Below are 72,089 nucleotides of genomic sequence, written 5' to 3'. Positions count from 1 at the left end.
ATCTTGGCAGAGATGTCCCTTTAGCTTCAGACCTGAACGCCGATTGGTTCCAGGGCTTATTCAACACCCTTTAGTCAGCCACAATCTTTTTCTTTTCAACCTTTGCCTTCTCCACAGTAGGGACAACTACAACCGGTTCTTTGGCTTTCACAAACTTCACTTCTTTGGAGAATTCGGTTCTATCGAAGAACGATTTTTGTTGGGAAAGGACTTCATCAAGCTTCTTAGTGGAGACCCTCTCTATCTTGGCATTTGCTTGAACCACTTCAAGCTCAAGAAATTTGACCTTTGTGTAAGTTTCAGTTAGTTCACCATTCAGCATCTCTATCACACACTTGGTCTCCTTATAACGCACTAGAAGACTTTTATAGTCCTCCTCTGCCTTCTTCATCTTTTTCACGGCTGCTATGGCCACCCTTGCATACTCTTTCGACTTTTCAAGGAGTGAGTTGTAGTTCTCTTGAAGACCTGCTGTGCTTTAATCTTTTTCAACATCTGATTCTTCAACAACTCCCATTGATTCTTCATCACTATGCACCCCAAGCTCTTGCATAAGCAAATTCAAGTCCTCCGAAGACACTATGAACGTTTAGACCCCCAATTTACAAATTACCAATTCAAGCTTAATGTCAAACAATTAATGTGCGGAATATGAACATAAACTTAAAACAGAATTGATAAACAATCTAAATCAAATAAAATCACATCCACAGCAGAAATTAAATGGAAAAGATTAAGGGAAGAGAGATGCAAACACAAGGACAACACACGATGTGTTATTGAAAAGGAAATCGAAGCCCTCGGCATAAAACCTCTCCGTCGCCCTTCAAGCAGTAAATAATCCACTAAAGAATGTAGTTGGAATACATGAACAGCAGAAGACCCTCCAAGCCTAATCTACTCAGTGTACCTAAGCCCTCCAAGCTCCTACTCCAACGATGTTACGCCAAACCTATTTCTTCTTTAACTTACTGGATTCTGCTATAAACCATAGCATCAACCAATATGAAATTGGTCCCTTCCTAACTGCTTCCCAAACACCAAATGGCCTTCTCACAGATGTGGGTATGGTGAAAAAAGGTTTTGGTAATGAACCTTTCAAGGATTTGACAATGGAGAGGAAGAGAGTAGAGGAATTTGAAGAGTCTCTATGTGAAGATTGTGGATGAATCAATCTTGTTTTTCTCTAGGGTTTCTCTTTCAAAATTCTCTCTGGAAGCTCTCTCCATTTTGTGGGTATAAGGGTCTATATATAGTAGGGTGAGAAGGAATGCGAAAAGTCAGTTTTTTCCAAATAAGGTGGTCTGGCGACTTGGCCTCGCGACTGGGCTGAGTTGCGAGTTCAAGCCGTGAGCTAACGGCCTGGCCAGCTTGGGACTTTTGTTCTGTAGTGCAACAGCTGGTGTGACTCTTCAGCTCCCTTGCATGCTTCACACGTGTGCCAGCTTTGGCGGCTTGCCAATTGCAAGTCACCCGCGAGTTCCAGCTGCGAGTCTCTGCATCCTTGTACAATCTTGAGCATTTCTTCACTCTCTCACTCACTACCCTTACATGATTCCCACCTAAATACAGGGTTAATAATTACTAAAATACAAGCAAATTTAGCATGAAATAAAGCCAACAAGATGGTTGATAAAATTCAACCTTACAATTTTAATCATTATCCACATTCCATAATATGCTCCAAGATTGACATTAGCTTCTATATGTTGTCAACAGATTCCTTTAGCAACGTCAGCTTCTACATTGGCCTGATATGCTGATTAATTTTGAAGAAAGATATTAACAATATAGTGGTTTGGCCATAACTATCAACTAGACAAATCCCTGAAAAAATCAAAGAAGATTTCATTAACTATCAACTTGTTCGAAGCTTCCAACAGTGTTTGTTGACTTTTTAATTGCAAGGATATATTCTAGAATGAAGATCGCATTAATGCTTAGCTAATCATACAACGTGATTGATAAAAGGTAGTAGCTTCTAAACGTCTATAAAATTCACAACTCATGCTTTCATAGACATTAAATCAAAATCACTACACTAGAGAATTGTGCAAAATTAACTGAAAGTATAACTTGAATACCATCCAATAACAGCAGGCTCAATTGAACGTCATCCTGTAGAAATCATTATAACTGATACAAACTAAAACCCCTTTAAAAAAAGAAAAGAAAAGACCATATTCTACAGTCATTATAAAACAAGATACAAGGATATGTCACTTGAATACATTTCCAAATCATTATAACCAAAACCATTTACAAATTCAATACAACATACAAGGATTTTCAACTAAAAAAAAATAGTCATATTGACTGAAATGCTTATGCACATCCAGTAGCAGTAGCCTCAACTGAAATTCAAGCTAAGAAAATCTTCACTATTTAGTAGCCAGTTAAAGTATAAGTAAGACATGAGCGTCATCTTCTAGAGACCTAAATTGTTATCACCTACATATATGTGAAAACATGCGTTAGTATGGTACTATAATTAAAAATAATAATAATAATAATAATAATATTTAGGGCAAATTACAACTTACCTAGCTACCTGTGGTTTGGCCAAAATTTAAGTTGCCTACTTATTGTTTGAAATCTGACATTTTACCCACCTGAGGTTAGTTTACTTAAAGTTTTGTAAACCACTTATATTAAAAATATAGTTAAATATGTAATTTCACTTCACTTTTATGTCTCTATCCTCAAAAAACACAAAAAATATAGAAATACAAGATCAAAAAGAATCCAGCGAAACACTTGCATCATGGAATTTCAAGCCACAGATATGCAACTTAAATTTTGGTAAACCTCAGGTAGGTAAAGTGTTAAATTTCAAACTATATGTAGGTAACTTAAATTTCGGTTAAACCACAAGTAGATAAATTGTAATTTACCCTAATATTTAACTCATGAATAATCAGGATAATTGGAGTTCCTCCTTGCCATTTCTAGAAGGCATAGCACCAATGATTATATGAAGTATAGACATGGTAGAAAAGGAAGTACTATAGTAACTATACAGTCTCTAGTTTTCACGTTTCAAAAATTTATGATGAAAATTTCTCTTGCTTTTGCCAGCACTACACAAGGTGAATATGAAAATTAGCATAATACTTGAACACTTACAAATGGGATGCCATAATAGGATTGAACCATCTACCTTATAAAATTTCATAAAATTTATAACGTTCATCCTCATCATCATCATCATCATCATCATCATCATCCCCATCATCATCCTCATCATCATCCCCAACTGCATATATGTGTAAACCTGAGTTAGTATGATAATATAATAATAATAATAATAATTCACTCATTACTAATGAGTGTAATTGGAGTTTGCTTCCTGCAGGTTTTGTTAGGCATGACACCAATGATTACAAAGAATATACATGGTAAGGAAGGAAATACTTTACAGTCTCTAGCTTTTACATTTCAAAAATTTATTAGGAAAAGATGTATTGCATTTGCCAATACAAAATGAATATGTAAAATAGCATAATATTTGATAGTTACAAATAGGATGCCAAATTAGGATTGAAAGATCTACATTAGCAAAATCCATAGAGAAATGTGATGGGTGAAGCTTGAGAATGTATTTCCTATCTAGATCATATTCTTGTAAGTGATGATGATATAGAGGCTTAGACAATTGGCAATTAACTCATGTGGCAAAATTTAAGTTTAATTTTCAGGAACTCAGAAAGTACAGGGTGATTGGGATTGCTTGCGCATGGTGAGCCAAAAGAAGAAAAAGAAAAAAAATGAGACTTACTTGCCAATGACAAAACCAAATGTATAGTTAGAAAGAAAATAAGTTAGAAAAGGATTGGACATTAATGGGAAGGATGGTTGAGATGTTCATTACCAATTAATTTATAGATGGATACATCCCCAAACCTTGCAATCAAACATTGTACATTTGTTTGGTTGAACTCGTCCACATCTTTCTCGTATACCAAACTGGCCTCAAATTCAGCATCCAGCTTATGGCAATTAAATATAACCCTAATCTGACTGCATTCACCATTCCCAACAGTAGCAAACCACTCATCGCGAGACAAATACAATAGGTAATTATTGAATAGAGTTCCAGTGTCGACCTTAACATTTATTTGGGTAGTAACAAGTTCAAAGGCACAGTGATTTTGAGGCATTTTACCAACGGCTACCTCACGAAAACTAATAGCATATGTCGATATAAGTGATACTGATCCCAAGAGAGCTAATCCTATACATTTACTATTATACCAATTTGAAGGCAGCTCTATGCTTATTGAATTCTCCACTATTTTAGTTAAACATGACGGCATAATGATCTGAAACTCAATTATAGATCCATCCTCTTTCCCTTTGGAAGAAGTTCCGTAAACGGTTTTACGACAAAGGAGTCCCTGTACCCAAAACACAACTATTGTTAACTGTTATTATTTAACAATGAGAGAGAGAGAGAGAGAGAGAGAGAGAGAGAGAGAGAGAGAGAGATTACCTGTAGGAAATGGAACAATATTGTAAATTCCTTTGGACTGCGCCTTTCATCATACGGAAGCCATTGGGAGAGAGGTTGTGACCAGAAACTCAGTTGACTCGTGTTGGTAACCATTTTAAGGAATCACACCCTTCCACACTTATACATCTTACAGTTGATGGAAGCCTTAACGATTTTAGTTTTTCGCAATTGGTAAGATTGAGTGTGTGAAGAGACCTCAAATTATTCATGTTGCTTGGAAGACATTCGAGATATGTTTCACTTATATTTAAGAAAGTAAGGGCAATCAAACACTTGATTGATGATCAGGGTGGTACTTTCTTAATAATAGTCCAACGTAAATTGAGTTCCGATAGGCTTTTCCTAATTCCCGTAAATTTCGGAAACGAACTGAGTTTAAAGCAACAAGAAAGATTAATAACCGTAAGGGACTGCATTACAGCAGACATGCAGGGAAGATCGGTAAGAGATTTGCAGCCTTCCAAACATAAACGCCTGAGCTTGCTAAGTTGTCCAATAGACGGGTGGATCTCTACCAAGCTATTGCACCCATAAAGGTCTAGTTCCTCAAGCATCGGAACACTTGAAAAGTCAGGTGTCTTGATAAGGTTTTTGGAACACCAAAGATTAATGAACTTTAAGTTGACTAAACGCTGTTACCAAAAAAGTAAAAAGAGTTTCGTTAAACGTAGAAATTAGTATTTGTAGCTACACTTAAAAAAAGAGAGATAATAAAAAGCAATAGAAAGGCAGTTAAAAAGAACAAAATTACCATTACTCCTTCCCAAAGATATTCAATTCTGCTGTACTTCAAGTCAAGTTGAACAAGCTTCTTTGTGGATGACAAACATTTTAAAGGACAGTAGTCCCATGAAAGATGCCTTAGTTGATTAGGAACAAAAAGTTGTCTTTGGTTATTAGGAACAGCAAGATCTCCTCGGTCATAGTAGTAGTCTGTCTCCTCAATTATCATCAATCTAAGATTAGACATCTTTGATGATAACACTTTAGGAAATTCTTCAAAGTTAAAATCATTTTCCTTGTATCCAACGACTATGGCTTGAATTGCTTCTGTTGCCTAAGATTTCAAAAGCAAAGGCTTGGTGATTTGCAGTTTTGCACAATCAAAGGACAAGAATACTAAAATTATTCAACTGTTATACCGTTTTTAAAGCTGTAAAGGAGATTATATAAAATAAAAAATAAAAAATAAAAAAAAATCTACTCCCTAAGTTTTCCATATATAAAACTCTCTAAAATATATATTTCTTTTAACGGCCCTCAAAAATGCTGGGCCCAACCGCAAATTTAATATTTAAAAATAGGAAAATGTACATCAAATTATATACCATTGGGCATTGCGATTTTGTAGAGAAAAAGAGAAATTTAAATGAAAGTGCAATAAGATTGGTGTTTGGTTTTGCATTTTTAGGAAAATTATACTTTTATAATAGAAGAAAAGTTGCATTTTCAAATAGCAGCTCATGGAAATCACTAGAAAATTGTTCACGCTACAATTTTTCATATCAATAATAGTTTGTAGATATTTTACCAAACACTTAATTTCATTTTGAAAAACACATTTTCTAAACACAACTTCTAAAGTTTTCAAAACATAAATTTTCATAAAACTAACCCAAACGGATTCTAAAGAGTCCCATTAGTAACTAATAGATCGTAGTAGAACATCATATGTTGATAGTAAAATGTACTACATCTAAAGGCCTATTAATAGATTGTATTACATCTTTTGTTTAAGTCTTTTTTTTATTATTAATCTGTTTAAAATTCATACATTAAAACTTGAAAGGTGCACTTCTACCTTTTAGAAATTCAAGACCAAAAGGGGGGGGGGGGGGAGGAAGGAAATCACAACATTACTTTTAAACTGACGGAAAAAGAAAATAAAGCCTATAGAATGATTTTTTTCATATTAAAAAAAATGTTAAGATATCCTTTTTGTTCTAGGTAGTAACCAAGAGATGAATAATTAGTTCATTACATCATGAAAAATAAATTTAATTTCATAAACAATTACAAAGAGATAATACATGTTTTCAAAATATAAGAGATCATCATTGACAATATATTAGCATGGTAATTGGTAAATGAATGTTTTATTCTTGATTTCATTACATAAATACTTATTGAACAAAATTATTTTACTATACCAACTCAATATTATTCATTGAAATAAAACTATAGCTTTGTCATTTTTCTTACCATATCATTTTCCAATACATGAAGCAAGTCCTCAACAAGCCACAACCGACTTTGCTTTCCAAGCTTTCCACCTGATTCAAAATGAATAATTTTTTGACCCATTTCTGATAGTAGATTATGCATCCCAAAACATTCTTCATCATCCACCGTTAGGAGAGATCTTTCCACAAGAACACTTACACCAATTCTTGCATCAAAACCACAATTCTCTAATATTTGTATTACTTCATCTTTCTTCTACCCTCTAAAGAAACATGCAATATCTAAGAATATCTTCTTCCACATTTCCTCTAGTCCATCGTAACTTATTTTAAGTATATCATGTATGTTTCCTTTAATATTTTTAAAACTATCCAATGCACTTTGCCACTCTTTTACTGTTCTTCCAACCAAAAAGGAACCCAAAGTAACAAGAGCTAATGGAAGGCCACTAGCATATTCTACAACTTTCTGGGAGAGCTGCATATAGCCTTCTTCAGGTTGCTCTTTTTTGAAGGCTTTCGAACAAAAAAGTGTTGAGGCATCATCATCATCTAATCCATTAGGCTTATATATTTTAAGCACTCCATGTTGGACCAACACGTGTTCATCTCTAGTTGTTATGATGATCCAACTCCCCGATCCAAACCAGTCACGCTTTCCAGCCGAATTTTCTAATTGGTCCTTGTGATTAACATCATCTAGGACAAGTAGAACTCTTTTATGACGTAGCCTACTACTATTGATTTCTTCAACTCCTTCTTGAACATTGTTGATCTTTTTCTACTTCCCCCTAAAATTTTATCAAGCAATTGTTGTTGTAATTTATGCAGTTTACCTTTTTCTGATTTTTCCCTAACATTGGCAATAAAACTAGAACCTTCAAAATAATTTGAATACTCGTAATATATAGCACTAGCAAGAGTTGTTTTTCCCAGACCCCCCATACGAAGGGATCAATTCTGCCACCATAGAATTTATTCCTATCAAATTTTCGTAAATGCTTGAGGATTTAGAACTCAATTTCTCCATAATTCCTTACACAATGTCTTGGATAATTTCAGACTCATGCTTGCAAAGAAGATAGAAAATAATAAAATGATGGTCCAAACCAATTATAAAACTTTAGGGGAGAAAGAAAAATATTAGGCAAAGATACTTGGGAGATATGGTTTCATGAATTAGTCCACTAACTTTTTTAGGTTAGCAATGATATTGGATCCACTAAATCCAAAATCTATTTCATCAACAGATATATTGATCGAGCAAAAAATTAAGCATCTCATTTCATGCTTGATTGCTGAGAGAAACCTCATTGATTAAACATGCTAAATATAAATGTTTAAGACCTTTGAGGTTGCTTGAGTACAAAATATTAATAATAATGGCAATACTCAAAATTTTCAAAGCAGACAATTGAAAAAGCTTTGTATACTAGGTAAATGAGTGAAGAGAAGGTATTGGCTTCTATTAATTAAAAATAGAATTTAATGATTTATACCTTTGTGCCAACACAAACCCAAGCTTTTACTTTTTTTAGTTGAGGCCCAAAGGTGTGTTATGTTTCTCTTTGATTAAAATCATTCAAAAGCACCCTAATATCAATGAAAAACTCCTCAAACCTATACTTCTTCAAATTAAATTATGTAAACAACTGGTTTGGAAATGGGAATAAAATGGATAAGTTGGTTTGATAATTTTTTTTATAACCAAAATAATGAAGAGCCAAAATTAAATCTTTATGAAATTGGCATGCCAAACTTGAATCCAAAACATAACTTGGCAAAAGTTAATTTTGGATGGTTGCATCATGTTGAGTTATAAAAGTGTTATAATTCTCCAAAATTTCACTTTGAATGACATCAATTCTTAAGGGGCCAAAGAAGAATTTATAAAAGTTTTCCTATGAAATAAATGCTCCATTTGTTTTGACTAAAAATATTTGTCAGAAAATTGACTCATTGTCATGTATTTGGTTGCAATATTGAAAATGAGCTATTTTTGTATTTTTACGGTCATTTGGGAGCCTCAAATGTTAACATTGACCCTAAAGTCTGAATTTATTCGAAAAATTTATAATTAAAAAAAAAAAAGGAATTTGGGAAAAATCCACAAATAGTCAATACTGGTCAACTGCCAATTAATGGCGGTCAATAGTTGAACCGTGATGAGAAAGGAATTGTCTTTGGAGTTTGAAGAGTTTTTAACGTTGCAAAGTTTATTTGTAATGATTTGTTAAGTAAAATATTTTGGAAACCCTTTTATGTTCTATTGGACAACTTTTCAAACAATAAGAAAACTTTATCCACTTATAAGAGGAAGCGAAAGATCTAGCCATAGGCCACCTCCATAACAATGATTATATTATATTCAAAAAAGAATACAATATAAAAAATTAGTGTCAACAAATTTGATTAAAAACAAAAAAAAAGGCGAAACTACACTATTGATTCCTAAAATTTACCCTATGAGCGCAATTGGTCCTTCATGTTTCAAGTGAGCACTATTGGTCTCTCAAGTTTCAAAATTGAACATTATTAGTCATTTTTTTTTTAACTAACATTAGTTTTAATGTCTTCATGGCTAACAGCACAATAAGGGTGCGTTTGTTTTGGGGGAAAATGATTTCAGGAAATCATTTTCCCCCAAACCCGCGTGTTTGGCAGCAACGGAAAATGAAATTTTCCAGAAAATCACTTCCTGTTGACCGAAATTTACTCCTTTGACCCAGAAATGATTTTACAATCTCATTTTCACTTCAAATCATTTCCAGGTCACGCAAAAGAGAAAGAGAGCGAGAGAAAGAACGCAAAACACAGAGAGAGCGAGAGAAAGAACGAGAGCTCCAATCGAGCCAACGAGCGAGAGAAAGAACGAGAGCTCCGAATCCAGCCACCGACACCGATCTACCTCACGCCGGTCATGCCGAGCTCAGCCAGATGATCACCGCGCCAAACGCCGTAGACCCACGGTGAGTGAGAGCTCAAACTCACACCAATCCAGACCAACGCACCCGATCCAACTCAACCAGTCAATCACCGATCTAGCCACTCCGATCACCGAGCCAAACACAGACTCACGGTGAGTTTTCCGAAACCGGTTGACCGTCCACACACTCACCTCACCTTCGACCCACACATGTCCGATCCACACACTCACCTCACCGGTCCAACCCATCCTCCCGACCCACCTCCCAATCCGATCTCTGCATTATATATATTTATATATATATATATATATATATATTTATATAAATATATATATATATATTTATTTATATATATTTATTTATTTATTTATATAAATATTTATATATTTATTTACTTTTTTTATTTATTAATTTTTTTAATTATCCATGTTTTATTAAACTGTGTATTTATGGGTTATGCATATGAAATTTTGGAGCTTTTCTGGTTGCAGGTTATTTAGGATTGGTTTTTGGTTTGATTTTTTTTTAGAATTTTGGAGCTTGATTGGTTATGCATGATTGGTTTTTGCTGTGAATTTTTTTAGAATTTGGCTAGTTGGATTATGTGTAAAACTTTTGCTGTGATTTTTTTTTTTTTTTTTAAATTTGGCTAGTTGGGTTATGTGTAGAAATTTTGGAGCTTGACCCATGCTTGGTGTTATTATGTTCTTACAATAGAATATGTGTGTGTTTAAGCCTTAATTGAAGGTGCTTTGGGTATATAGAGGTGATTGTAAATAGAATGCAATGTGATGGTATTGTGATATATCAATGTGCAGTTATCAATGTGATGGTATTGTGATAGTGTAAATAGAATGCAATGTGATTTGGTACTCGTTATCAATGTGATTTGGATGTTTTTTGTTTGTGGCTGTTTTTATTTACTGTGTAATCAATAGCATGCTTGTTTACATACCTCTTAGATCACAGTGTTTGTGATTTTGTTAGATGAAGAAAAAAACCAAAGCCGCAATTCTTGCCTCAGTTGCATCTATCCTCCTTGTGGGGGTTGCATTGTTAAGGAAATTGCGACGTAGACGTAGACAACTGCCTAGGGCGCCTTATGTTAACCATGCCGCTGAGAGAGAGGAATACATAAATAGTGTTCTGCATGGAACTGAGAGACATTGTGTGAATCAACTTAGGATGAAGCCTATAGCTTTCCACCACTTATGTCACATCCTCACTGAGGGGGAGCACGTACGCCCGACTATTCACATGTCTGTTACGGAGCAAGTGTTCATTTTCTTACACATTATTGGTCATAATGTGAGGTTTCGTGTAATGGGTAGTCGGATCTATAGATCAACTGAGACTGTTCATAGATACTTCAAGGTTGTCCTTAGGAGGGTCTTGAAATTATATAGAGCTCTAATAAGACTGCGTAGCGAAAATACACCCCCAAAGATAAGGAATAGCAGAAGGTTTTACCCATATTTTAAGGTAAATATTGCGACTTATCTATTTTTGTAAATTGTGAAGATTTATGTAATTTTAAACCATTATGTCTGCCGAAAATTAGGATTGTTGGAGCAATAAATGGTACACATGTTCGTGCATCTGTGCCACCTGAAATACAAGGAAGATTTTGTGGTCGCAAAGATGGAACCACGCAAAATGTGTTAGCTACCATTAGTTTTGACTTAAAGTTCACTTATGTATTGACTGGATGGGAAGGCAGTGCACATGATTCACGTGTGTTAAATGATGCATTTGCTAGGCCAGGGGGATTTTCAATTCTCGATGGTATTATACAATTACTTCACCTTTTTAGTTTATTAGTTTAATAAATATTGTGCGTTTTCCTAAGCATAGTAGTGATTTGGTTTTATTTTTTAATATATGTAGGTAAATATTATCTTGGTGATGTTGGGTATGGTAATAAAAATGGAATATTGTCACCTTATCGGAGTGTGCGATATCACTTGAAAGAGTTCAGTGATTGTCCTCCTGAGAATGCGCAAGAATTGTTCAACCTCCGACACTCTTCATTGAGAACTACCATTGAGTGAGGGTTTGGAGTGTTGAAGAAATGTTTTCGAGTGTTGGATGCAAAACCATTTTGGTCTTTCCCAACCCAAGTGAAAGTAGTGTTAGCGTGTTGTGTGGTTCATAATCACATTATGGGGGTTGAACCAAACAACCATATTATGGAAGATGCAATGAACCAAGTAGAGTCTAGTGGCCACCAACAAGAAACACAATCACGTCGGGAGTCCATCGAAGATAGTAGATCATGGAATGCTAAGAAAGATGAGATATGCCAAGCCATGTGGTCTGATTATACCAGGAGTGGAGAGTAGTACTTTATTTAGATTTCTATGATTGTAATGTGTTTTTTCTTTTTCTTTTTTGTAAAGACAATGTATTTACTATAGACTTTTGGTGGTGTAATGAAAAAGTATTTTCAGCATTACATTGTTATTTGATGGTATTACATTGTCATTTCCAGTGTTAGCATGTTTCATTCTGTTGTGCACATTTATAAGCATGGTTGTATGTGTGTTTGATTTGTTGTTCATGTTCTGAGCATAATTACTAAATGCTACTCTCATTTTTAAATGCTACTCTCACTATACTATTTTCATATGTAGTAATGTCAAAGGGCAAAGAGAAAGTTAGCAGCAGCAAGCAATTTAGGTGGCTGTCACCCATGCATGAAATGATGCTTAGGATACTTACAGAGGAGGCTGCAACGGGCAATAAGCCTTCTAGTACTTTCAGGGCCGGCTCCTTTGCTCTTGTAGCGAAGGAGATAACGGCCCAATTCGGGGTTGAGTGTCACCCGTCCTATGTTGACAACCGGATGTGAACTCTAAGGACCATGTGGTCCACTATTCAAACTCTTAGAAAGAAGAGTGGATTTGGTTGGGACGATAATCTGAAAATGATAACTTGCGATGCTAAAACATACCAAGAAGAAGTTATGGTATGGCTTCCAACTATATTTTCTTAATATAGATGATAATATATGTTTTTGCCTTTTATATGAAATTTATAGTGTCATTCTTTTTAAGATTCCATTTCTTTTATAAGGTTTTTCAAATATAACTTTCATGTCACCTTAGCTATGTATTATATCTATACATACCTATGTGTTTTCATCTATCTATATGTGTATATGTGTCTGAGCTACAATTTTCTTTGGTTCTCTGTTTGGTTGCTAATAAAATGTTGGAAAAGTAAAGAAAAGATTGATACTTTCTTTTTAAGGTTATTTTTTTAATGGGTTTTTTTTAGCAATGACTTAGGAATAATAGGAAATTAAGGACCCACTATTTTCTTTGATCTTTCTATTTGGTTGCCAGGAAAAAGTGAAGGAAAGAAAACAAAGTTTTTGACCAAAAGATTTGTGCTTGCTGTTGTAATTTTTTTTTTTTTTTTTAATTGGGCTCTCTCAGTGAAGTGTGCATAATAGTAACACAATGTATTAACTTGTTCAATCCTTATTTGAGAGTTTTCTTGCATTACTTGTTTGATTACTGAGAAAATGTAGGAAAAAGTATGGAGCCTTTGCTTTAATTGTTATTTCATAGCCTTTTATATTGAATTTATGAGTGAAGATATTATTGCATTATTATATACGTTCCTTTCTCCCTTACAGGCGCATCGAAAGCATACAGAATATCTGAACAAAAAAATTGACTTTTATGATGAATTAGCGATTGTTGTGGGGAAGGACACAGCCACGGGTGGCTTTTCTAAGTCCTATGTGGATATTTAAAATGAGCCAGACAATGGGGATAGTGCGGAGTTTGTTGCAGATAATGTGGAGGAAGGTGTGGTTAAGAAAGGGAAGAATGCAGTTGAGTCATCCACCACTAGGTCGGGAATTTCCAAGTCCCGCAAAAGAGGGCGTGCACCTTCTAATGCTGATGATAGTGTGCTAACTGATCTGTTTGATCAGCTGAAGGAAATAGCTGTCGGTCTGAAAGAAATCAATCGGGGCCCAGTGGATTACACAGGTTTGTACAATGAGGTAATGGCTATGATGGCGGATGGATATAGCGAAGATATGCTCGCAACTGCCTTCGACCATCTTTGTGAAAATGAGAAAACGGCACGTGGAATTTTAGCCAAGAATGCTAGGTTGAGGAAGCTGTGGTTAGATGGTTATTTGTTCTCACAAATTTGATTTGTTTATTTCATGTTGACTGTGATGGTAGATTTAGGAATTAACTTTTGTTGTAGTATTAGTATTGACCTACCAATGTATTATATATATACTCTTTTGTATTATTGGGATGATACAATTGCCCAAATTATGTATTTGTACTGTTCAGATACCACGAATAGATATCATTTTTTTACACCATGGAGGTGTAATGCCAATGGTGAACGATTGATGTGGCTGTTTTTATATAAATATTATGGGTATATTCAAATGATTATTTTTGATGTTGAAGTGGATGATAATTTTTGTACTGTTACAGATATGTCTAGGCAATGCAAGTTCTTGAATTTGAATGATTATTTTTTATGTTGAAGTGGATGATTAGTTTTTTACTGTTACAGGTTTGTCTAGATAATGCAGGTGCTTGAATTTGTAACACATTTCATATTTTCCGTAAAATGATCCACAAACCAAACACCGGAATTGATTTTCCGTAAAAAAACGAATTTCATTTTTCGTAAAATGTTTGACCGAACCAAACATGGGAATTGATTTTCCGTAAAGTATTTTCCATAAAATGTTTGGACGAACCAAACACCAGAATTGATTTTCCGTAATACGATTTCCGTAAAATGTTTGGATGAACCAAACACCGGAATTGATTTTCCGTAAAACAATTTCCGAGACAGCCAAACAGCTTGAATACATTTTCCTTTTCCGAAAATTAGCATTTCCGGAAAATATGTATTTTCCGGAAAACATTTTACAGCAACCAAACACACCTTAACTTAGTGTGTTTTTACTATAAAGTGTTTTACAAACTAACGGGTAAGTCTGTGTATATTGTACCACCGAGGGGTGTGGTCTAGTGGTGTTGGGTGATGCACAAGATGTGCTGAGTGCGTGGTCCCAAGTTTGACTCTGAATATAGAAGCGCTTGGGTTACCTCCCTCAGCAACTTAGGATCACTAGTTGGGAAACTTTGGCTCACCGTGGTCCCCCTGCGCCCTAGTAGGGCCCTAGACCAACAAATATGGTGCTATTATGATAATTCCTAGGTAGGATTGTCACGTTGGTCGCCCCTCCCCCCCCCCCCCCCAACCCAAAACCCATTTTTTATTCATAAAAAAAAAAAAAAAAAAGTTTGTATATATTGTAATAGCCACGTTGGAAAATTTGCCAAGTTAGCAACTTAGCATGTGAGTCATTATTATTATTTTTATTTTGTCAAAAACATTTCCAAGCTCCTCGTTTATTTCCTATGACCACCCAAAACTTCCTCTTCCTCATCTTCCAATGGGTGCTGCCTCTGTCACTACCGTTGTTGCCCCCTTTAGCCACACTTCCCTCTAATCCAAATGGCCACTGTCAAAATCACCTCTTTGTCGTTTGCCAATCTCCATGGATCTCCAGTAGTGGCTAATCTCCAAAGATGTCTATGTTTATTTGTTTTTAAACTTTGTGTTCGATGGATTTATAACTATAATTAACATGAAAATGTTTAAGTCCATTTCATTAGAAATCTTGAATTCTTTTTTATTTACCCTTCCTCCAACCAACATTCGTGGGGATTACCGACTGCCTTTTATTGCACAGGTCTAAGTTTGGGTGCAAGATTGCCTTTTGTTGCACATATCTATGTTGGGTTTCCTGCACCCAACCTTAGACTATTCTCATTAGCAAGAAATGACTTATGGTTAATGAATCTCAGAGAGAGAGAGTTTTATAAGACATTGCCTACTCAAAGGTGGATCTGTTGAGCAATAATACTCACTTCACAAGATTTTTGTTGGCTTTGAGGTGCTCTAGTGATTCGATTGGAGAATTCAAAGCGACGAAGGAGAAAGGGACAGATAAAAGCGAATCAATTTTTTTTCCATTATAATAAATAATAATCAATTAAAAGATTATGTGGCAACCTTATAATTAAGTAGTTGATGTGGCATTTGATACTTAAGTTGCCACATCAATTTGTAAATGCCACATCACTGTTTTGTTAGCCATATAGACAATAACACTAGCAGGAGTTTAAAAAAGACTAACAATGCTCAATTTTGAAACTTAAGGGACCAATAATGCTCACTTAAAACTTGAAGGACTAATTACGCTCATAAGGTAAATTTTAGGGACTAATTGCGTAGTTTCGCCAAAAAAAATATGTCAGCAAAAGTGATATATATATTCTTGAATCAAGTAATTCCATTTTGATTATATATATATATATATATACATACATATATATATATATATATATTCTTGAATCAAGTAATTCCATTTTGATCTTTTCACAGAGTTTATTCACAACCACTTCTACTGTTCCTAAAAAGTTAACAGAATTTTAACTAGTATACCATGATGTAGTTCAATCCATGTATGTTATGATATATTCTCTTAGCTAATTATATGCTTCATGGTACGTGAAAGAAGCTTATCATTTGAAATTTATGGAAATTACCTATTTTGTAGATGCCAACCAGAGATATTAGCCACTTCTCTTAAAGTAGCCCTCCATGTTTCCACCCTCTTTATGTTATCCTCAAAGCATTTTTGGTGATCAATAAAGGCTTGCTCAAAAGTTCCTGTTTGTTTTCGTACATCAGATGGGTCTACATTGTAAAAAATTGGAAACACCGTCAGTCCCATTTCCTTTCTGCATTTGATAATCTTGGCAAGCTCATCCAAGCACCACTTAGAAGATACATAGTTTTTTGAAAGAATTATGATAGCAAACTGTGATTCTTCTATTGCTTTGAAGAGCTCAGAAGCAATAGATTCTCCTCTCTCAAGTCCTTCGTCGTCCCTGAAGGTAATAATGCCCGTTCGTTGCAAAGCATCATATAGATGGTCCATAAAAGTATTACGGGTATCCTCACCCCTAAAACTAAGAAATACATCGTATTTCTGCTGACACGTCGAAGAAGAAAATGGTGACGGCAATGAGGCTCTTTTACGTTTCATTGAAGCTGTTGGAAATTTAGATAAAAGAAGTACATCCAATTAGAAATAAAGAAAATAAATAATTAAATTAGGGAAGAAGAAAACGAAGTGACGTGGGATTTTTATTTCAGGCAGGGAGTGAAACGGTAATAATAAAATGTGATGATTGTGTGTTAAAACTACGGAATTTAAGCACTCTTATCGAAACTCTAATATTTGAAAGCAAACCTTTGTTTGTTGCTTATTCATTCATTTCATTGGTAATGAGAAAACCAACTCGAGGTTTAAACATTGAAACAAACAAAAGTTGAAACTTGCTTCACGGAAATTAGGAAGAAGAAAACAATTTGATATGGATTTTTCACGCCAAGAAAGAGAAAAAAAAAAAAATGAAACGGTATGAATAATAAGTGTTCAAAATGACAACTTACAGAATTGGAAATTGAAATAACAGTAGACTAGTAGTGATTGTTTGTAATGATCGAAACCCAGTTGAAACAAAGGCTGATCCAATTGGTATTAGATACCTATTGGCAGTTTAACGAAGGAATGGACTCTGTTCTTTATTTCTCCGTGTGTTTGTGTCCACACCTTCAATATCCTTTGTTTCAAGTCAAGTCAACTACTCTTCCTTTTACGTTGCTTTTTATTATTATTATTATTATTATTATTATTATTATTATTATTATTTTAAATCCATTAAGGAGAAACGAGACAGGGTAGTTTTGCGGTAACCAGCTAGAGAGATGTGGTGGTGGTGGTGGTGGTGGTGGGCGTACCACGTACCTACCGCGAGAGATTTCCATCTACAAGGAAATTTTTTCTTTGGGTAAACTCTACAAGGAAATTTACTCCCTAGTCTCCTCGTTCATATATTTGAAGAAGAAAAAAGGTAATACTTTTTTATTTAGCCGAAATTTATGGTAAAATATAAAAATTATCATTATAAAAATTTATTGCTCTTGCTTTCATCTCCATCTCCATCTCTATTTTATATTTTCGATAAACTTCCTTCTTCATTTCTAATTGTTACTTATTTTTATTTTTTTAAAACTTAATTGTTATTTTTCTATTATGGGTTATTCACACACTTTTTTATGTATATAATATTTTTTTTTATGAGAATGTATATAATATGTTGAGTAAATACGAATGATTAATAATTTTATTATAGTAAAAGATAATGGATGATTTGTAAGATTTAATCTTAGGAACAATAATTAGTATATTCATTATAGCAAGAAACAATAAGCTTAATGAACATATAGTTTATCATTTATTCTCTTGTTGGTATTATGCATAAATTTTTCTACTAAGGAAATCAAGAGTACCGCAAGATTCATCTTCTAAGAAAACTCGTGTTGATTTGAAAAATCATTCTTTGAATCATGATTTACGAGAACATATTTCATCTTATCATCCTAGTGATTAGGATGAAATTAAAAAAAAATATATTAATATTAGTTATGAAGAGGTTCTTGTCAACTTCTACAACATGAATTTGAATGACCCTCTAAAAAATATTTCTAGTGCTACCGCTAATTAGAGGCTGCCCAAAGCATTATCTCTCCAAGGAGAAGAAATAAATGATATTTATGTGTGGTTTACCTACATGTATAAATGGTGGTTTACCTACTTGTTTTCCTTTTAAATAAACAAGCATTTATCTTTTGTCATTTTTCACCATGAGAGGACTAAATCCCAAACTTTTGCGAAGTTTCGTTTTGCTGATTTAAAGTTGTTATATATTCACCATAATCTTTAAGTTGATGAATGCATTTTACCATTGTCAAACTAATTCATGAATTTTTCTAATTCTTGTTCCATGTTTTTCTTGATTAGCTATAAACCGAAAATTACTTCAAATAATGATTTTTTTTAATTGCTTAATAGTGAGCGAGTATTTCCTCTAGCGTATGAAAACAAGTTACAGATGAGGCATATGGAGTATGTGTGCTATAGTGAGATTGAAGGATCTTGGCCTATGAGTATTAGTAGCTTATTTATGAAAATTCATAGGATAGATATTGGGATACAGACTAGAATAAGAGAAGATGTTGGTATAAGTATAAATTCCTAGCTTTTGATATTGCTCTGCCCCATAGGCTTGTCTGCATAAAGTTTCTAAAGCCCCAGCCTTTCCCACCATGATTTGCAATCACAAAAATTCAATTATCACTATGCTTGAATTATATTCCTTACTCTGGCATAACAGTTTCTCAAACTAGCATACATCAATGGTAAACTAATAATAATGATGTGATAATGATAATAATAACAACAACAACAACGGAAATGAAAAACATCTATGACAACAAATTATGGTTTCGGATTCAAGTAAATTAACAGATATTAGATAGTTAGTTTTAGGGAAGCTGATAAAGCTCATATACTAAGCAGGCTAGCGGAGGTTGAGTCAAGCACAAAAAAGGTCTAGTTTCCACTGACCAAAGTTTGGGTAGCCCAATACTCAATTGAGTTGAACATTTTTGAAGCTTTTCTATGGATACATATATTTCAAGAGTAGCTGATTCCATCCAAATAGAGAAATTCTCTACTTTTCAACAAGTCCACAACACTTTTACTTTTTAAATTCCTTCCCCTTTTACTTTTTAAGTCTTCTGGCGTGGCACAACAACAACCGCACTAGTTACTGATTCTAAAATAGGACACACTAGTAATTTTGTGGTGAGAAAAAGATCACCACCAAGATGGTGGTCGCAATAAGCAGCAAAAGGTAGAGGAGACAAAACTCACATGAGAGAGAGAGAGAGAGAGAGAAATTAATGCTCTAAGCAATGTATTCAAAAAGAGAAATCAAAATCATGGAAATAAAACTATAAAATTAGATGATAATGTAATCGTTTGAGATTAAATACAACATTAAAATACAGGACCACAAGTTGAAATTTTTTATCATATAATAGGATTATATGAAAATTTTAAACAAAAAGAAAATAAAATTTATATATAATTTTTTTATTTTTACTGAACACTAAAATTTTCATTAGTTGACAAAGAAAGCAATATAGCATCATTTAATTTAGTAAAAAAATTGGTGCCCTTGGTAGGTTTTGTAAACAATTAAACTAATAGTTTAATACACCTAAAATTAAATATTTTTATGAAAAAAATACATTGACTAATTTTAATAAATAATCTTAAAAATATTTTAGAAGATAAATTATGTATTATATAACATTCTAAAATAATTACATATTCTTGTGCATAGTGTGGGTCCCACTAGTACTAAGTGATGCCTCATTCGAATCTGGAGCCTCATGGTATACAAGATGAGCTACATTTAAAAACTGCTTTGCAAATTCAAATTACCAATTGTTTTGGCTTCAAATCCCTGGACCCATAGAATCCAAAGGCCCTCCCACACATCAATGCTATAGCCTTTTCAATATCTCTCCATATCAAGAGGCCTTGAAGGCTTTCACTTCAACCCACTTTAGCCACTCCTTGTTATAAGTGATAACAGGTGATTGGCTTGTATAACCGAGAATCTCTGCCAAATCAGTGGGTTGTACATTTTGTTCCAGTCCATCATGATTCATGATTAGCTTAATCTAACATAGGCGCATTGATAACTGCTTAATTGATATGGCTATAGTTTGTAAGGTACTTAAACCGCTACGGTTCACAATCATTTTGGACATCTAGTGACTAGTGTACAAGTAACACCACCTACATATGTTCTTCATTACAAGTGCTTCATTACAAGTAACTGGGAAAGGTACCAATGCTCGCAAGATCTTTTATTAATCATCATTTACATTGCACCAAAATTATATTATTTACATTGTCAAATAACATTGATGAAAAGAAAGGCCTAGAAATTATTATTATTATTTATTTATTTAGTTATAATTTATTTTTTCAAAACAAGCACAAATTTCTCTCTATATTATGTTATCTGCTACAAGAATCTCCCTCAAATATCCTTTCCTTAGCTTTTGACACTTGAAACATCTATAAAAATCCAATTAATAAGCATTCAAAACCAGTTTAGTCTGCGAGCCTAGCATGTTTCAATTGCCAACAAATCTAATGAAATATAGATTTGACACCAGTTATTCTAATCTGAAACAGTTAAAAGCTTTGGAATATTCATGTTTATGATCAATTTAAATATAAATAAATTGTTGGAGAGAGAGAGAGAGAGAGGAGGGGGGGGGGGGGGGGGGGACAACTATCTAGAAAGGAAGATTTTTTTGGTACTAATAATCGTCTTTCGCCAATTTGTGAAACTTGTTCCACGAGCAACTAGAAATGCTTTTACAATAGGCCCTCTCTCTAAATCCAATCCAAAGGACGTTGGGCATACAAGAAAGACCAAAGCGGCACCTACTGGACTCTCAACCAGATAATATGCTCCAAGATTGACATATTCTCCCTGTATGTTTCCAGCTGATTCCTCTAGCAATACAAAAGAAGAATCATGACTTCTACAATGGCCTGATTTGCTGATTTATTTTGAAGATGGCCATACCATAACTATCAACTAGACAAGTCCAAGAAAGAGATTACTTCAAGGGAGAACTTGTTTGACGCTTTCAACAGTGTTTGTTGACCTTTTAATTGCAAGGAAATATTCTAGAATGGAGACTGAATTAATGCTTAATTAGCTGATCATATGGCATGATTGATAAAACAAAATAGCTTCTAAACTTGAAAATTCACAACTATGGCTCTCATAGACATCAACTTAAATACGCTACACTCTCTTCATTCCTTAGATCTCTTGTTCTTTGTAATTAGTTTTTCCTTTATGTTTCTGCTTTTCTTTCCTTTTTTTGTAATCTTTGGTTTGCTTTGTGCTTTTTTACATAAAACAGTTTTTTGAATATACACCTTTCTTACTTATCAAAAAAAAAAAAAAAAAAAAAAAAAACTTAAATACACTACAGTGTATGGGGAAAAAAAGGTATAGTTTGTGGAAAAGTCACCTGAAAGTATAGCTTGTGCCTTGTAGGCTATCCAATAACAATTATGAACATCATCGGTTCATCCTATGAAAATTGTCATAACTGAAACCATATAAAAATAAAAAATAAAAAGAAGAAGATGAAAGAAAAGATCCTGGCTCTACTGTCTTTATGAAACAAGATACAAGGATACGTCACTTGAATACATTTCCAAATCATTATAACCAAAACCATATATAAATTCAATACAACATACCAATCAGACTGACAGAAATGCTTATGCACATCCAGTAGCCATAGCCTCAACTGAAATCCTCCTATGAAAATCCTTCCCATTTAGCAGCTAGACAAAGTATAAACAAAACACGAGTGTCATCTTCTGCTGACTTGTTAATTGTTATCATCTGCATATATGTGAAAACTTGAGTTAGTATGGTACTATAATCAAAACAAAAAATAATAGCAATTTACTCATTAATAATCAGTATAAGTGGAGTTCCTCCTTGCGTTTTCTAGAAGGCATGTCACCAATGATTATGAAGTATAGACATGGTAGAGACTACACAGTCTCTAGTTTTCACATTTAAAAAATTTATGAGGATAATTTCTCTTGCTTCTGCCAGCACTACACAAGGTGAATATGAAAATTAGCATAATACTTGGACACTTGCAAATGGGATGCCATAATAAGATTGAGCCACCTACCTTACCTAAGCAATTTTGCATCTTTACTATGGATACATGTATTTCATTAGCAATTGGTAAATCTAAAGGTGTGCCTTCTAATCTACACTGATAAAAGTAGGGCATTAGCACAAATGCAGAAGTGATTGGAATGTAAAGAAAGCTGAAGCCACCAATATGACAGCATGTATGGTTGGTTAGAACAATCAAGTAAAATAAGTTGCAAGCCACAATAAAGAAGTGGTTGGTCTAATTGTAAAGAACCTAAAGGTGGAGTAACTTTGGTGAGAGTCCCTTCGAGTCTCTTGTTTTGCAGTTTTTCTATTTATATTTTTAATTTTCTTCTTTTAAGAAAGAGAAATTTCATTAACAATAAACTTAAGAAAGTAGAAACATAAATTGCTCTCTATTATTATCTCATCTACTAAAATAGTCTCACTGATATGTCCCCACTCTAGCTTTGAAAACCAGAAACATCAATAAAAATCCAACTAAGCATTCAAAACTATTTTAGTCTAAAGGCCTAGCGCATTTCAATTACCACCAATTTTAATAAAATATAGATTTGACACCAATTACTCTAGTCTGAAATAGTTAGAAGGCTTCGAAAATTCATGCTATATGATAAAGTTGACATAAATTACAGTATAAAGAAGAAGATGAATTAGAAGAAGGGAGGGAGGGTGGGGGGACAATTTTGTAGAAAGGAAGAATTTTTGTACTAGTAACCTACTTTTGCCAATTTGTGAAACTTGTTCCATGAGCAAACAAAAATGCTTGTACATTTTAGCAATATAAATAAATAAGCTTGTATAATACACCCTGTCTTTAAATCCAATCTGAAGGACTTTTAAGGATTTAACAAAGGCCACAACAGCACATACTAGTGTCTCAACCAGATAATATGCTCCAAGATAGACATAGGCTCCTCTATGTTGCTAGCCGATTCCTCCGGTGATATAAAGGAAAAATCACAACTTCTACATTAGCTTGATATGCTGGTTTATTTTGAAGAAAGATATTAACAATATAATGGTTAGGCCGTAAGGCCCTTAACTATCAAGTAGGCAAGTCCCAGGAAGAAGATTACATCAAGGGTGAAATTGTTTGAAGCTTTCAAAAGTATTTGTAGACTTTTTAATTATAAGTACATATTCTAGAATAAAGACTGAGTTAATGCTTATTTGATCATAGTGTGATTGAGAAAAAATAAAAGTAATAGCTTTTAAAACTTTGCCAAAATTCACAACTCATGCTCTCATGTAGATTAACTCAAATACACTACATGAGATAAATGTGAGAAAGGCAACTAAAAGTATAGCTTGTAGGCTCAATTTAACTTTACTTCATCCTATTAAAACCTAATAATTGAAACCATATATATCATATCTAATATTGACTAGAAACTGTCAAAAAAGGAAAGGAAAAGAAAAGATCCTGACTATATTCTCATTATGAAAGAAGGATATATCACACGAATACATTTCCAAATCATCATAATATATAAATTCATTACAACATATCAGGATTTTTATCCAAAAAAAAAAAAAGAAATAGAAAAAACACAATTAGATTGACAGAAATGCTTGTGCACATTCAATATCAGTAGCCTCAATTGAAATTCATCCTATGAAAATCCTCCTCCCTATTTTACAGTCAATCAAGGTATGAAAAGAACATTGGCATCATCATCTGCAGACATGTCAATTATAATCTGTATATATGTAAAAACCTCGAGTCAGTATGGTACCATAATTATTGACTCATTCCTAATGAGTGTAATTAAAGTTGCTTCTTGACTGTTTTTGTAGGCATGGCTCCAATGATTCTAAAGTATAATGCAGTCTATAGTTTTCACATGTCAAAAATTTATTTGGCAAAATTCTCTAGAATTTGCAGCACAAGGTGAAAATGACAATTAGCATAATACTTGGACAATTACAAATAGGATTCTGAAATAGGACTGAACAATCTACCTTAGCAAAATCCTTAGAGCAGTATAAGAGTAAAGCTTGAGAAAATATTTCCGAAAAAAAAAAAAACTACTTGTAAGATACAATATCTATTAATTTGGACAGAATCGTAACAGTCTCATTTTAGGGATTTAAATTTAATAATTGAAATTTTATGGATTAAATTGTAGAATGGTCAAATTGCAAAACTCAAATACTAATTTACCTAAAAATATATATAAAAGGGCAGGGGTCACACACTACATGTAATAGTATAAGCACTGATTGCAACAGAAATTGAACTGAAGAAAAAGAAGAAGGTGATGGTGATGACGTAGACCCTCCTTTGAGTTCTCATGGAAGCCATAGGAAATATAGAGATAAAATTTGAAGCACAATATGTATAGAACTGAAGAAAAAAGGAACATACATAAATTAGTGAAGAAGAAAACAATTTGAAGAGATGAATGCGAGTGATTGGGAGAGAGCAAAAGGCAGAGGAAATCAACGCTGGGCTGAAACCGGCAACCGGTCAATAAAGTTAAGAATAAGCTGAATTTATAGAAGGGCCCGGTTAACGTGCCGTTAAGCTATCTATTATAATTCTCCAAAAAAAAAAAAAAACTATCTATTATTCCATTAATCATTAATTTTAAATTTTAAATTAGGTAAAAAATAAAGTTTAATTATAAAATTGATTGTAACTTAAAATTACAACTTATATTTAAAAAAATTAACATTATTAGCTATTTTGAAACTCCAATCATTTTTTTTTTTGTGTGAATATAAGATAGAATTTTACCCTAGCATAATCTAAGTGTATATGTATATGAAACTCCCTTCTAGAGACTTGAATCCTAGCCATTGCTCACCACACCCCACAAGCACTTATACTTGTGGAGTGACTATCACACTAAGGGTGTGCGGTGGTTGAAACTCCAATCGTTGGATTGCATATTCTTTATGATTTTAATACACATCTCAAATTTTGTGCCATTCAGATATTATTTACTGTATAATTTATAAGCTTATATTTTTTGTATAATTTTAAACTACAAAAACTTGCAATTTAAATAATTTATTGATGACATATCTATTAATCTTTAATTTTCTAAAAATTTGCAAGTATGGAAGGTATGAGAAAAACATGTAATCCAATGATAGATTTGTCAAAATTCATCTCCAATAAAAAAATATTGAGTAAGTTTGTAACCTTAATTTACAATTAATTTTGTTACTAAATCTTGTCCTTAAGTAAAATGGTTTTATTAATGAATGCCCATAGGACATTTTTTAATAAACCATTTTAGAAAGTTTTAATACTACTTTTAAGAAATATATTTAAAAAAAAATTGTAAAAAAGTTAGTTATTTTTTCTTTTTCCATAATAAAATGATTTCCTAAGATAATTTATTAATAGATGCCCTAAGGGCATCCATCAGTAAAATCCCTTCTTGATGTGCATGAAATATATACAATAAAGTACTCACATATCTACATATTTAGCCTTACTTTTATGTTATTTTGTGACTGATTATATAATATGTTTGTGTTATAGGTAACAAGGGCTTTACATGCAAAGTGGGGCTAGGCCAATTGAATCAAGCCAACTTACATCCAGCCAGGCATTAATTCAAGAAAAGACCAACCCAATTAAATTTAAGTCCAATTGGAGTAAGGAATCAAAGGAAATTTGCGCCAAATCCAAGTCCAATTCGGATTAGGATTCCAGACTGCACATCAGTTAGTATTTTTGGCATAACTTTCGGCTCAGATGTCCAATCGAGATGATTCAAGTTGGGTTGGAACGATAACTTAAAGGGCTACAACTTTGTAGTTTACCAAAAGTCCAAATTCTGACGTTAAATGGGCCAAAATAGTCGGTTAAGTGAAACCTAAAAATCTGAGATTTTCTCCAAACGGGAATTCAACTTGTAATAGGATTCCTTAACCTATTTAAAGACTCTTTAGGGCAAAATTCAGGGAGGCTAGTGCTAGGGCTAAGGGGACTGAACATATAGAGGCTGCGGCTAGGATTGGTGCGTAGGAGCAGAACGTGTTCTTTTTGTCTATGGCTTTTCTCTAGCACTGTGACTATTTCTTTCTCTATTTTATTTGTTTAGTTTAATGGTTAGTATTTTATTTTTATGTTTTCTTTCAATTACTATGAGTAGCTAAATTTATAATTAGGGTTGAAGATGAAACCTTGTTAAGGATTATTAGTGATATTTATGTGATTTGATTTTTCTCACAATAATTGTTCTTTAATGATTTAAATTGTTCTTGCTTCATATCAATTGACTAAGATGAGATTCTAGATATGAGTTCAATCATGTTTTTCTCATGATTTAGGATTTGTCTTAATTAATTGAATGCTTGGTTTATTAATTCTTGATTATAAAATCGGATATATCTTGTGATTTGTTTGACTACGGATACAATTTATGATTTGATTTTATACTTAAGAAGCGAAGAAGAACATGCTTTTGATTTTTAAAATAAGGGTTTAAATGATGATATTTTCCATGATAACAAGATTGATTTCTAGATTATCATGTAGTGAGTTGGGAAAAATTAATGATCATAAATATATGCTAATATGACTTACAAGGCGGATTCCAAAACCTTTATTCCTTTCTCTTGATTGTTTACATCTTTTTATTACTTTATATATTTTTCTTAGTTTAACTATTTGCTTAATTTTATTAATTGCTTAGTTTATTTTATTGTAACCAACCAATTTTTATTTAAACTAGATTAGGATTAATTGGGTTAAGGTTTAATTAATTTTCCTACATTCATACAAGTCTCTGTGGGTTCGACCTCGTTCTTGTCCAACTATACTTCGGTACGGTTCGTACACTTGCGAGTATTTTAAAATTTCACAACACTTCTCTCAAAAAATTTAAAAAAAAAAAATCCTCTCACCTTTTTCTCAAAAAAAAAAAAAAAAAAGGTTTTCATCTCAATTTATTTAGAAGAGTTTCATCTCTCCTTGTTAGGAAAATTGAGGGTTTTTTTTTTTTTTTTTTTAAGAGTATAGTACATTTAAACGTTGTATTTTTCTATAAAAAAGCATTATATTTTAAGTGTAATTTCAAATTAAATCTTATAATTTTAAAATTAAACCATAGGAGGTATATTTTTTTTTTTTTTTTCCCTTTGAGAAGAAAACCATAGGAGGTATATAATAAGACTATATTACATATTAAACTTGATAATTCTGCTAATTTAAAATTAAGCCCTAAACTTTTAAAATTGTGTCAATACAAACCCTAACACCCAGAGGAATCATACATAAAAGTATACAACAGGGCTTAATGCTTAAATCGTATCTCCATGAAAGCTGCTTGGGAACAAAGGCCCTTCAAAATCATGCTCTGAAGTCAATTTACAACAACTATGACCAACTGGGATTTTCTTGGAATAGCTTGAACTACCTGTAGAGCATTTCTCTCTCTACAGTAACATTATTGAAATTTTCATTTTTAACAAGGTCAAGGAGGATATGTTGCCAGCTGAGTCCTCTAGCAATATCAAGGAAAAATAGCTAATTCTACATTGGCCTGATATGTTGATTTAATTTGAAGAAAGAAAATGTTAGGCCATAACTTTCCAATAGAAACAAGTCCTATAAAACGAAGGCCCAAAAGGAACATACTAGACTGCAAACTAGAGAATATATACATGGCTCCCAAACATTGCCAGCCATGTCCTCTAACTACATTATTTATTTATTTTTTTTTTATACAAGATAGAAATTATACTCTAGTATAATTTAATGACACTTGATGCATAGTAGAAAATAACAAAGTTTTATGACAAGCATAACTACTCACAGATAATTTCCTCTTAAATATATAGGCCTCTTTTATAATCTAAAAAAAATATTACTTTAAAAGTGAACTAGCTTGAAACTTTACTTTTTTGAACTGCAAGGAATATATTCAAGATTGAATACTAAAGTTAATGCTTATTTGATACTATAGCTAGATTAATAAAAAAATCATAAATTATATGCTTCCAATAAACAAAAAAAAAAAAAAAAAAAAATGGTTTCGAAACATCCAACAAATGCATTAACCCCCCCCCCCACCCCCCACATACTCAAAAAAAAAAAAAAAAAAAAAAAAAAAAAAAAAAAAGAAGAAGAAGAAGAAGTTGTAGTTCAACATGCTTGAATATCCAAAATATATAGCCAAAATCAATCATCAATGTTTAACCATCTTACATTTCCATCATTCTAATACTCCGTAAGATTTATTAGTTCAGATCCTTGTACAAATTTAAAACATTACCATCTAATTCCCATATCCACCATTTTTGTTAAAGAAACTTTCTAACCACAACGTTCGTAGTCTAGTGTTTTTGGCCATGAATGCCCTTCCTACCCTTTCATTAATTACCAAATAGTCAAGAGCAGATTCAAGCATAACTTTGTCAAACCTTTTTATTTTCATAACTTCTTCATAAAGCTCATTCACATCAAGTTGATCTTTTTTGAGTTTTTTTATTGCTAACTCAATCTTTCCAAGTTGTTTGGAAAACTTATCATTACTAGCATCTTGGTTGACATTAGCACGACTCCTTTTTCTATGAGACCTTGCTTGAGAGAAAGCTATGTTTGAAGAACTAACTTGTTTCCCTTTTGACGCCTTCTCAAAATCAATAATGTCCTTACAATTGGACTCCAAGTCAACAATCCTTTTTTCTGAATCAACATCACTAAAAGACTTTGCAGAACTCCATCTTGTTGTGTCTTTACCAAAAAGCAAAGCCATCTCATCATACATCTCAATCTTTTTATTCAAATACTGGTCATGATCAGGATGTGCCTGTTTTTTATACAAAAACAAAAACAAAATTAGTTAGGAAGAGATCAATCCCTAATAGAACACCTACATACTGATGAAAATATGCCTCATACCATTACTTCCTCGTCAAACACTTTCTTTTCACACGTAATCATTTTCAAATTGTCATCCCATCTAAAACAATTCTTTCTGTTACAAAGTTGTGTAATGCTTCTCCAAATGCCTTTGATAGTTTGAAGACAATTTTCCACATGTTCAGGTTGGCATTCAACCCCAAATTTGTCACTAATTGCTTGGCCTGCTAGAGCGAATGATCCAGGCATAAATGTATTGGATGGCTTATTTCCTTTAGTAGCCTCATTAGCAAGTATCTCAATTATCAAACATTGCATTTGTTTTGACCACCTAAATTGCTCACTTATACTCTCCTCCTCATCTTTTGTTTTGCCTATTGCTACAGTTGCAAGAACAAGAAGAGTAATCAAAATTGAGCACACGAACACAAAAAATTACATGTGAAAACTGTATTTATTGTCCACTAGAAAATTTTATTATCAAAATGAAGGTGCAATCAATCATGGTAGGTCAAGACATGACATTCTTTAATCATGAAAGTGCTAGAAAGTCATAGTACATAGCCAACTCTAAAAAAATTTATTTTCTCCATAACATTATAATCTTCCCATGTGTTGGCATATCTCTCTTTTCTTCCTAAACTTCACTTTGTGATTATTGGACTATTGGATTTTTCAAATTATATATCAGGATTTACATCTTCCATACTTGAGCATATGCGCTCAACCCTCATTATGTGATTGTTAATGGCAACAAACTAGGACTACATCCATTGTGTTTCGAATGAACAATAAGGATTTGCATCCAATACACAAACTTTTCTTCAAAATCTCCCTTAGTGGTAGTTCACAAGGAAAAGGGACATAGACTAGCTATGTAATTCTATTTCACTTTAAGGAGGGTCATGACTAAACTCTTTCAAATGGTATTTACCACCATGATAAGGAAGAGAATTCCTTTTTTATTTCTATAACCAGCCTCATCAAGATAATATTTACTTACAAATTTACAAAAAATAGAAAAGAAATACTAGTAAATGCTAATTATTTATAATATTTATAAATTTCCATAACCTAGAGACATCATTTAAAAAACAAAATTATATCCACGCACAGTGTTAGTTTGCAAGGAAAAGTGACATAGACTTAATAATTTACACACACAGGAGTAGTTCGCAATGAAAAGTGACAGAGTCATAGACTAAAAAAATTTATTTCATTTTCAGGAGGATCATGACTAAACTCTTTCAAATGGTATTTTTCCACTGTGATAATGGAAGAAAATTCCTTTTTATTTCTATAACCAGCATCACCAGAATAATATTTACATACAAATTTACAGTAAATAGAATAGCATTACTAGAAAATACTGATTATTTATAATAATTATAAATCCCCCTAACCTAGAGATGTCATTTAAAACACAAAAATCATGTCTACACATACACACACACACACATAGCCATTGTCACCTCCACTCCCCACCATGTTATCACCAATGAGGCACAGACACAGACATGACATGGCAATTCTTGAAAAATTAGGACATAACAAGGCGGGAGCACATTAATTAATTAATATTTAGGTTACTTAAAAAATTTTACACATATTTTATGTTTATTTTAGTTTTTAGAAATGAGTAATAACCATTAAATTCTTTTAAAAAAATCTAATATTTTGATAAGTTTCTCTTTTTCTTTTTTTTCTTTTTTGGATAAGAAAAATATGATATGATATTTCTGATTTATTCTTTTAAAATGTGAAATTTCACAATTATGGTAGTTATTTATAAGTATTTTTTTAATAATTCGATAACTAAATTAATAAAAATCAAATCTCAATAACCATTAAAAATTGGATTTTTCCTAAAACTTGTAGAACCATTTATTGGAAAAAACTAGAAAAAACTATTAAACTTATTTGAACTTCTAAAAGCATGTTTTTAAGATTTATTTGATATCTTGGGCAATTTGAATTAATCGGGGATGTACGGCACCTTATAATGCAAATTGGCAGTTGTTAAGAATTTATTCTGGAATATGGGAGATGGTTTAGCTTGATTTTGTTAAATTGGGCTAAAGTTTGTTTGGGAGGTTAGGTAAAACTTCATTGGGGCATTTTAAGTGTTAGACATATAATGGTCAAGTGGCCAAACCAATTGTAGGCCCATATACTAGTAGAACAAGCAAATTAACTTTGAATTAGTCTACGGTTAGCTTAGGATTAGTCTAGTATATAAACCACACATTGGTTTCATTGTAAACTAAAGAGCTTAATAGACAAGATGAAGCCATTAAGGGCTTTATGCCGTGGACGTAAGCCATTAGGATGAACCACGTTAACCTTGTATTCACTCTCTCTCTTTGATACCCCCGCTCATCATTCAATCGATCACAATCACACAACAACTTTAACATGAAGGATTTGAATTAATTGTTGGCTGCCTTGTTATTAATTTATGGGATGGTTGTTAAGTCGGAATTTAGACCTCAATTGGAGTTTACGTCAGCTCTTTAATGGTTATAGTGTTATCTCATTTATAGCACTATCTTACTTTGTCTACGGTCAAGAAAGTCTAGGGACACAATTTTTGTGTCAAAAATTTTCTACAATTCTGAAGTGGTCGACTATGAGTCTATGAGTGGTGGAGAATAAGTGATAGATCAATGTAAAAGGAATTTTCCACCACTCATGATCGACCACTTAAGCAAGTTAGGACAAATAGTGTGGTTCTAGAAGAATTGGTTTATGGTTTAGTTAAGAGTATCTTTAGTTGGAGTTGGACTTAAATACTTTGACCTTATTGTTGATTAGGCTCTAGTTGAGCTCGTTTGAGAAATTCGAGGGGAATTCTTGACTTGTGTGTGGTAGCAAGGTAAATAAATACTTAATGGGATTTTTGGAAAAAAGAATACAATTATTTATTTCATGCAGGCTTTTTTTGGGTAAAAAGAATTGGAACATTGTTCATTAAACTATTCTTTTCCTAAAATTAAAGTACTATGTCTATCATCAATCTTGTTATTTGTTTTATTTAAGCAAACTGCATTGCACTAAGTTGCGTATTGCAAGATGCATGATTTTTTAGCTTGGAAAATATGAGATCTTTGATAATGGATTTTAGAGAGAAGGTATCTTTGAATTGTTTTGGCCTATGAGTTTGCTTCCAGTCAAGCAAAAAAACAACAAAGAAATTATTGGATTGTGCTTGCCTATAAGAAAACCAATGATACACACAAATCCACAAAATCTTCTCACTTCATTCCCTGACATTCTTGTCAAGACTTACATTAGCCACAAGTCTTATGAGTCTGAGTTTTAGCTAGTTCTTAGGCTCCTTGTAACTAATGATGATGTAGGTTGAAAAATAAAGTTCTTTAGAATACTTGTATTGATCTAATGTGACAGAATTGAAGGTTGATTTACAATAATACCAAAGCAAAGGGTGATTTGGATTGCTTGCACTTGCAGTAGTCACATTTACTCAATATCCTATTATGACTAGTCACAGTTTAGATTTCTCGTATCTGTTTATACACACACACACAAATCTAGACAATAAAGAAAATTATGTAAAATAAAATAAGACTTGTAACAGGAAGGACGTGTAAGATGGTGATTACCTCCTTCAGTTTCCTCAGGAAAGCTCCAACTTGCACTAGGTTCTGCCTCCCTATTGTCATCATAGGTTGCCTTAAATTTGGCAGCCTTTACTACTGCTGAATTTTCAAATTCATGGTGGACATAATCCCAACCGTCAGAAGTATTGATGCAGCTACTGCTGCATTGTGCAATTGTTAGGTTGAACTCTTCCACGTCTTGCTCATATATCAAACGGACTGCACATTTGATCACCTCCACTCTTGGGCTATTGGTGTCAAATACAACCTTAATCCGACTGCATTGATAATTCCAACCTGTAGCTGGCCAATCATCACGAGACAAATACAATAGCCAAAGATGACCCACACTATACTTAAAGGATGTCTCCCCAATGACAACTTCAAAAGTACGGTGAGGGCCGTGAGGCGTATCACCAAGAGCTATCACGTGACCTTTAAGACTATATCTTTCACTTGAATAGCAAGAACGATTTATTCTGAAAAATGCACACAAAGCAAATCCCATCCACCTGCTATTACACCAATTTGGTGGCAGCTCTATGCTTATTGAATACCCAAACCTTTGATGGGTTAACCATGGTGGAACTTCAAACCCAGGAATAATGATGTTGAATGCATCTCCAGATCTATCTTTCCTTTTGTCAGAAGTTCTATATCCAATTTTTGGGTACATGAGTCCCTGTACCAGAAAAAAACAAGAAATTTAACAATCACAGAGAGAGAGAGAGAGAGAGAGAGAGAGAGAGAGCAGATTACCTTTAGGTAATGTTTCAGTATTGCAAATGCCAGACCATCAATGTCCTCATTATATTCAACTAACTTGAAGCAATTAAAAAATGAAATAAATGGTTGTAACAAATTGCTCGTACTAAGAAGTGCTGGTGATGGTTCTAGGGAAGAACAGCCTTCAGCATTTATGTGTCTCACATTTGATGGAAACTTTGGCAATGAGTGAAGTTGAATGCAGTTGCTCAAATTAAGAACTTCCAATTTCTGAAGTTGACTGATGCTTGCAGGTAGGGCAAAGACAAGCTTGTTTGTAGATAGTGATAAATATTTTAAAGAGCGAGCGCAGAAAACACTATCAAGCCTTGACTTAAAAAATTGCTTTTCACATCCACGACATATCAAGAAACTAATGGAAGAGGGAACTTCTCTAATAGCAGTTCCAGTCAAATCAAGTTCCCTCAAATGTTCGGTTTTCCCTAAGTTCTCTGGCAGGTAGGCAAGTTTTGAACATCCCAAAAGAATGAGTATTTCAAGAGATCTTAAACTATCCATGTTGCTAGGAAGGTTGGTAAGAGATCGGCAGAATTCCAAATTTAGAACTGTAAGCCTACTGAGTTGTCCAATAGATGGGTCGATCTCAACCAAATTTATGCAACCTCTAAGACATAGTCTCTCAAGTCTCGGAACCCCTGTGAAGTCAGGTGTTCTAATAAGGTTTTTGGATAGTTCAAGATCAATGAGTTTTAAGTTGTTTAAGTACTGTTCAACCAAAAAAAAAAGGGGATAATTAGCTTCCATCAAACAAAGAATTTATTTTAATAACATAAATTTTGTTTTCAATTAAAACAATTCTAATAATGAAAAAAATGAAGCTCAGATACGAAGGGAGTGTATTGAAATTGCTCTGAAAAAAAAGATAAATAATAAATAATAGAAAGACAAAAGAACAAAATTACCTTTACACCTTTCCATAGATATTCAATTTTGCTAAACCACATTTTAAGTTCAACAAGCTCTTCTGATTGAAAACTGGATGGCAAACATTTTGAAGAATACCCATGCCATTCAAGAAATCTTAAGTTATTGGAAAGATGATTGAGGCCATTTGGAATGTGCACATTATCAATTATAAGCAATCTAAGATTACACATCTTTGAAAAAGCTTCAGGACAGGCTTCAAGTTTCCTGCATGCTTCATCCCCTTCAAATGAGTCTAGGACTATGGCTTGAATTGCTTTTGTTGCCTAAAAATAAAAAACAAAGATCAGTGAATTGCACAACAAAAGATAAGAATACTTCAGTTTTTTACTGTGTTAGAGGGGACCCTAATATCTATACTCTGAGTTTTCCACAAATATAACCTCCTCTTAAGCATTGGTAGATCCAAGAAGGTTGAGTTTGAGAAATTTCTCCATTTACAACTTCAAATTTAACAGATAGAAAGAATATTATAATTAAGAATCTAACAATAACTATTAGATCATAACACAACATCATTTGTTAAAGTTTTCTCTGAAAAATCCTATTTATTTTATATATTAAGAGTGTTATTTTCTTTTGAGAATCAAACAATTCAACTATAAAGGATGCAATTCTAAATTTTAGAACAATGATTTTAAAATTTTTGAAAAAATACAAATGATTATTAATATGAGGCCTATAATGGAAGTTTGAAAAAAAAGAATTTCTAGGTAAATACTCATGCACCTTAGGGATCAAAAGATGAATGAGTGGTTGACTAAGTCAAGAAAGAGGAAATCAATTTATAACAATGTCACAATAACATTATGTTTTCTAAATGTAAGACATAAAGAAACATGAATTCATATTTATAAATAAATAATGTGACAATCACATTATGTTTTTAAAATATAGGAAATAGTCAGCATATTAGCATGAAATTTTGTATTCTATATCTTATGAATTAAGTGCTTAGGTAACTTTTTTTCTTAAAAAATTAATTTCTTTAATGAAATTGTGTTTGTTTATCTATTCAATCGTGCCCCTTAAATAAAATGTTGGTTTTGCCACTATTCTTACCGTATTGTTCATCAATACATGCAACAAATCCTCACGAAGCCACAATCTACTGCGCCTCCCTGGTTCTTCAATTGATTCTTGACGGACAATTTCCCAACCCATTTCTTGTAGTAGATCATGCATCCACAATTTGTTGTTTTCTATAGTTATGAGAGATTTATCCGTGAGAACTCTTATACCAATTGTTGCGTCAAAACCACAATTCTCTAATATCTCTATTACTCGATCTTTCATCTTCCCTCTAAAGAAACACGCAACATCTAGGAATATCGCCTTCCACATTTCCTTTAGTCCATCGTAACTTACTTTAAGTGTATCAAATATTTTTCTTTCGGGATTTTTTTTCAAATTCTTCACTGCACTTTGCCACTCGTCCATTGTTCTTTCAACCATAAAGGACCCCAAAGTTACGAGAGCTAATGGAAGACCATAAGCATAGTATACAACATCCTGGGAGAGCTGCATTTGATCTCCTTCGGGTTTCCCATTTTTGAAGGCTTTCAAACAAAAAAGTTTCAGAGCATCATCATCATTTAAAGTGTTAGGCTTATATATATTATGCACCCCATGTTGGACCAACAAATGTTCATCTCTAGTTGTAATGATGATCCAACTTCCCAGTCCAAACCAGCAATGATCTCCAGCCAATAATTCTAATTGGTCCAATTGATTAACATTATCTAGAACAAGTAGAACTTTTTTATGACGTAGTCTATTCTTGATCATGTTAGCTCCATCATAAACATCCCATACATCTATATTGCTTTCCTCCAAAATTTGTGCAAGAAGCTGCTTTTGTAATCGAGCCAAACCATGCTTTTCTGAAACTTCTCTAATATTAGCAATAAAGCTAGAACCTTCAAAATGGTTACATTTTGTTTCATAAATCACTCTAGCAAGAGTTGTCTTTCCCAGCCCCCCCATGCCACAAATCCCTATCATGCAAACACTGTTCCCGAGACCTAAATATGGAGTGATCAATTCCTCCATTGGAGAATCTATTCCTACCAAGTCTTTGGTAATGATTGAGAATTTTGACATCGATCTTTGTAGAATATTATCCACAATATATCGGATAGCTTCTGACTCATATTTCCTGTGGAGAAGATTGAACAATAATTACACGGTGGTCTCAATGAGTCGTAAATTGCAGGGGGGAAGAGGGTAGTGAGAAAAATATTAGGAATAATACTCCCTTGGTCAAACAAATAAGAATTCATTGACTCATGGAGCTGATAGAAGTAGAACCATCCATATAAGTAGTGTATTATCATATTAGTTGTATATGTAACATGTAATAAATCCATAAATTTTCTTAGGGATTTATATACTTATATAACCATGTTTTGAAGCTTCTCAGATTTCTAAAGTTCAATCTTTATCCAATCCTATCACTTTAGGTGTAATTCCATGCATTTTTCCCCCATCAGGAGGGTGCCACGGGGGGGTGTTGGGATGAGGGTGATAAGAAATGGGTATTCAAAGCTGACAATTATCATTCTTGCCAAGACATGTGGAATTTCCAAATCATGGAAGCAAAAGAACAAAAAAAGCAGCAAAGGAGCAGGGGATGCTAGTAGCGTAGCAGCCATAGCTGCAAAAATATCAAGGGGGGCAATTAAGTGCTATCATCCAATAACATTGCTTAGGTTAGCAATGATAAGCCTGATAAATCCAAAATCTACTTTCAACCGAGCTACGTCAATTGATAAAAAATTTAGGAATGTGAATTCATGCCTGATTGTTGAGTGAAACTAAATTGGAATAGATTTAGGGTCCATTTGGATACAGCTGAAAATTGAAAACTGAAAACTGAAAAACACTGTAGCAAAATAATATTTAAATGTGTGAATAATACCGCAGGACCCATTTTTAATGAAAAAGTAACTGAAAAATAAAATTTGTGGGTCCGTGAACAGTGCATGATATGCACTGTTCATGAGAAAACTCAAATATTATGGCTACTGTTCATAAACAGTAGCCGCAACAGTGCATAAATAGTAAAAATATTGCCCGAAACGCATGCAAAAAAAAAAAAAAACTGAAAACGCAAAACGTGTGTTTGGTAAGCACGTTTACGCACACTTAGTAGAACACAATAAATATACAAATTTATATTTCTTCAGTATGAAATATTAATAACAAAGGCAGTACTCAAATTTAGCAAAGTAGATAACCAAAAAGCTGAACATGTTTTCTAATACCTGATAAAATGAGTGAAGAGAAGGTAACGGTTTCTTTACTGGAAAAAAAAATGGAACTACAACTTTTTAAAGCTTAGTGACATCAAAAGCCCAAGCTTTTACCCATTGAATCCAGGCCCGAAGGTATGTGACTGTTGAAGAGATAAAATGCTTCAAAATTTCAAATGCCTTTTTTTTCTTCCTTTTAAGAGAAGGTGTTCTTTGAATTTCCATTTCTGCAGAATTGTGCATGTTGACACCTCAATTGTTACATATGAAATGCATTACCTCATCTACAAACTCCTCGAAGGTACCCCTAATATCAAAATAAACTCCTCAAAGCTCTACTTCTACAAAATAATGTAAACAATTGGTTTGGGAATAATATGTTTAAATTGTGCTATATGGATTTTAATTAAACCAAAACAATCATTGATCCATAACTAAATCTTTATGAAAACTATTGAAATGCCTAGCAAGAACTTAATCCAACCCATGACATGGCAGAAGGTTATTTTGGATCATTAAAGCACCAGGTCGGGTTATAAAAGTGAAATGTTTCCAAAATTCTTTCTATTGACTTAAATTCTTAAAGTGGCCATGATAGAATAATTGCTGGATATGCTTCTTCATAAAATGAAGGCAGAAAATCAAGCACTACCCCATCTTGGAGCCACCCCCAAACTATTCCTCCCTATAATTAGCTGATGTTTGTGGGAGGATGGATAACACGCACCAGTGAGAATATTCAGGTGCTCAGAGCACATGACACCCATGTTAGCTGTCACATAAATCACTCAATAATGGATTGCCTCTCCATTGTATAATTAATTTCTTTATAAAAATGTATGATGTATCAACCATTTTCATAGGTAGACTTTAACTAGATAACAAGTAAAGTCAGCAGTATATTTCTCATAGGTAGACTTTAACTAGATAACAAGTAAAGTCAGCAGTATATTTCACAGAAAGTGATTCAATTAGGATATAAAAGAAGAATGTCATTTAAATATCGACATAAAATTAACTAAATTTTCTCATGGAAATTACCTCTCCTGTAAATGCCAACCGGAGAGATTAGCCACTTCTCTCAAAGCATTCTTCCATGATTCTACCTCCTGTATGTTATCTGCTTTGTGTTTTGCAAAGGCTTGTTCAAAAGTTCCCCTCTGATTCCGAACATCAGGTGGACTTACAAAGTAAAAAACTGGCAGAACTATCAGTCCCATGTCTTCCCTGCATTTGACAATCCTTGCAAGCTCATCCAAACACCATGTCGAGGATGCATAGTTTCTTGATAGAATGACAACAGCAAATCTCGATTCTTCAATTGCTTTCAAGAGTTCTGGGGAAATGGATTTTCCTCTTTCAAGTTTTTCATCGTCTCTAAAGGTGAAAATGCCCTTCCTTATCAAAGCAGCATACAGATGGTCTGCAAAACTATAGCGGGTGTCCATGCCTCTGAAACTGAGGAACACATCATATTTCCACCGAGGTATTAAAGAAGAAGGTGGTGATGATGACGATGAGGCTCCTTGAGTGTTCATGGAAAACTGGTAAAGCTTGAACAACGTTCAATCAAAACTGAAGAAAAGACACAGAGAAGGAAAATAAATAAAAATGTGAGAAGTCAAAGTTTTGGGAAACGAAACTGCAGCAACAATTGTAAAGAGGAAATAACGCGGCACTTATTTGAGAAAAGGGAGAGGAAGGTGTGCGATTCATGTACCCAGGTTCAGTCAAGTCAACCGCTCTCATTGTCAGTCATAGAAAAAACAAAGTCTTCATTTTTTATGGCGCAAAAGCACTAGACTACTAATTAAGAAAGATTCAAGGCGTTTGTTGGGGCATTTCAAACTATCATTTTCCGTTTTTAAATAATATTTTACATATTTTTACAAATTTTTTTATTTATATATATTTCAAAAAATTACAAACAATACTACTCACATTCTAAAAAAAAACACTATTCAAACTTCTTTACCAAATGGCTCTTAGGTCTTTGGGTTTAACTCGTCTCTATCCTATACCCTATTTTTTTTTTAATTTGATTCATAACTTTTAATTGTATTAATTTAGTCTCTAATCTTTCAGTATCGTGTCAATTTAGTCCATGTCGTTCTCTTTTGAATTTAAATTGATGATGTGTCTAATGACTAAAATAGAAAATTAGCTTCTATTAATGTGACAATAAACTAAAATTTTTATTTTTGGCGTTTGCAATGTCAACAATTTTCATCCAATATATAATAATATGGACTAAATTGACATGACACTAAAAGGGACCAAATTGACACAATTGAAAGGTTAGAGACCAAATTGAAATATTATGTAAAAAATAAGGATCAAATATGTAGTTTATCTTTTCTTTTCTTTTCTTTTTCTTTTTTTGTAAACAAAGAAAGGGAGTGGGGAGATAAGAAAATAGGAAGAAAAGTTTTTTTTTGAGAAACAAATACACACATAAGAAAGAGATAAATAAGTTCTAACACAAACATATACTATTTAGGGTGAAATTATCCTCAATCGAAGAGAGTAGATTAAAAATTTTGTGGGTTAGAAATTTTCTCTTTGGTCTGCCGTTTGGGGTGAAATAACTTTCTTCCTAATTCGGGGTGAAAGGTAAAGGAGAGATGAGTTTGGAAATTCCAAATCTACCATCCTTTATTCAACTTTAAAGCTCCCCTTTTTTTTCCACTTTTGTTAAGTTTAGGTTTTTGTCCCCTAAACTTTTGGATTTTTTTTCCTTACTATCAAGGGCATCTAAATAAATTTATACAATAAAACATTTTTTAATGGTTAGTCTATAACTAGATTTTCAAAGGGTTGATTAGATTGTTTTGTGTTTGTGTTGTTTTGTTTTGGTTAGAAATAATAGGATTTGTAAAATTTTATGGGTGATGTTAACGGGTGCCCTTAGGGCAATTGTTAATAAACTATTTTAAAATAGATTTGATACCACTTTTATAGGAAATAGAAAAAACTATTAAAATATTAATTGTTTTTTTTTTCTCATAAATATTTTCTTAAAATGGTTCCCTAAAAAATGTCTTTAGTGCATTTGTTAACTTCTCCCTATTCTATATATCTATATATATATTATCATATCTCTAAAAGTAAAAGCGTAGCATTTACTGTTGCTACACTCCTATTGAGCCACATTAGGACCACATCAACCACTTATTTCCAACCATTTCACTTTTGATTTTTTGACTCTTTTTATTTATATATTAATTTTTTAGTTTAATGTTACATTTTCTCCAACTTTTCCCCTTCATTTTTACCTTTTCATCTCCCCACTGGTATCAACCTTAATATAATTTTTCCTTTATCCCTTCATCTTCTTTTTATTTTAAATTTTTTCTTATCTCCATCCTATTACAATAAATTTGATATTCTCTCTCATTTTATACATATTTTCTCACACAAAAAAAAGTTATTACTCTCTCGCTCTCTCAATTTTTTTCTTTTTCTTTTTTGTGTGGATTTTTTTCTTTTTTTTATTTGTCTCTACTTTATGTTAATGAATTTTTATGTTTTTAGAACTTTACTTTAGATTGATGTAATTTGGTTTTGTATTTTTAGATAGTATATAAGAATATAATGTTATCTAATTATTGCTAGGTTTTTGTTAAGTCACATCAAACATTTATTTTCAACTATTTTCCTCTTATTTTATTATTATTAACTTTCTACCTTATTGTTACATTTTCTCCAACATTTGCATTTCCAATTTACCTTTTCATCTCCTCATTACTATCTTCTTTTATCTCTTTACCTTCCTTTTATTTGAACTCTTCTTAACTCCATCCTTGTATTATAAATTTGCTACTCTACTCTCTCGCATTTTATACATATTTTTCCACACAAAAAAGGTTATTACTCTCTCGCTCTCTCTCTCGTGTTTTTTTTCCCCCTTTTTTTGTGTGGATTTTTTTTTAATGTAAACTAATGCTCCAAATTTTTGGTTTTGTATTTTTAAGTTGTTATCTTTTTTTCTTCTTCTTTTCTTTGATTGTTAAATGCTATCATATTGCATTATAAAGATAGTATATATAAATGTAGGGACAATGGGCCCAAAAATATATGTTGGGCCTTGGCCTTGTCTGAGGATGTCAATGGTTCGAGGATAGATCAATGGTAAGGTAGACGTAAGACTTTGAACTCCAAAAGCCATCTATGACGACAGAGGTAGGCCGAAGAGGAGTATCTCTTTAGTTAAACGAAGAAGGGGGTCAAAAGGTGTATCCTATTATCTAGAGTGACATTCCAGGAAATTATGTTGATGAAGATATGCACTGTGAATGTACAGGACAAAATGGGAGCTAAGAAATATCTAGGGGAAAACTACTACCACCGCATTAAATGCTCTGCAACTAACTCTCTGACTGCATTAATGTAGAGAAGACCCCTGAACAGTATTGCCTTGACTACCTCAACTCACAGAGGACTTGAGAGGATATCCGATAGGACAAGCACTCAAGTAGTGGCTTGGGCGATCAACAACTGGAGGGGTAAGATCATTGAAAGGGAGTTGTATAATGTAAGAGACACTCCCTAGAGAGGGGATCAAGAAATTGAAAAAAAAAAAAAAAAACAATGTAACAATCCAGAATTGAACTTGTAATCAAACTTGAGAACTAATATATAAGAACTGATCTCCTCATATTGTGTCCAGGACGATTTTATTTAGAATTTGCCAGTCTATCTTCATTTGTTGGTCATCTGAATCTACTGTACTCATTGTCTGATTCATTAAACCCCAGTTTTTCAACTCATTTCTTACAAATTCATTGTATTGGGCTTTTTGGGCCTAAGTTCATTTATCTTTTGGCCTTGGGACTTAAATTGCGCCCATACAATTGGTGTCGTCTGTGAAAAATTTTGGTGTTGTAGTGAGTCCAATGTCCCACTATGGTAGGTTCAAGTTCAAACCTGGCAAAATCTATGAGGTCCCAGCGTGAAGACCATTTTGTCAATCTTAAAGGAAAAAAGGGTCGGAAGGTTAGCATGCATACCACCCACACTAGTAGGAGCCAATCCTGAAATGAGAACCACATTTCTCATTAGAAGGATACCAGAGCCTTGTAACTGGAAATTGATCATCTGAAGAGAAAGTTACGCCACGAACGGTGAAAGCGAACTCCCTTCAATTCTGACTCTTCTTTTGATGATGAAGAGGATCGTAGTTATAAATGCAGATCAAGGACTCATCATAGTGAGTCTTTCTCGTATGATGAGAACTTCCATCATAAGCACATAAATAGAAATTCATCTTCCAAAGGCTTGGGAAATGATGCGATGAGTAGAGCATTCAACCAAATTTCCAAGTCACCCTTCACGTGCAAAATCGAGGGAGGAGACTTCCTTGGAAATTCGCTCAGCCAACATTCACCATGTATAATGGTTAAACAGACCCTATGGAGCATATAAGTCAATTCAACTAGAGAATAATTGTGTACTCCAAGAATGAGGCCTTGATGTGCAAGGTGTTCCCCTCCAGTTTAGGATCCGTGGCCATGAGGTGATTTGATAGTTTAGGAGCAAGTTCCATTGATTCCTTTAAGGAACTCACTCAGGCATTTGTATCTTGCTTTATTACGTGCAGCAAGGTTCCTCGACCCTTAAATTCCTTGTTGTCTCTATCCATGAGAAAAGGGGAGACCCTAAAAATGTATTCGAACATATAATGGGAGATGTTCAATGAGATAGACGGCGACTTTGACGATGTGACCATCAGGACTTTCAAGGTCGGTCTACCTGCCGAGCATGGCTTGAGGAAGTCTTTAATTGGGAAACCTGCTACTAGCGTACGCCAGCTCATGGATCAGATAGATGAGTATAAGCGAGTTGAGGAGAACCAACAGCAAGGCAAAGGGAAGGTAAGGTTTTCCCTCAGGAGATGAGAGATTTCAGGTCAGACTGCTACAACAATAATAGACCCTAAAGGGATTTTGCTAGGCAATCTGAGACTACGGCTCCTTAAATGGTTAATACAGTGTTCCGAGAACCAGTACATCAAGTCTTGGAGAAAATCAAGAATGAGCCATACTTTAAATGGCCAAACAAGATGGAAGAAGACCCCATGAGGCACAACTAAAGTCTTGATTGCTAGTACTACCAGGAACGAGGACACACCACTAAGGATTGTAAAATTTTGTGGAACCATTTGGAGTAATTGGCCAGAGATGAAAGGCTACAACAGATTTTGTATAGGCCCAATAGGCAAGGAGACCAAACAGGGTCACGGGCTTAGCGGAATACTTCTTCAAGGCCTCCTTTGGGCACAATTAATGTCAACTTTGCGGTCCCGGGGAGATCCGGCTCTCATCCCTCCAAGGTGATGTCTGTAGCCCGACTACCTGCCAAGGATTCAAAACCTGAGTCGAAGAGGGCTAGAGTGGAGAACTAGCCAACGATGAGTTTCTCTAAGGATGACAAGGTGGGTACCACACAACTATATGATGATACCCTGATGGTCACCCTTAGGATAGGGGGATATGATGTTAAGAAGGTGATAATGGATTAAGGCAGTGGAGCAGAGATTATGTACCCCGATTTGTACAACGGGCTGGGCTTGAAACCTGAGGACTTGATGGTTTATGATTTGCCTCTGGTAAGCTTCGACGGGAAAGTTGTTATTCCTAAGGGCCAGATTTGACTGCCTGTACAAGCAGGATCGGAGGTGGTGGAAGTGAATTTCATTGTAGTAGATGCCTATTCCCCCTACATGGCCATTGTGGCAAGACCTTAGCTTCACGCCATAGAGGCCGTTTCCTCCACTCTGCATTTGAAAATAAAATATTCGTCTAGGGACCCCGTTTAAGGAGCTGGTTGAGAGCCCGTCTGTGGTAAGGCAGTGCTTGATCACTGCAATAACACATCAGCCAGGAATGGAGTCCTCGACCTCTGCTGAGAGAAGCTTATAGCAATCAAAGACTTTGGTATTACCTATGGAAGAGACATTTGAGGGGGCAAAATGTGAGGATTTAGAGAAAATTATTATAGGTGATGATTCGGAGAAGTTTTTTCAAGTCAGGTCTCGGTTACCTCCTCAAGAGAAGGAAGAGCCGATAGAGTTTCTCAGAAGGAACCTTAACGTGTTTGCATGGAGTGCTTACGAAGCTCCTAGGGTGAATCCAAGCTTCATCTGTCGTCATTTGAATGTCAATCCATCTGTCACTCCCCCCAAAAAGCAACTACCTCATCGCTCATCTAAGGACCACTCTGATGCTGTCAAAGACAAGGTGATGAAGCTTAAGTAGGTTGGGGCTATTAAGGAAGTGTTTTACCCTAAGTGGTTGGCCAATATAGTAGTGATGAAAAAGAAGAATGGGAAGTGGTGAGTGTGCGTGGACTTCACCGATTTAAATAAGGTCTGTCCAAAAGATCCTTTCCCTATGTTTCGGATAGACCAGCTGGTAAATGCAACTGTAGGCCATCTTTGAATGAGTTTTTTGGATGCCTTTTAAGGGTACTATCAAATACCACTGGCCTTAGGTGATCAGGAGAAGACAGCTTTTGTCACCCCTACTGGAAATTATTATTATAAGGTGATACCTTTTGGTTTGAAGAATACAGGGTCCACCTATCAGAGGATGATGACTAGGATGTTTGAGTCATGATTAGGCAAGAATATTAAAGTCTATATAAATGATATGGTGGTAAAGAGTAAGGCGGTGTTCGAGCATGTGGGAGACCTTGGGGATATTTTTGAAATATTGAGGAAACACAAGCTATGCCTTAATGCTTCCAAGTGCTCTTTTGGAGTGGGATCAGGCAAGTTTCTAGGCTATATGGTCACCCACCGTGGAATTGAGGTCAATCCTGATCAGGTTAAGGCAATAAACAGTCTACAACCACCTCGGAATCCCAAAAAAGTCAAGAAACTAATAGGGATAACTGCTACCTTGAATCGGTTTATCTCTTTGTCAGCGAACAGATGCAGACCCTTCTTCCAATTGTTGAATAAGTGGAAGGGATTTGAGTGGACCGAGGAGTGTGCCTCGGTTTTGTAGTAGCTAAAGTAATACCTTTCTTGGCTACCTGTCATGTCTAAGCCTGAGGTGGACGAGGGCTTGTTTGCCTACATTGTTGTGGCTTCTCATGCTGTAAGCTTGGTGCTGATCCGAGTTGATGAGGGTGTGCACATGCCAGTTTACTATGTGAACAAGTCATTACATAAGGCAAAAGTTTGTTATCTACCATTAGAGAAGGTTGTTTTGGCAGTGGTACATGCTACACGTAAACTCCCCTACTACTTCCAATTACACACAGTTGTTGTTTTAACCCAACTTCCACTTTGATCACTATTTTGAAGTGTTGACTTCACAGGGAGGATTGCCAAATGGGGTACAATCTCAAAGGGCTTTTGACATTAAATACATGCCTCGCATCTCTGTCAAGGGTCAGTTCCTCGTAGATTTGGTAGCCGAGTTCGCTGAATCCCCAGTAGAATAAGAGGTGGAGAAGTAGGGCATGTATGAAAAATTAATTGGCATGGTCTCCTCGAGAGAGCCTTTATCCTGGAGGGTGTATGTTGATGGCTTAGCAAATCAAAGGGGTTCTGGACTGGGGATGGTTCTAGTATCTCCTAAGAAGGTCACTATTGAGAAATCCTTAAGACTAGGCTTCTCAGCCACAAACAACGAGGCTGAGTATGAGACTCTATTAGCAGGGGTGGCCATGGTTCAAAAAATGGGCTGAAAGGTAGTGGAGATATTCTCAGATTTAAGATTAGTCATAGACCAGGTGAAGGGAGAGTTAGAGGCCAGGGACGTGAGAATGCAAGAATATTTGAATCAAGTTAGGCACTTGCAATCAGGGTTTAAGTTTTTCAATTTGCTGCATATCTCTAAGAATGGAAACACACATGCTGACTCTCTAGTCACTCTTGCAACCTCCTCAGCATAAGGTTTACCTCAGGTTATCCTTGTTGAAAACTTATGCAAGCCTACTAAGGTGAAGAGGGAAGTAGTCCATATCCATCAAATCAGGGTAGGACCTAGCTAGATGGACCCTATAATGCTATTCTTTAAGGAAGATATCTTACCCAAGGAGAAGTCAGAAGCTGATAATTTGCGAAGGAAGGCTCCTCGGTTTTGGCTATCCAAGGACCAAAAATTGTACAAACGCTTTTTCTTTGGGCTGTACTTGTTGTGTATACACCCTGAGGCATCAAAGCTACTTTTGAAAGAGTTACATGAAGGGATTTGTGGAAGCCACACAGGAGGTAGATCCTTGTCTCATAGAGTCCTTACACAGGGATATTGGTGGCCGAACATGCAAAAGAAAGCACAAGATTATGTGAACAAGTGTGACCAGTGCTAAAGATTTACCCCAAATATTTATCAACCAGGAGGGGTCCTTAATCCTCTATCCAGCCCTTACCCCTTTACTCAATAGGGTTTGGATATTGTTGGACCTTTCCTTAAGGCAACGGGAAATAAGAGATATTTACTAGTCGACACGAATTACTTCACTAAGTTGGTTGAAACTGAACCTTTGGCAAATATCGGAGACATGGATGCCAAGAGATTTGTTTGGAAAAACATTGTCATTCAGTTTGGGATCCTTATACACTCATCTCGGAAAATGGACTTTAGTTTGATAGCAAAGCCTTTAGGAGGTATTGTTGTGACTTGGGAATTGTGAATAGGTATTCCACCTCGGGTTACCTACAAGGAAATGGATAGGCCGAGGTTGTTAATAAGGTTATAGTGGGTGGACTCAAGACAATGTTAGATGATGCGAAGAGAAAATGGGTGGAAGAGCTACCATGCGTCCTTTGGACATATTGAACCACACCTCACAGATCAACAGGAGAGAAACCCTTTTCAATGACTTATGGAGCCGAGGCTGTTATTCCTCTGGAGACTGGATTCCCAACACTGAGAATAGTTCTTTCATTTCGAGCATCAATGATAGGCTGTTAGGAAAAAGCCTAGACTTAATTGAAGAGCGAAGAGAAAATATCATGGTCCAACTGGCGTATTATCAACACAAGCTCAAGTAAGGATATGATGCCAAACATCAAGTTAAGGCCACTGGCACCTAGAGACTTGGTATTAAGAAAGATTTTAGGTACTGCCAAGAACCCAGCTTAGGGAAAGTTAGGGCTTAGTTGGGAAAGGCCATATCACATCACTTCAGTGGCTAGAATATGTGCATATTATCTTAAGGATCTAGAGGAAAATGTTGTACCATGCCCTTGGAATGTAAGCAACCTGAAAAGGTATTATTATTAATGAAATATTTCTTTACCATGTTTTGGTTTATCACGTTATGTGTCACACGTTCTACTACTTATTCAAATATCAAATAGAACCTTGGTTATGCTTGGTTTCCTGGACCACATATCTAAGGTAAATTGATATATTAAGTTATCATTCTAAGTGTGTGTTTGTATTGAGCGTTGCGTTGCGTTTTCTGCGTTTCACACTTTTTTTTTTTTTTTTTACGTATCACGCGTTTTGCAGAAAAGGGAGGCAAACGGTACAGTAACCGCAAATGTTGACTTTCTGCAGTGAACAGTGCACATGTGCACTGTTCACGGACCCACAAATTTCATTTTTTATCAATTTTTTCATTAAAAATGGGTCCCACAGCACTATTCACACATTTAAAAATTATTTTGCTACAGTGTTTTCAGTTTTCAGTTTTAAGTTTCAGCAAAATAAGTTCTATCCAAACAGACCCTAAGTATTAAATAGAACCATAGTCATGCCTGACTCCTCAAACCACATGCTTTGGGTAAATTAATACTTAATAACATATTTCTAAGTGTTAAACAGAATCTTAATCATGTTTGGTTTCTCGGATCACATACTTTAGGTAAATTAATACTTCAGTTTGTTTTACCAAGTATTAAACACAACCATAGTCATGCTGGCTCCCTAGACCATATGCTTTGGATGAATTAATACTTAATAACATCTTTCTAAATGTTAAATAGAACCTTAGCCATGCCAAGTCTCTCGGACCACATACTTTGGGTAAATTAACACTTCAGTTCATTTCACTAATTGTTAAACAGAACCTCAGTCATGCCTGGTCTCTTGGACCACATACCCTGGGTAAATTAACATTTCAGTTCGTTTCACTAAATGTTAAACAGAACCTCAGTCATGCCTGGTCTCTTGGACCACATACGTTAGGTAAATTAACACTTCAATTCATTTCACTAAGTGTTAAACAGAATCTCAGTCATGTCTGGCCCCTCGAACCATATACTTTGGGTAAATTAATATTTCAGTTCATTTCACTAAGTGTTAAACAGAGTCCTAGTCATGTGGGACTCCTCGGATCACTACCTTAGATAAGTTAATATCCTTGATTATTTGCCTAAGTGTTGAACAAAACCAGGGCTATGTCAGGTCCCTCAGATCTTTTTTCTACTAAGTGTTTTACTTATCTCCATGAGGATTAGCCTTCCCTGTGAATGGCCCAGTGCTCAATGTAAACATGTGATCATTTTCTTTACTATTTATACGTGTTTAATTTATCAGAATTAGTAGTAACGCATTATTGTTAGTTTTTGTTGAAGTTTGGGTGTCAACAATCCACTACTGTTAACAACCTTATTAGTCCTAAGTCTCATTAAAGGACAACACAATAACTACATCAATCAGAGAGTAAAGGTTACAGGGAAAAAGAAAGATTCATGAAATAAAAAGTAAAGTCTTTTCATTGATCAAAAGGAAGGTACATTATAAACAATGGTGAATTGCCACAACAACAAAAAAAAAAAAAAAAAAAAAAAAAAAAAGGTACAAAGAAGTAAAGTAAAGAGCTCCTATAACTATGCCTTGGCAAGGGGAGGGTCCTCCTTCGAGTCGCCTGCTTTGGGTTTGGACTCAGCTCCCTTGGCCTTGGAGACCACATCCATGATTGTGAGAGCATCCTCAGTGTCCTTGGCCTTGGTCGGAGGTCTGACCTCCTTACCCTTACCCTGATCCTTGGGCTGAGGACCCTCTTGGACGGCCTCCTTACCCTTGGCCACCTCAGTCCCCTGGCCTTGGTCGCCAGTCTTGCCAACTCCTTTTGAGACTTCAATAAGGGGAAGAAGGGCCTGGGTGGTGAAGGGCTTCTCAAGAGAGGGAAGAGCAAGAGTAGCAGGAGAATGGAGCATCACTGGAATCTCTCGGATATCTTCTGGATAGAATATGTTCTTAGCGCTCCTCCACTCAAAGGTAGTAGGGACTCTTGCTCGACTAAGCGCTTTTGCCCATACCTTTTTGTAGTAGTCCCTATACACCTTCGCTAGCTCATCCGCTAGTCGTATCTTCGTTTCTTGCACCCCACATTCGTAGGATGCCATCTCCACAGCCTCAGAAACTTCCTTGCCCACCTAAGCTGCCTCCTTAGCCTTCTGCAGCTCGGCCTTAAAATCCAAGACCAACTGTCTTTAGGTGGCCAGCTCTATCTCAGTAAGATGAAGCTTTTTACGCTAGTCCTTGGCATTATTCAAACCTGCCTCGGCACTCAGACATGCCTTTTCCTCAGCAACCAGCTTGCTGGAAGCTCTTTATTTTTTTGTTCAGATGCGCCTAAAGCCCTATTGGCCTTGGCAAAGAGGTTGGCCTCGACCCTGGCTTCGTTCTTGGCGTCATTGACTCATTCATCCACCATGGAAACTTCCTGGATAGCTTGCACGTAAGTAACAAAGGAGTATGTTAGAAACAAAACAAAAGAGCAGGAAAGGAAACAAGTAAAGTGTGCCTAGGGGCTCCCCATGGCCAGGTCCCTCTTCAGGGATAGGAAAAACTCTGGCTGCCTTACTTTCTTCAAGGCATCCATGTCCTTGGGAAGCAAGCGAGGGCACTCCAAAGCCTCGGCCACATGATAGGCATGGCCTCTCTAGAATTCCCTAATAGAGGAGTTCCAAGGTAATGTCACGCCATCCAATTCCAACTTGGGGTTCCAAGTTGAATGGCGTACATTGGCCGAGTGCTCGGCCTCCCTGCTCTCCACCAAAGATTCATGCGCTTTATCTCTGTTTATTTTTTGCTGTTTCGGGTCCTTCGATGGGGCAATCTCCCTCTCCTCGATATCCTTCTCTTTCCTCTTCTTCTTTTGCAAGTTTGGATTGGGGAGCAGGCCGAGTGGGGAAGGAAGAGGGGGAGGGGGGAGATTGGGGGGAAGCTGAGTCTTTGGGGTCTCCTTGAATGATGACCCCTTATTCCTTCCGGCAAGGATATCTTTCAAGCCTTTCCTTGGGTTCAAGGCCATGTCTTCCTCCTCCTTAGAGTTGGGGTCTACGCAGGCGACTATGAGTTTGGGGGAAGGTGCTGTAGTGGCTCTGTCAAGCTCGTCCTCAGAGTCTGAGATCTCAACGGGCTCTTCTTGCATCTCTCATTTTTCCTCGAGGTGAAATTGATCTATCTTAGCCTCTAGGGATAGGCGGGAGGAAGCAGTCTCTCCCTCAGGCTTGCTGCTTCAGGGAGAGCGTGATGGAGAGGAAGTTTGATTGGAGGAAAGTCTTCTCGAGCTAGAAAACTGGGCACGAAAACGTCTATTCGACGGAGTCTAGGGTCGCCTGCCCTTATTATTTGGCCCACGTCTTAGAATTGATTTGACAAGGGCTCGAAGTCAAGTATTAAGTGGATGGCTCATAGTTGCCTGTATTCACTTATGAATATCTCAGACCTCAGCACCTTGTTGAGACCTGCAACGTTAAAAAGGCTAAGTTTGGGAGCAACATGCCTTTTATCTGCAAAAATAGCTGATGAGCAAATCATGGTTAGACTAATAAGACCTATTACCAAAGGAAAACGAAAAATTAAAAGAAAGCGTGGCAAAGCTAAGAGAACTAAATCCTGTGACAAGGGACCTAAACCTAGGGTATCCCACTTGGCTCTCCCTTTTGAGTTGGGTAGTGAAGACCGTCATGCCATTCCCCAGAGGTGATTAAGTAGTCATCTTTCATGCCCTTGCTGGACTTGGGAAGACACGATACAAGCCTAACAATATTGGACCGGGATTTGAGGTAATATCCCACGTCGACGATGGAATGACACTCGTACATGTGGATGATGTCGTGCCATGTGAGTCTCAAGTCCATCTGCTCATTGAGAGCATCTACGCTACCTAAAACTTTAAATAGGTTGGGAACGCACTGGTGGGGACACAACTTATGGTTGATTAGGTAGTCTTCGGTCACCCTACCCATGGGAAGCATCATTCCTCATTCTATGAAAGCAATCATAGGAATGACAACCTCCCCTTCTATTCTATCTGTAACTATTTGATCTGAGGAAAACTACTGCAGGGCTACTCCTTGCGAAATGTGGTACTTAGCCCTGAAGCTCTCCATACTGGCCGGAGAATCTACAAGGTACTTGAACCTACCTATTTAGGCGAGCTAAAGGGATGCGAAAGAAGTTTTCAAAGAAAGGAAACAAAGAATAGAGGACCGAGGAGAATAGAGCTTAAAGAAGTAGAAACTTGCAAGAATAAGCACGTGTGTTGATTCCTGAACCTTTAAAAGAATTAAAGATTTTTTAAGAAAAGGACTCGGAAGATTTGGAAATTTGGGAAGCCTTGAAGGTTTAAGAGTTTGGGATTTTTGGAGAGCTTGAAGACTTGAAAAATGAGGAAAAATGATTCCCCCAGGTGCCTTATATAAGAGGCAAAATTGAGTGGGAGTTATCCCGCTCAAAATTCGAGTAAAGATGCCAGTCGTGGGATCTGCATCTCACTGTAGGATATTGGGAACATAGCGCTGCCTAGAGCATTTAATGAGACATCATGGGCTTCGAAGCGTCAGAGGCAGTTATGGGACACACGAAGCGACATTCTCACATGTGGAAATCAAAGGAACATGTGGGATTTGTTACTCAAATATCAAAACTCTATTTTTCTCCTCGAATGGGAGGAGAACACCAGAATTTTGAGGGGTTATTGTAGGGGTAATGGGCCCAAAAATATATGTTGGACCTTGGCCTTGTTCGAGGAGGTCAGTGGTTCGAAGATAGATCAATGGTAAGGTAGACGTAAGACTTTGAACTCCATAAGCCAGCTATGACTACAAAGGTAGGCCGAGGAGGAGTATCTCCTCAGCTAAACGAAAAAGGGGGGGGGCGTCTGAAGGTGTGTCTTATTATCCAAAGTGATATTTCAAGAAATTCTGTTGATAAGGATATGCACAGTGAATGTATAGGACAAAATGAGAACTGAAAAATATCTAGGAGAAAGCTACTATCATCGCATTAAATACTCTGTAGCTTACTCTCTGGCTGCATTAATGTGGAGAAGACCCTTGAACAGTGCTGCCTTGGTTACCCCAACTCACAGAGGGTCTGAGAGGGTGTCCAATGGAACAAGCACTTAAGTAATGGCTTGGGCAATCAACAAGTGGAGGGCCAAAATCATCTAAAGGGAGCTATATAATGCAAGAGACCCTCCTTGGAGAGGGGATCGAGAAATTGAGAAAGAAATACTGTAGCAATCCAGAATTGAACTTGTAATTAAACTTGAGAACCAATATATAAAAACTGATCTCCTCGGATTGTGCCCAGGAAAATTTTATTTAGAATAAGCCAATTTATTTTCATTTACTGGTCATCTGAATCCACTTTATTTGTTGTCTGATTCATTAAAATCTAGTTTTTCAACTCACTCTTTACAAATTCATTGTATTGGACTTTTTGAGCCTAAGTTCTTTATCCTTTGGGTTTGGGACTCAAATTGCTCCCATACAATAAATATAATGTTATTCAATTACATAGCATAACTTGGATAATTTGGTGTGACTATATATTTTATTTTGACTATTCTTCTTCTCATCTTATTTTCTATAAATTTATCTAATCTAGGTCTCTCCTAAAAAAAGGTGATTACTCTCTCTCGATTATTTATTCTTTCTTGCAACTTTACTTTATGTTCATGAATCATTATATTTTTTTAATAACACTATTTTGGGTTAATACGATTTTGTAGTGTGTATTTTAGTTCTCCTTCACAAGCTTCTCTCTTCCTCTTATAACTTTTGTTTGATTTTTTTTTTCGACATAATGCTTAATTATTTTGAATGTGAAAATTTTAATTTATATCAAAATACAATCTTGCTATGTGTTTGAATGTGCCTGTCAACTATTTGAGTAATATCCGGTGTAATTTTGTAAGAAATTTTAACTTTTAATTATTATAATAACCTTCTTTATGAAATAAGAAATTTGAATAATATATTTGAAAATTAAAGAGTTTAGTTGTAAAAAAAAGGAAAATATAATGTACCATAATATAATTTAAAAAATTATGGACTACCTCAAAAAGAAATAATATTAGTCAAACACACTTACAATATTAAATGATATACATACAAACATATAGATGCCAAATATTTTTAGAATTTTTTTTTTAAAAATTTTAGAGTACAAATTATATTCCAAAATTTTTTTAAAATAAATTATACATTATATAACAATTGCAAAGTAGTTATGTATTGATTTGTGATTAGTAATTATATTATGAAAATGTGGTGGGCATTTCATTTCTTAAAAAAAAAAAAAAAAAAGGTTCGTATAAAAAAAACACAAGTCAACTCGACCTCGACTGACTTGTAACCTGATTAACCCATTTGTCACGTCCAGGCAAATGGGATAAACATAGCGCTACAAGTACATGGGGGAATAATTGATTGACGATTCCCCCACTTTCTCTTTCTCTGTTTCTATTCTACCAACAAAACGAGGAGAAATTTCCTCGAAAGCAGCTGGAAAGCTCTGTTTATATATCATTAAAAAAATAAATACTTTAATGGGTGCTTCATAGCTGGTCACCACCATCACGAAATTACTGCCCTCTTGCCTAAAAAGAAAAATGCAGACTTGCTGACTTACTTCATTTTTTGGAGAAATGACTGACTTGTTGACTTGACTTAAATAACAGGATGTGAAATTGTGGATGAATTACTCCGATCAGCTATTCGTCTTCCCTCTGTCTGTCTCTCTCTTATACAAAGAACACTTTCCATTCATTTACTGAATCCAGCTTTGTTTCAAGAGGGTTTTCGATCTGTAAGTTCTCTCATTTTTCACTCTTTTATTTCTTTCCTTTCACTTCATCTCTTCTTCTCCAGTTTGAACTTTGAATGTATATGTGTTTTGTTATCTATATATTTTAGTTCAAAGTATATTTCCTACGGATTCCATGAGCACTCAAGGAGGGTCAACGTTATCACTATCTTCTTCTTTGACACCCCGGTGGAAACACGATGTGTTTCTCAGTTTTAAAGGCGAGGACACCCGTAATAGTTTTACGGACCATTTATATACTGCTTTGAAACAGAAGGGCATTTTGACCTTTAAGTATGATGAGAAAATTGAGAGAGGAAAAGCTATTTCACGAGAGATCCTGGAAGCAATAGAAGAATCGAGGTTTTCAATTGTCATTCTCTCAAAAAACTATGCGTCTTCGATATGGTGCTTGGATGAGCTTGTTCAAATCATCAGATGCAGTAAAGAGAGGGGAGTGACAGTTCTGCCGGTTTTTTATGATGTGGATCCATCTGATGTACGGAGACAGAGGGGAACTTTCTCAATTCCTTTTGCTGTATATATGGAGAAGATTGAAATGTGGAGAGCTGCTTTGACTGAAGTGGCGAATCTGTCTGGTTGGCTTGTTCAAGATGGGTAATTTCCTATTAAATTTATTTTATGTTGATATTTAAACGACAAATTTTCTTTCATATATCTTGAAGTATATAGAATAGCATAATATGAATGCATTAATTGAAATATTAAAACACTTACATTAGTTTTTATTGGCTCAAATATTGTTTCCGTTAAATAAAATCCTTAAGGTGCATTTTGACAATTTTATTTACAAACCAATCAGTTTTTTTTTGGTTGATAATTCGATAGGTTACAAGAGGGAGGGGAGATTTGGACTATGGATGTTATGGAAACACCAGGAGTTGCCAAATAGTTGAGCTATAAGGCTCTTGGAGCAAAATTAAAACGTTAATATAATTTCAAGAGGTATAGCTTCAAGGAGTTTATAATTGATATTAGTATGCTGAAATAAAAATTCAAAGAACACTTCTCTTAAAAGAAAATGGAAAAACTTGGCTTTGATCCAGTGCACATGAGCACTAGACCCTTTCTTTGCACCAAAAAAAAAACCATTTGGTTACTTCTTTTTTTTCTTCCTCTATCTTCAACAATGAAAATCCCATTCCAGGTATTATAAAGCATTTAAGTTTTGGATGTCAAGTTTGCTTAATCTGCTAATAATATTTTGGGACAAAAATCCTCTATCCTAGTTTCCGTGTTCCATTTTATACTACATTAATTATAGTATCTTATGTGTCTATAATTATTTTCCTTTTAAATTTTGGTTACTTTACCTATCAAAATTTTTTTTTGTTACTTTAGAAGAGGGAAAGAAGATAAAAATGTGGTTGGTGAAGCATAAAGTGGAACCCATAGAGTGGGAAAAATATTTTTAGTCTTTAATACTGAAGATACCTCAAAACTATAGTGTTATTAAAAGCAATCTTAGGCGTGCTTAAAGCTCAAAGCCCCAAGGTCTGAGCACTTTGTTTGGCCAAAACAAAGCTCACACTTTAGGTTTGCTTTTATGGTACTTTTTGAAGAAGCCAAAGCATGCCTAGGCGCCCTTTTTTATTTTATTGCTAAAAATATATATGAATCCTCAAAATTAATTGTTTAATCTTGATAGAAATGATGTGGACCAATGATTTACTATACAACCACTATTCTTAAGGTGTTGTGTTACACACAATTTTTTATTATTTACATGTCAAAAGATATGAACAAGATTAATTTACTGTTTTTGTGCTTTTTGTCTGATTTTTAAATGAATGTTGATTGAAGTTGAACCATATACATCATTTGATCATAACTATTATGGTTATGTATTTTTATAAAGTACAAGAGAATTATATAAATTTTATTTTTAAACTTCCTACAACAAGATTATGATGATATTGTCCATTGATCTTTTCAAAAAAAAAAAAAAAAGATATCGTCCATTGATAATTGTTTTCAATTAAATATTATTATTAATTTATGAAATAACTTAAGTAAAATTTGAACTAACAAACATTATACAATTGCACTTACCTAATAGGTAAAATATTCAAATTTTGAGCTTTTATATATATTTTTTATTATATGTTACCAAAATTTCTATTAAACGTTATTAAATATTATATCCCCTCTAATAACCTTTAATAGAAATATTAAATATTAGATATTATATTGTGAAGAGCCTTGTAGCTCAACTAGATGGCAAAAAATGTTATTAGATATATTTTACTTCAATTAAGCGTGTACTTGTGCTTTGCATCTAGACTTCAAGAGGCTTTGCACCTAGGCTTCAAGAGGCTTATGCACTGAACTGTGCTTGAGCCTTTTACAAACTCATAATAAATGTCAATAAATTATGAATTAGATTTTGGATTTAGTGGCTTAATATCATATCTAACCTAAGCAATGGTATTGGATGATGGCACTTTCTTTCCTCTCCTGATATTTTTGCAGCTGCTAGTATCCACTGCTTCTCTCCCTCTTTTGTTTATTTATTTATTTTTGGGTTCTATGATTTGGAAGGCCCACATGTCTTGGGCAAGAATGAAAATTGTCCACTATATAAGTAATTAACCAAATTTGATGGATTTTTGTTAGTAAATATAATCATACAAAGTAGCTAGAAATTTTTGTTGGGGGAACTTATGATACTAATTTATTAACTTATACAAACTTCCATAAACATACACAAACACAGACATTTATACACACGACTTAGTATCCTCCATATTGAATCTTTAAAGTTTTCATTTTTAATATAAGTTACCAAATTGTCTACCAAAGTGCATAAAAAAAATTTCAATTAAACTAATGAAGTATTCAAATATATGAATGATCTAAAACTTTAATAGATACAAGAACACATTTTACAATAAAAAATGAATGTGAGGAAAAAAAAAACATTCTCTATAACTATTAGTCCAATTGGACGAATTTTTTAAGATCATCATTGGACTAACTCAAATATTTGGGGGGGCCAAGTCCCATTTTTGTAGACTAATAATTAAAATGTTAAATATTTATATGTAGTATAAAAATATTTTTGGGAGAGGGGGGGGGGGGGATGGCCCCCCCCACTCATACATGTAGCTTTGCCCCTACATACAATTCTTATATGGGTAATTCTATCATTCTATCCACGTGACCTGAGCTAATGAGTTCATATTTGTTTGACCAAGGAGTTTATCCCCTTATATTTTTCTTTGTCCCCAAGGTTTTACGATTGGTTTAGACCATCACTTAATTATTGTTCTATCATCTTCACAGGCATGTGTCAGAATTAATCCAAAGCATTGTGGAACTCATCTCACAAAATCTGAGTTCGAGTTTTTCCAGCATTACCAATGACTTGGTAGGAATAGATTCTTTAGTGGAAGAATTGATCACTTCATATTTAGATCTTGGGAACAATGTTTGCATGATTGGGGTTTGTGGTATGGGGGGATCTGGAAAGACAACTCTGGCTAGAGTTGTCTATGGAAAGTTTCGTGGTTATTTTGAAGGTTCTTCCTTTATTGCTAATGTTAGGGAATATTCAAAAAAAATTGATTTGCTTCAATTACAGCAGCTGCTTCTAGCAGATATTTTGGAGGAAAGAAATATAGATATAAGGAATGTTTATCACGGAGTTGACATGATCAAGAGAAGGCTATGTCATAAAAAAGTTCTAATTGTTCTGGATGATGTTAATAAATTGGATCAACTAGAAAACTTGGCTGGAGAGTGTGGCTGGTTTGGATTGAAGAGTTTGATCATCATAACGACTAGAGATGAACATTTGTTGGTCCAACATGGAGTGCATAAAATATATAAACCTAATGCATTAAGCAGTGATGATTCTTTAAAACTCTTTTGTTTGAAAGCCTTCAAAAATGAGCAACCCAGAGAAGGTTATATGCAGCTCTCCCAAGATGTTGTTCACTATGCTAATGGCCATCCATTAGCTCTTGTAACTTTTGGTTCCTTTTTGTTTGGAAGAACAATGGATGTTTGGCAAAGTGCATTGGACAGATTTAAAAAAATTCCTAAAAGGGAAATATTTGACACACTTAAAGTAAGTTATGATGGCCTAGAGGAAATGTGGAAGGATATATTTCTAGATGTTGCATGTTTCTTTAGAGGGAAGATGAAAGATCAAGTAATAGAGATATTAGAGACCTGTGGTTTTGACGCAAGAATTGGAATACAAGTTCTCATGGATAAATCTCTTCTAACCCTAGAAAATGGCGCATTGCAAATGCATGATCTACTACAAGAAATGGGTATGGAAATTGTTCGTCAAGAATCACGTGAAGAGCCTGGGAAGCGTAGTAGGTTGTGGCTTCGTAAGGATTTATTTCATGTATTGATGAACAATACGGTAAGAACATTGGCAAAACAACATTTTATTTCAAGGAAAATATTGAATAGATACACAACATAATTTTGTTCAAAAAATTATTTTTTTAAGAAAAAAATATAATGCAATATATGTAGTTACATTAGTACTTAAGTCATGAAATATAGAATACAAAATTTCAATATAATGCAATATATATGTAGTTACAGAAGTACTTAAGTCATAAAATATAGAATACAAAATTTCATTTAGCGTGTGGTTGCCTACAACTTATATTTGTTTTGTTTTGTTTTGTTTCTTTTTCTCTCAGTTTTTTTTTAAAAAAAAAAAATTATTATTATTTTTAAATAATCTAATTTTTTATTGTTTCCAAACACACTCACAATTTCATGTCAACATGCTGACTATTTCTTTTATTAAAAAAATATAATGCAGCTGTCACTTTTCTTTTCTACTGAATTCATCTTTCATAATTTCTTACGTTTTGAAAACATTATGTGATTGTGACATTATTTATATATTTTAATTGTAGAATTGCATCCTTTCTAATTGCAGTGTTGGATTCTCAAGTGAAATGACACTTCTAATATATAAATAAAAGCTCAATTTCTCAACCTTCACCTTCTTGGATTTAACAATGGTCAAGTGGAAGTTATATATGTGGAAAACTCAGTATCTATATTATTTGCCTTGTCTGACACTATAAAACTGAAAAGTTCTAGCATTCTGAACTTTTGTTGTGCAATTTACCTATCCTTTGCTTTTGATTCTTAGGCAACAAAAGCAATTCAAGCCATAGTTCTAGAGTTTGGAGGGGATGGGGCATATCGGCACATTGAATCCTATTCTGAAGTTTTTTCAAGGATGTGTAATCTTAGATTGCTTATAATTGATAACGTGCACATACCAAATGGCCTCAATCATCTTTCGAATGAATTAAGACTTCTTGAATGGCATGGTTATTCTTCAAAATGTTTGCCATCCAGATTCCAATCAAAAGAGCTTGTTGAACTTAAACTGCAGTTTAGCAAAATTGAATATCTTTGGAGAGGCGAAAAGGTGATTTTGTTCTTCTATCTGTCTTTTTATTACTTATTATTTATCTTTTCTTTAGGAGTGGCTTGAATACAGTGCCTTCGTTTTAATATTTTAAAATTTTTCTGATTAAAAAGAATTCAATGTTTAATAGTATCTAATTATCCTCTTTTTTGGTTGGACAGTATTTAGACAAGTTAAAATTCATCGACCTTGAACATTCCATAAACCTTATGAGGACACCTGACTTCTCAGGGGTTCCAAGACTTGAGAAACTATGTCTAAGAGGTTGCATAAATTTGGTTGAGATCCACCCATCTATTGGACAACTCAGTAAGCTTACTGTTTTAAATTTGGAATTCTGCCAATCTCTTATCAATCTTCCAAGCAGCATGGATGGTTTAAGGTCTCTTGAAGTACTCATTCTTTTGGGATGCTCAAAACTTGCCAAACTACCAGAGAACTTGGGGAAAATTGAATGTTTAAAGGAACTTGATTTGACTGGAGCTGCTGTTCGGGAAGTTCCCTCTTCCATTAGTTTCTTGATATGTTGTGGATGTGAAAAGCAATTTTTTAAGTCGAGGCTTGATAGTGTTTTCAGCGTTCGCTTGTTAAAATATTTAGCACTATCTACAAACAACCTTGTCTTTGCCTTGCCTGCAAGCATCAGTCAACTTCCGAAATTGGAAGCTCTTAATTTGGGCAACTGCATACAACTTCACTCATTGCCAGATCTTCCATCAAATGTAAGATATATAAATGCTAAAGGTTGTTCTTCCCTAGAAGCATCACCAGCATTGCTCAGTATGAGCAATTTGTCGCAACCATCAATTTCATTTTTTAATTGCTGCAAGCTGGTTGAGTATAAAGAGGGCAGTGATGGTCTGGCATTTGCAATGTTGAAACGTTACCTACAGGTAATCTGCCCTCTCTCTCTCTCCCTCTCACAGACACAGATTCTTAAATAACATAGTTTTTCTGGTACAGGGACTCATTTATCCAAAAACAGGATTATACGAAACTTCTACCAAAAGGAAAGATAGATCTAAAGCTGCATTCCAGATAATTATTCCCGGATTGGATGTTCCTCAGTGGTTAACTCATCAAAGGATTGGGTATTCAATAAGCATAGAGCTGCCTCCAAATTGGTGTAATAGTAGGTGGATGGGATTTGCTTTGTGTGCTCTTTTCAGAATTAATTGTTACGGGTATTCAAGTGAAAGTTATAGTCTTAAAGGTCACGTGAAAGCCCTTGGTGATTTGCCTCAGCATACTTTTAAAGTTATTGGAGAGACATCCTTTGAAGTTGTCATTGGGGAGACTTCCTTTGATTATAGTGTTGGTCACCTTTGGCTATTGTATTGGTCTCGTGATGATTTGCTAGGTACACATTGGAACGGTCATGAATGCAGTCAGATTAATGTTGTATTTGACAGCAATAGCCCAAGTGTGGAGGTGATTAAATGTGCAGTCCGTTTGATATATGAGCAAGATGTGGAAGAGTTCAACCAAACAACTGCCCAATGCAGCACTAGCTGTGTCATTACTTCTGAGGGTTTAGATTGCGTCCATCATGAATTTGAAAATTCAGCAGTAGAAAAAGCTACCAAAATTATAAGAACCTATGATGACAATAACAAGGCAGAACATAGTGCAAGTTGGAGTTTTCATGAGGAAACTGTAAGAGGTAACAACCATCTCACGCATCCTTACTGTTACAAGTATTATCTTATTTTACTATATTTTCTTTATAGCTGTAATAGTCCAGATTACTTGTCTCGATTTTTGTGTAGATTTGGATTGTTTAGCTGTTGCATAGGCATTTACTGGTTAGATTTTGTTATTACAAACAGATACAAGAGGTCTCAATTTTGACTACTTATTTGAAAATTAAAATTATAGGGTCCAACAATGACAAAGGGAAGTGTAGGGAGAAAATAGAGAATGACTAATGAAACAGATGAGAGATGTCAGGTCATGTGGGAAGTTTTTTTTTATTCATAAAACTGATAGGCCATGTGGGAAGATAATAATGTTATGTAGAGAGAATAAATTTTCTTTGTATAGGTGGCTATTCAAGGTGACTTTCTAGAACTTTCTTGGTTAAATTCTATTATGTTTTGACCTTTCCTGATTGATTTCATAACACACATTTGATGTTTCATTTTGATGATAAAATTTTCTAGTGGACAGAAAATAGATTTCACATGCCATTTTTGCATTTGTCTGCTGAATTTTGATTCCTCTTCTTGTTCTTGTAATTGTAGCAGTGGCCAAAACAAAGGATGGGAAGAAGGAAATTAAAGGCGAGCAATTTAGGTGGTCAAAACCAATGCAATGTTTGTTACTTGAGATACTTGCTAATGACGCTACTAAAGGAAATAAGCCATCCAATACATTTATGCCCAGATCATTAGCTCGAGCAGCCCAAGAAATTAGTGAGAAATTTGGGGTTGAATGCCAACTTAATCATGTGGAGAATTGTCTTCGAACCATTGAAAGCATTTGGAGTACCATTACAAAACTACGTAATAGAAAAAAATTTTTTGGATGGAATGATAATCTGAAAATGATTACTTGTGAAAAGAAAGTGTATGATGAGGAAGTAATGGTATGAAGCATACTTTAATCATTATGTAGGTGTTATTTTAGTGATTGGTCTCTTCCTAACTATTTGTGGTTTTTCTTTTTTTTTTCTTAAAAAAAAAAACAGGCACATCCAGATCATGAGCAATATTTGAACAAGAAAATTGAGATGTATGATAAGATGGCTCTGATTTTTTGTAAAGACAATGCAACATGGGGTTCTGCAAAGTCTTTTAGTGGTATTGAATCAGAAAAAAGGATACTTGAATTGGAGTCAAATGCTCTAGACATTGATTTTGAGAAGGCATCAAAAGGGAAGCAAGTTAGTTCTTCAAATGCAGCTTTATCTGGAGCAAGCTCTCTTAGAAAAAGGAGTCGTATGAACCAAGATGCTAATTATGGTAAGTTTTCCAAACAACTCCGTAAGGTTGAGCTAGCAATTAAAAAACTCAAAAAAGATCAACTTGATGTGAATGAGCTTTATGAAGAAGTTATGAAGATAGAAAGGTTTAGCGAAGTTATGCTTGCATTTGCCTTTGACTATTTGGTGGATAATGAAAGGGTAGCAAAAGCATTCATGGCCAAGAATGCTAGACTCCGAACATTGTGGTTAGAGAGTTTCTTTAACCAAAATGGTATTTATGGGAATTAGATAGTAATGGTTTAAGTCTGTACAAGGTTATGAAAAAATAAATGATACCATGAATCATGATTATGTAGTTGTTTTTTTCGTTTCTCTTATTTTATATTTTGAGAATCGTAGATGGTTAACTTGGATTTTTGAATATATATATATATATATATATATATATATATATATAACCTACTATGAAACTAACCCCTTGTCAGCTCCAGTTACAAGTAATCTAAGTATATTCACCATTAGGCCAATAAGACTTAGGTCTTGGGTTCAAGTCTTCTAATCCTCGCAAGTGAGTGTGTTGGTGCCCACCCTTGTTTGGGCACATATGGTTACCACCCTCTCCTCCAATGCCCCCCTTTTTTTTTTTAATTACAAAAAAAGTGTGTATATATATATATATATATATATTCACCCTTGCTAAAAATTGATTTGAACCATTACTTAATTACTTTTTTGTGAGGGAACTCTGTACTTTTACACCACCCAATACTTTTGAGAATTAAATATAACCATGGCCCAGAGGTCATTAATATATGCTAGGTGTTTCGAAATTATAGTTTTTGTTTATAGGAAGCATATGGTTTATACTTTTTTCTATGCAGAACTAGTTGTAGACCCATGCGATGTGTGAGAATAAATAATTATTTTGTATCGTAATATAATGTATAATTTTTTCTCTAAATTTTTTTGAAGATAGTTTGTTTTTTCTAAAATTTAAAAAATTTCTATTCAGTCCAATTAAGTCTACTTCGGTCCAATTTGTTCCACTTGGTCAATTTCGGTCCCCCTTCAGTCCATTTAGACTAACTAGGCTTTAAATTGATTCTTTTTGTAGATTTCACGTTTAGCTCAATTTTTTTTCTCTTAATTTTTGGGTTGAAAAGTATGAAATTTATTATATTTTGGCTAAACTCTTTAGTTTTAAGTTAAAAAATACAAAGAAAATACTAAAATTGACATTTTAAATTAGAAATATGAGCTCTAAAAATGCAATAAAAATAATAAATATTCAAAAGTCTTATTCTGTCCACATTGGTTCAATTTGGTTCATTTTATTATCTTCAGTCCTATTCGGTCCATTTGGTCCTATTTAGTCCATTATGTCCACCAAAGTTCTATTGTCTATTCGGTCTTATTCAGTCCTCATTGGCCCTATTTGGTCCACATTGGTCCTAGTTGGTTCACTTAGGTCATATTTGGTCCATTCTGTTTACTTTGGTCTTATTCAGTCCGTTATGTCTACTTTGGGTTCAATTTAGTTCTATTTGGTCCATATTGGTTTTATTCGGTTCATTCTGTCCACTTTGATCCACTTCAGTCATATTCGGGCCATTTGGTTGACTTCGGTCTTATTCGTTTCATTTTGTTCACTTTGGTTCTATTCAGTCCATTTTGTCCACTTTGGTCCTATTAAGTTCACATTGCTCCTATTCGGTCCAATCTGTCCTCTTCAGTCCTGCTCGGTCCTATTTAGCCAGTCTTTCTACTTTGGTCTTATTTGGTTCAATGTGGTCCCGTTCGATTCATTCTATCCACTTGATCCTATTTGATCTATTTGGTCTACCTTATTCCTATTCGGTCAATTTGGTCATATTTTTTCTATTTGGTACACTTTGTTCTATTTGGTCCAGTTTGGTCCATTCACATCACTTCAGTTCATTTGGTCCACTTCAATTTATTTTTGTGCACTTGCATGGTGGAAAAGACATGTTCGGGTTGAAAACACATAATCTAAATTCAAATTTATTAATATATATATATATATATATATATATCAAACCCGTAATATTTTAAATTTTAAGTATAGCAATTATTGTTTCTACACTTTTGTTGAGCCACATTAATGTAACATTTTAGTCTACTTTGAAATGACTAAATTTAAGTGAAAGTCTTTTTAAACATAAATGCTATGAATATATAGATGTAATCTTTAGGGCAATTATTCATTTGTTTTAACGTCGTTACTTTTAAATGAATTACATGAGGTTGATTATACATTTAAGTTAAATAAATAAATATATACATATATAAATATGTATGTATAATTTTATTTTAATAAATTATTCAAATTATTTATTCTCTGAAAACATATACTGAATATGTATAGTTTATTCTATAAATTTATTGTAGAGAGATAGAGAGACTATTTGTGATAGGGAACTAAAAAATACAACACTAAAATGTGTGAACTCAAAATAGAGTTTTAAAAATCACAATGATTCATCAATATAAAATAAAGTTGCAAGAAATAATAAAAAATTAAGAGAGAGAATAACCACTTTTTCAAGAGAGAATGTGAGAGAGAACAATAAGAAATTTATAGAAAATAATATGAGAAGAAAAAAAGTAAATATAAAAAATATAACAATAAATACCAAATTATCCCAGTTATGTTATGTAATAAAATAACATTATATTTTTATATATTATCTTTAGAGCATTCTTATTAAGAATTGTAAAAAATCTAACATTTAGCATCTCAAAAAGTTAATTTTTTTTTATTTTACATCTTATTTTATAATACACCCAACATCAAAGATTCTATTATTTTATCACTTCATTTAAATATTCTTTTTTTTATTCTTTCTTTATGTTTTCTTTATATTTTCAAATAACTATCATTCATACCATGTTTTCTATACCTAGCAACTACCATTAAACAAATCATTTTTTTTTTTAACAATCTTGCTACAATGGGCTGCTAGAGATGGCAGCCTATAGTAGCTACATTGCAAAATTAATAAGATTTGCAATTCTTGATGGAGTGCTTTTTACAAACTTGATGTTAAAATTTAGCATTTATAACATTTACAATTCTTAATGAGAATGCTCTTATAATGCAATATGATAACATCTATAAAATCAAATAGAATAAAAAAGATAACAACTTAAAAATACAAAACTTAAGCACATCAACCCAAAGTAGAGTTCTAAATAATATAAAAATTCATCAATCTAAAGTAAAGATGCAAGAAAAAAACTAAAAAAAAGTCCACTAAAAACGAAAAAAAAAAAATCAGAGAGAGAGAGAGAAATAACCTTTTTTTGTGTGGAAAATGAGATAGAGAATAAGATTATGTTTGGTAACAGTTTTTGTTTTCTATTTTCAAAAACTTGTTTTTGGGAATATAAAGAAAAAACAATTTTCTTGTATTTTTTAAATAAAAAACATGTTTGGTTAGTTGAAATTAAAAAGATAGTTTTTTGAAGAAAAAAATAGAAAATACTAAAATGTGTTGTTACTAGGATTTGAACTCTAATGTTAACTCATTAAATAAGACAGATTCATTAAATTAAATACATTTTTTCATTCACTTTTAAAAATTAGAAACTGAAAACAGTCTTTTGCATGTTTTCAGTTTTCTTTATAAATTAAGTTTTGAGAACAGTTTTTGTTTTCTGTCCATTTTGGATTGCCAAATAAGTTTTTTAGTCTCAAAAATAGAAAATTGTTTTTAAAAACAGAAAATAAGAGGAAAAACAGTTACCAAATATAGCCTAACATTTTGTGTGTGAAAAAACTATGAATAAAATGGGAAAGAGAATTGTAAATTTATAGTTAGAGGAGAGGAATAAGAAAATCAAAAAATAAAGGAATATAAAGGGATAGACGAAAAGTGAAAAGGTAGATAGTAATGAGGAGATGAAAATGTAAAAGGAAAGAGAAAAGTTAGAAAAAGTATAACAGAAGTTGGAAAATTTATAAGAAAAAAAAGAACTAAAAATAAGAGAGAGAATGTTGAAAATGAGTGGATGATATAACTCAACAAGAGCATAATAATAATAAATATTACGCTTCAACTTTTAGATATACTAGTCGCATACCCACGCGTTGTGCGTGATAATTTTTTTAAGATGGTCTCATTAAATATTTTATTAATACTATAATTTTAGTTATTAACCATTAGTTTTTCATTAGTTTTTAAGTTAATAAAAACCTTAAATATACATTTTCTTACCTTTATACACACACACACACACACACATACATATATATAGTGAATCTTTACCCATAGTTTTAAGAAAACTCTATATATTCTACTTTTTTGGATGCGTAAAGTTATAAACTACTACTCCATAATGATAGTGGTTAATTAATTTTATATATATATATTTTTAGTGATCTCATTTATAACGCTTCTTATCATTATCATATATTTATTAACTGATGATTTGTATAACAAAGACAATAAATGAGAGGTAGAATTGTTCATTAGATTTTCAAAAGTAATGGTGTATGAAAATTATATATATATATATATATATATTATAAATAAGGTTAAATGAAATGTCAAAAAATGGATTTTGAAATTTTCTAACTTTATTTCTTATGTAATTTCTACTACTATGAGAGAACATCTCTTTTTTAGTTATGATTAATATGGTTTCCATAGTTAGAGTTTGATTAGTTTTAAATTTAAATTTAGTACTATGATTTTATTTAATTGTTGATTGTTGATTTAATTTAAGTGAATTTAGCAGTTTATGTTACTACACTGTAAATTTTTTAATGTTCTCCACACGATAATCTTTATTTTATTTTTTACTTCTCCTTACAACCTCTTTGTTTTCCAATCAAAGATTACTAATTGACGTTTGGTTTTTTTTTTTCTTTATCTACTCTTTATTACTTTGTATTGGTTTTTTTTCTATACCATCTCTCCCTCTCTCTCTCTCTCTCTCTCTCTCCATTGGCAACCTATCGTTTTCCAAAATTTGATGATGATTCTATGACATTAAATATGCATTATTATTATTTTTTTTAATTTTAAATTTAGTGTTTCTAACTTGATTTGTTTGGTATTTCATTCTTCCTTTGATGCATTTGGTGTGAGAATGAGTGTTTCCCTAGCATTACTCCACTTAATGTGGACAATTTTATTTATTTGATTTAAGCAAAGTATTATATTTAAAATTTTTTAAAATAAAAAAGGAGTGGAAATATAAATAATTTAATGATATATATATGGGGGATGTGGCTGAATTTAAATGTTAAATAAAACGATATGAGAAAAAAAATACATAACAATAAACACTAACTTATCCAAATAATTCTATATAATATAATAATAGTACATTCTTATATACTATTTTTAAATATTTATAATGCAATATGATAATATTTAACAATCAAATTCATATAAAATAAAATAAAACTTAAAACACAAAACTAAATCCCATCAATCAAAATAGAGTTCTAAAGAATACAAAACTTTATCAAGCTAAAATAGATATGCAAGAAAAATAAAAATAAAAATCCACCAAAAAATTGAGGGAGAAAGAGTGGGAAATAATCACTTTTTTGTGAGAGAAAATTATGTAAAGAATAGAAGAGTGAATGACAAATTTATACTAAGAGGATGATAATAAAAAGAAACAAAATAAAGGAAAATAAAAGGAAAGAGGAAGAGTGATATCAAGGTAGAATGTTTTGGGAGATGAAAAGGTAAAGAGAAGGAGAAAGATTGGAGAAAGTGTAAATGTAAAAAAAAAAAAAATGAGTAGAATCTGAAGAGCACAATTTTCTTTTATTTGGATTTAAATAAAATATTACATTTTTTATTTTTTAAAACAAAAAGAGTGAGAAAATACTATTTTAATATTGAGTAAAATAGAAGAGAAGAAAAAAAATAAGAAAAATTAAAAGATAGAACAATAAACACTAAATTATCCAAATTATTCTATGTAATGGAATACTATTTTATTTTTATCTACTATCTTTAATTTTTTATAATGTAATCGGATAAAATTTAACAATCAAAGAGCAAAATAATAATAATAATAACTTAAAACACAAAATTAAATCGTATCAACCTATATTAGAGTTCTTAAAAACACAAAAACTTATTAACCTAAAGCGGAGATGCAATAAAAAATAAAAATCCACCAAAACATTGAGAGAGAGAGAGAGAGAGAGAGAGAGAGAGAGAGAGAGAAACCTTTTTGTGAGATAAAACTATGCAAATAATGGAAAAAGGTGACAAACTTATAGTAAGAGGGAAGGGATAAGAAGAAACAAATTAAGGAAGATGAAGGGAAAGATGAATAGTAATATTAAAGTAGAGGATAGTGGGGAGATGAAAAGGTAAGTGGAAGAAGAAAGGTTGAAGAAAGTGTAAGTATTTAAAAAATAAGTGAATGTAAAAAAAAAAAAAAAAATTATAGGAAAATTGGAAATAAAAAAGAAATATATATAGATGTTAAAACCAATAATGATGAATATGTAAAGTCAATAATTTATTTATATATATATATATTTGTAAAAAAAGAAGGAATAAATAGTAAATAATAATTATATGGTGAATGACGTGGCGATGGGGTAGCGCAATAGGAACTCAGCAGCAATAAAATGTCACGCTTCAGCTCTTAATAATATATAGATGTAGATTACATGAAATATGGAATGGAAAAACTTTGAACTCGATGTAGCTTGCTCTTTGTACTTGCTAGGTTTCTTTTTACCAAGGGAAAACCTTTCTAACCTATGGGTGTATTTCAAATATTTAAAGTTAGCGGATTTTTGACAGTTGTGGGAAGTTAGGCCACAAAGTAAGAGAATGTTTTGATGGTACCGTGACCTTACTATTGTTCTTGTTAGGTTCTAAATAATTAGAAATAAATATTTAGGTTCTAAATATTTAGAAATAAATGTTTAAGTTCTAAATGCTTTATATGTTGGCAAACCGAGTACATAAACTTGTCTAGGAATAGATCTTAATATCTATGAAATGATTTAGACATTGCTCAAAGTGATATATGTCAAAATTCAAGAACATACAAGCTGTACAAAGAAGAGTTGAAAAGTTGACTCGCTTGATTGATTGAGAGGAAGTTTTGATCGATTCAGATACAGATCTGCCGAATTTTAATTCAGCCCAACAGTCCATTAAATGTTAGGGTTTCAATCCAAACTTATTTGGTATATAAGGAAAAATCCTAAAGCACGTTTTTCAAGTCTTGGAGAGCTACTCTTTTGAGATCTAAGAGGTTCTTGTACCTTTTACTCTTTCAAGCATCTACTAGAGATCACACGCATATTACTAGTATCGGTGGAAGAAAGTTGCAACCTAAGTTTTAGCTATCAAGTGAACTAAAGATTAAAGACGTGAACTAGAGAATCATGTTGGAGAAGATCCACATCAAAGAAGTCTGAGGGGTTCAGAGCTAGATTGGATAATCTTAGTTAAGTTTACTACGAATGGTACATTCTTGACTGTAAACTTTTATTTGATATAGTGGATTGCTCTTTTGGGAACGTTCCCCTCAGGTTTTTTTTACCTTGAAACTAGATTGTTTCATTAGTTTTCCTGGATTATCATATCTTCTGTTATTTACATATTCGGCTGCATGATATGTTTGATGATTGTTTAACTTAAATCTACATTATTGACCTAAGTAACAACTTGGCTATTAAATTAGGTTAAACAAACTGTGTTTTCAGAGGTTTAAAAACTAACAGTTTTGATGTGTAAGTATTGTGAAAATAAATAATCTGTTTATGCAAGAAAGAGGAGAGGAGGAAATATGACACATGATATTCTACGTGTTTAGGTAATATGCCTACGTTCACGGAAGGCAGCGGAAATAAAATTTCACTATAATTTGGAGATTACAACAATTGCTTGAAGGCCATCTCACAAGCCCAACCCTTAAATACACCTTTGGAACACTCTATTGTATTTAGACAATAGTTGCAGAACACTTTAATTTCCTTTTTCTGGTGCACACACATAGAAGAAGCTCTTATTCTCACTTGTCCAATACTACTCTTCTCCACCTCTATTTATAACCAGAGGTTTAATCGAATTGGAAATTGTTAAATTACTAATTGTCCTAAAAGTTTAAACTATTGAAATATGGTAAATTTAATCATTTAATCACATACTTCTAACACTCCCCTTTACGTGTGGGCCAAAACTATCTTGGAGGAGATAGAGATCGAGCTTAGGACTTCATGCTTTAATATCATGTTAAATTACTGATTGTCCCAAAAATTTAAACTATTGGGATATGGTAAATTTAATCATTTAGTGTGCGTTTGACTCAAGCTTAAAAAACCAGCTTATTTTACTATTCAGCTTATTTTTGCTACTATTTATGGGCCTCACTGCATATTTTGATACTATTCACAGGTCTCACTGTACTATTTTAGCTAAATTTTACTTTTATCAACAATACTTTCAACAAAAAGTTTTCAATTTCAACAAAATAAATGGATCCCAAACAAACCTTTAATCACATATTTCTAATAGAAATAGTTTCAGCACATGAAACTTGCTTGGTCAAAGATAATGGAAAGCATTTATTGCCAATGGAGTCTTCCATTATTTCGGCTACAAAGAGAAATCCAATGTTGGCTTGTAATGTCAAGCCACCAACAATGCAAGCCACTCTAACAGTTCTGTAGAGGAGTATGGCAGGATATCCTCAATTTTTCTGGTTCCACCCCTCAAGCTAGCTTTGCTTGGGTGAGAAGTGCAGCTGATGGTGCTGCCGATGCTCTTGCTAAGTCGGCTTCATTGTGTCATTTTGATGGTCTTGTGCATTACAATTCCTATCTATTTTAGTATAAAAACTTATTTTTTCTATATACAATCACTTTTCAAAAACACTGAAATCAAATTAGGATAAATTACGTATTTGGTCCCTATCCTTTACACTATATCTCAATTTGGTCTCTAACTAT

General features: G+C 33.8%; 3 protein-coding genes and 1 long non-coding RNA gene across 6 annotated transcripts; 1 reads left to right on the top strand and 3 right to left on the bottom strand.

Annotated features, from left to right (window-relative positions):
* Window positions 1-16,227: 16,227 nt before the first annotated feature.
* On the bottom strand, window positions 16,228-16,734 carry LOC115961065 (TMV resistance protein N-like). Its single transcript, XM_031080112.1, has one exon. It carries the CDS (start codon window positions 16,732-16,734, stop codon window positions 16,228-16,230), a length of 507 nt encoding a protein of 168 aa, XP_030935972.1.
* Window positions 16,735-20,981: 4,247 nt separating this feature from the next.
* LOC115959843 lies at window positions 20,982-24,799 on the bottom strand. Its single transcript, XR_004085017.1, has 3 exons — window positions 24,510-24,799; window positions 21,669-24,023; window positions 20,982-21,138 (listed from the first exon to the last, which is right to left on the bottom strand). It is a non-coding gene; the product is annotated as an uncharacterized LOC115959843 (long non-coding RNA).
* A 3,688-nt stretch (window positions 24,800-28,487) lies between these two features.
* Window positions 28,488-39,523, bottom strand: LOC115959839 (TMV resistance protein N-like). Of its 2 annotated transcripts, XM_031078443.1 has the most exons (8): window positions 39,476-39,523; window positions 38,797-39,330; window positions 35,564-36,659; window positions 34,480-34,767; window positions 33,551-34,282; window positions 32,795-33,473; window positions 29,211-29,551; window positions 28,488-29,118 (listed from the first exon to the last, which is right to left on the bottom strand). In XM_031078443.1, the coding sequence occupies exons 2-8, from the start codon at window positions 39,291-39,293 to the stop codon at window positions 28,585-28,587; spliced, it is 4,167 nt and encodes a 1,388-aa protein (XP_030934303.1). In that variant the 5' UTR covers window positions 39,294-39,330; window positions 39,476-39,523; the 3' UTR covers window positions 28,488-28,584. The 2 variants fall into 2 exon arrangements, with proteins under 2 accessions (XP_030934303.1, XP_030934304.1); XM_031078444.1 differs by lacking the exons at window positions 33,551-34,282; window positions 39,476-39,523 and having other exon boundaries at window positions 38,797-39,446.
* A 14,894-nt stretch (window positions 39,524-54,417) lies between these two features.
* On the top strand, window positions 54,418-63,479 carry LOC115959840 (TMV resistance protein N-like). 2 transcript variants are annotated; one of them, XM_031078446.1, is made up of 8 exons: window positions 54,418-54,764; window positions 54,872-55,379; window positions 58,068-59,160; window positions 59,914-60,198; window positions 60,360-61,091; window positions 61,162-61,861; window positions 62,445-62,785; window positions 62,888-63,479. In XM_031078446.1, the coding sequence occupies exons 2-8, from the start codon at window positions 54,898-54,900 to the stop codon at window positions 63,410-63,412; spliced, it is 4,158 nt and encodes a 1,385-aa protein (XP_030934306.1). In that variant the 5' UTR covers window positions 54,418-54,764; window positions 54,872-54,897; the 3' UTR covers window positions 63,413-63,479. The 2 variants fall into 2 exon arrangements, with proteins under 2 accessions (XP_030934306.1, XP_030934305.1); XM_031078445.1 differs by having other exon boundaries at window positions 62,442-62,785.
* Window positions 63,480-72,089: the final 8,610 nt, after the last annotated feature.

Source organism: Quercus lobata, chromosome 9 (assembly GCF_001633185.2).
Source record: "Quercus lobata isolate SW786 chromosome 9, ValleyOak3.0 Primary Assembly, whole genome shotgun sequence".
Lineage (NCBI taxonomy): Eukaryota > Viridiplantae > Streptophyta > Magnoliopsida > Fagales > Fagaceae > Quercus > Quercus lobata.
The sequence above is the reverse complement of the archived record's forward strand: the minus strand, read 5'-3'. Positions and strand labels throughout refer to the sequence as shown.

Bases quoted from the DNA above. Each gene is read 5' to 3' on its own strand.
- LOC115959839 (XM_031078443.1), bottom strand. From the start codon at position 39,293: ATGAACACTCAAGGAGCCTCATCGTCATCATCACCACCTTCTTCTTTA. The intron at 34,283-34,479 runs GTAATTTTGTTC...TTGGTTGAACAG, and splicing joins ATCTATGGAAAGGTGTAAAG to TACTTAAACAACTTAAAACT. The intron at 33,474-33,550 runs GTAATCTGCTCT...TTTCTGGTACAG, and splicing joins TACTGAAACATTACCTAAAG to GGACTCATGTACCCAAAAAT.
- LOC115961065 (XM_031080112.1), bottom strand. From the start codon at position 16,734: ATGAAACGTAAAAGAGCCTCATTGCCGTCACCATTTTCTTCTTCGACG.
- LOC115959840 (XM_031078445.1), top strand. From the start codon at position 54,898: ATGAGCACTCAAGGAGGGTCAACGTTATCACTATCTTCTTCTTTGACA. The intron at 60,199-60,359 runs GTGATTTTGTTC...TTGGTTGGACAG, and splicing joins ATCTTTGGAGAGGCGAAAAG to TATTTAGACAAGTTAAAATT. The intron at 61,862-62,441 runs GTAACAACCATC...TTGTAATTGTAG, and splicing joins TCATGAGGAAACTGTAAGAG to CAGTGGCCAAAACAAAGGAT.